This window comes from Cynocephalus volans, chromosome 6, assembly GCF_027409185.1.
Source record: "Cynocephalus volans isolate mCynVol1 chromosome 6, mCynVol1.pri, whole genome shotgun sequence".
Lineage (NCBI taxonomy): Eukaryota > Metazoa > Chordata > Mammalia > Dermoptera > Cynocephalidae > Cynocephalus > Cynocephalus volans.
Window position 1 is genome coordinate 105035352 of NC_084465.1, and position 62685 is coordinate 105098036.

The 62685-nt window shown below is 46.2% G+C and overlaps 1 protein-coding gene across 1 annotated transcript; it reads right to left on the reverse strand.

Annotated features, from left to right (window-relative positions):
- Positions 1-2920: 2920 nt before the first annotated feature.
- TEKT5 (tektin 5) lies at positions 2921-48697 on the reverse strand. The gene is made up of 7 exons (XM_063101094.1): positions 48131-48697; positions 44711-44794; positions 44051-44121; positions 38043-38186; positions 33910-34132; positions 7880-8034; positions 2921-3173 (listed from the first exon to the last, which is right to left on the reverse strand). Exons 1-7 carry the CDS (start codon positions 48695-48697, stop codon positions 2921-2923), a joined length of 1497 nt encoding a protein of 498 aa, XP_062957164.1.
- Between the last annotated feature and the right edge of the window lie 13988 nt (positions 48698-62685).

Below are 62685 nucleotides of genomic sequence, written 5' to 3' on the forward strand. Positions count from 1 at the left end.
TCCAGTGTTTTCCCATGACTTAAAACAATTGTAACGCATACATCTGGGTCTGTACTGGGAATTGTTTTCTAATGACAGAGCCTTAAGAAAGACATTCGTAAGTTGAAGAATGTGGATATTTTTAAGGCTCTTGATGCATATTGCCAATTTGCTTTCCAAGAGCGTGCACCGTGGGTGTTCTGGTCAATGGTGTATTTAGGATGTCTGCTTCCCAACGGCTGTCTTTATTCTTCATCCACTTACCTCGCCTGAGGCTGGACGCTGTTGAGTCTCCCCACTCCGGCAATCCCCATTCCGCAGACCCCTTAGCATTGCTCCTTCTGGGTGCCGTCTGCCCCTCCTGTTCTTTCTCGGTTCTTCCCTTGGTCCTCTGCTTGCCCCATCATCACTTCCCACCATCGACCTTCTCACTCTTCAAGACCTTCCTGCGCCAGCTCATCCATTCTGGAGGCTTCAAAGATCTCCTGTATCCCCAGGCATATCCCCATGACCACAGTTCTGTTGAGCTCCATGACCACAGTTCCACCTGCCTTGGAGATATTTACACCAGGATGTCCCTTGGGCAGTTCAAACTCCACACAGACGGGGAGCTTGTGCACTTCTCTCTGCCTCCAGTCTACTCCCCAGTGCTCCACTCCACTCCTCAAGGGCAGAGCACTCCCACGCACCAGCTGCCCAAGCCAGCCTTCTTGGCTTCATCCTGGTTTCCTGTTCACCCCTGACAATCCACCTTCCAAGGGTTCTCGCTACAGCCTCACGAATGCTCCTAAAGCACCTGTCCTAATCCAGGCCCTCCAAATCTCATGCTTGAGACTAACAGACTTATCTCCCCACCGCCCTCCCACCCCCCTCCCTTCCTCATGGAGGAATTATTTCTAAAACACTAATCTGTGCATTTCACATCCCCAATCTAACGATTCTATGGGCCCCCTATTGCCTGCTGGTGTGACTCCTTAGGTACCTACATTTGAGGTTTTAAGCAGCATTGAAACAGACTTGTAAGAAATGGGCTTTTCTGACCTCTTTCAATCAAACTTATCTCAAGGACAGTGTCTCCATTAGGTGTTAAGTAGTCTTGAACACCTAAGACTTGCTGACCTCCCTTTGAACAAAGAGAGAGAAGGCCTCAGACCTAAGGTCTCGGGCAGACAATATTACCTAGCAAAAGTCATTAGCAATATTTTGTTTTTGACATTGGGCAAAGCAGGTTTCATATTTGCAGTGATGCAATGAATTTGCCTTTAAAAATGTCATTTAAGTGTAACAATCCAAAATAAAAGACTGAGTAAATAATAGTATAGGTGGTACTTGGGTATGGCAAAAATCACGCAAAGTGACGATCAGCATCACTTTGGAGCTTGTTAGAAATTCAGAATCTCAGGCTTCACCCCAAACTATTGACTTGGAATCTGCATTGTAACAAGGTCCCCGGGTGACCTGGGAATGCACACTAAGCTTTGAGAAGCACTGACGTGAACAGTCAAGTTTGGGGAGCACTGACTTCAGGAAAAAAAGTCTAAACTGCTTGTCTTTCATGATCCAGCCTCGCTGGCCCTTCTAGATTATTCTCAAGCCTCTCCAAGAGCTCTCCATCCAAGATGATAGCTCCCTGTCTTTATCCACGCTCTTCCTCCCACCCAGAAATCCCACTCCTCTTCTGCTTTATCCTGCTTATCTTTCAGGACTCAGCTCCGTATTTCTTCTTTTTTCTTTTAGCTGAGGTGAACTTTTACCACTCAACATGAACAAATCTATGGCACTTAGTATATTCACAATGTTATACAACCACCTCTATCTAGTTCCAGAACATTTCATTATCCCCCAAATAAAACCCTGTACGCACTAAGCAGTTACTCCCATTCCCCTCTCCCTGGCAACTATCAATCTGCTATTTCTATGCATGTGCCTATTTTGGACATTTCGGAAAAATAGAATCATACAATATGTGACCCATGTGTCTGGCTTCTTCCATGTAGCACAATGTTTTGAAAGTTCATCCACACTGTAGCTTGTGTTAGTTTCACCAGGCTACAACCACCGCAAAGACTTCGTTCCTTTTTTATGACTGAATAATATTCCATTATATGGCTTGACCCCATGTTGTCTTCCCATTCATTCATTCATTGGTGAACATTTGGGTTGTTTCCACCTTTTGATTATCGTGATTAGGGCTGCTCTGAACATTCATGTGCAAGTGTTTATCGGTTTTCACTCCTCTTTGGTATATGCCTGGGAGTGGACTTGCTGGGCCATCTGGTAGTTTTATGCTTAACTTTTTCAGGCAATATCACTTCCTCATAGAACTTTCCTTCAACTCTCATTGGCCTCCTCTTGCTCCACCACAGAGTTGATTTTGCCTTTTTTTCCCATAGCAATTTCTAAAACACCACATCTATCAAAGATGTGATTTGAACCCAGGACTTCTGACTCCAAATCCTATTTTTCTGGCCCTGCCCCACACTGCTGACAATCACCTCCACCTTTGACTGACCTCATTTCATAGATGAGGATGCCCAAGTTAGGAGTTCGTTCAAGGCCACACAGCTAAGTGACACAGCTGGGCTTCGGATTCTGAGCTCCAGTATGCAATCTTGGAACACCACAGTCTACACTGTGCTCCTGAATGGACAAACAGGTAAAAAAAAAAAAAAAAAAAAAGGAAGAAAAGAAAAGAAAGAAAAAGAAATATAGCCTCTTCCATTCTTGGGGATGCTCGCAAACCTCCCACCACTCCATCGCTGAGCAATCACAGTCTTTTTCCTCCTAGAGACTGCCATGTAGCCGGTTCTGCAACGAAGAATGAGCTCCAGGATCTTTGGTGTGAGCACATTTATGTTGGCTCTAAATATCTATATTTATGATAGGAGGAGAGGGAGAAAATGACACTTTCTTTTATTTTGTTTTTCAACCTTTTCAAATGTTATGTTGCATAAGAAACCTGCCCATAGCAGGGCGCAGAGGTGTAGCCCAACAGGCGGGGGGTGCTGGGGAACGTCTTGCGCATGCCCATGCATTTCTCCTTGTCGATGCAGAGGGTGTTGGCCTTGATGGCCAGTTCATGCTCCAGCCGGGACTTGGTCATTACCAGCAGCTGCAGCGTGTCCTGTGTCTCCCGCAGCCTCAGCTTGAGGGTCTGCAGGGTGTCATCGATGGTGAATACCTCGTTTACCAGCCTGGGGGAAAGGCAGAAGAGAAAGCACAGTTGATTCGGCCATTCAACACAGATGCACCTGCTATGTGGCAGGATCCGTGCCTGGCACTGGGAGACAGACACGAGCAGGACAGACAAGACTCCAACCTCCAGGGGAAGACAGAGGCAGATGACAAGCAGATGCACAAGAGCGTTACCAAAGGGGATATGCACAAAGAAATAGGATAGTAAAATAGAGGACAGAAAAGCAATCTAGAGCTTCTTCAGAAAGTTAAACATGGACTTACCAAATGGCCCAACAATTCCACTCTTGGGTATAGACCCAAAAGAACTGAAAACAGGTGTTCAAACCAAAGCATGTACAAGAATGTTCATAGCAGCACCATTCACAATAGCCAAAAGACGGAAACAATTCAAATGTCCACTGACAGATGAATGGATAAATAAAATGTGGTATAACCATACTGTGAAATATTTAGCCCTAATAAAAAGGAATAAAGTACTGATACATGCTACAACATGGATGAACCTTGAAAACATTATGCTAAGAGCCAGACACAAAAGGTCACATGTTGTATGATTCCATTCATATGAACTGTCCAGAGTAGGCAAATCAATAGAGACCGAAAGCAGATGAGTGATTGCCAGGGGCTAGGGGGAGGTGAGAACAGGAGGGACTGCTTAACAGGTACAGGATTTTTTGGGGGGGCAATGAAAATGTTCTGGAACTCGATAGTGGTGGTGGTTGCACATTGTAAAGGTACTAAATGTCACTGATCGTAACTTTTATGTCTATCTTATTACAATTTTAAAAACCGGGGCAACAGGGTAACAGAACCAGCCTCACCTGGGGAAGACAGTCAGGTGTAGTGGTGGCTCCTGGGGTCTTGCTCAGATCCCTCTTACAGCTGGGGCACCACCCCCAGCTCTTGTGAGTGTCAGCTGCTCATGGCTCATAGGCCCACACTTCTCCAGAGAACTATGGCTCTTGGCCAATGGATTTTTAATTGTATTAATTTAATTTGAAATTTACATTTGATTAATTTAATTTGAAATAATTTAAATTTATATCAGTTAGCCACATGTTGTGGGTGGCTACCAAATTGAATGGTGCATTTCTAAAAAGAAAAGCACATGCAAGATTAAGGGGCTTGGATTTTGTTCTCAGTACAGTGGGAAGCCATGGGGGGCAGAGGAGGTTGAAAACGGGAATGACGTGCTGATTCAAGTTTTGGGATAAACTCCAGGATGCCATGTAAAGATTAAATTGGAAGGGGCAAGAGTAGAGGCAAGAGAGAGGTGAAGAGGTTTTTGAGATATCCAAGAACAATGGGTTGGACAGAGTCCCCCCAAAAGAAGTGTCCATGTCCTAACCCTTGGTGCCCGTGCATGTGATATTATTTGGAAATAAGGTCTTTGCAGATGTAAATTAAATTAAGGATTTCAAGATGAGATTATCCTGGATTTAGGATGATCCCTAAATCCAGTGACTGATCTCCTAATATCAGAAAGGAGAGGAAGATTCGAGACACAGAGTTACACAGGGAAGTAGGCTGTGTAGACAGAGGCAGAGGTCGGAGTGATGTGTCTACAAGCAAGGGAACGCCAAGCATTGCCGGCAGCCACCAGGGCTGGGAGAGAGACATGGACCCACAGAGTTTCCAGGAGGAGCAAACTTAGTGACACCTTGATTTTGGACTTTTGGCCTCCAAAACTGCGAAAGAATAAATTTCTGTTGTTTTAAGCCACCCAGTTTGTGGCAATTTGTTATAGCAGCCACAGGAAATGAATACAGCATGTAGGCTGCGATGGCAGCATGGTTGTGGGGCTGTGCTGGGCGTCCCACCTCTAGGGAGAAGGGACCAAGAAACTGTGCTCAGGAATAGAGGGTGTGAAGCTGGAAGGACTTGAGTCAGACATCAGGGTGAACTTCCCCTTGTTACACCTGGGCTAGAGAGAAGCGGCCGAAGCAGTCAGGAAACTCTCCCAGCAGCACTGTCCAATAGAACTTTCTATGGCAATGGAAATGTTCTGTTCTGTGCTGTCCAATATAGTAGCCTCTAGCCACATGTGTCTACTGAGCACTGGAAATGTAATTAGTGTGAATAACAAATTGAATTTTAAATTTTATTTAATTTTGATTAATTTTAATTCAAATTTAAATGGACTTTCATTGTGAGAAATGGTCATGGATGGGACCTGGGTGATTGGAGGATGTCAGGAGAAGACAGGCCACTTGTAGAAGAGGAAAAAGATGACCCAAAGGTGCGGATGGGGAAGACGGTGGTAAGGAAGATGATGCACAGACAACAGGGCAATTGAGCCCCCAGAGAAGGGAGACACAGCCCGAGTCCTGTTGCTGATCAGTTCCGAGCACACCCGGGCACACACACCAAAACACAATGCACACACAGACAGAGACACCGGGGGCCTGGGCCAAACACACTCTGTCCACTTGCTCTCTGTCTGTACCCCTCAGTGACATAATTGTTGCATAGGAAGGCAGTGAGCTTGTCCCAAAGTGGTAAGTCCTCCAGGGTAACATCTGTGTCTCCTGCAAAAGCCCTTAACTACAGAAGTCTCCTGTGGTGGACAAATGGATCATATGAGCTTTTCACCCCAGGAACGGCTGGAGCCCAGCCTGAGTACCTAAGAAGCGGGGATGGGTGGAGGAGGGATCAGGAGAGCCACCCACCACCCCCCTGCACCCAGGACCTAGACCTCTTCCAGCCCAGCTGGCCACACTGCCCCCACACTTCCAGGGATGAAGACCTTCCAAGCCAGCAGCAGGCTGAGGAGCATGTAGCCAGGCCCTCAAGTTCAAGGCCTGGGATAACTTTGCCTGCACCGCCCCCAACACACAGCTGCTTTTCTATTTCCTGAGTAATTGTCGTAGGCAGTAACTGAGGCTATGCACAAATCATCACTTGGGAACCACCCAGTGTTTTCTCTTGAATCTCTTTCTTCTTTCTCCCGACTCACAGCTCTCTTTTTGACATCTCTCCACATCTAGGCGTGGGGTCCCAAGACTTGTACTCCCTGACCAGTTAAGCCCTGGCTTAGTGCTGTGTGGCTAGGACAGCTCCCTCAACCTCTCTGGACCTCAATTTCTCTTTCCATTCCACAATAATAGGGGTAACTGACTCACCGGCTCCCGCCAAAGTAGACTAACAGGAAAGAGGTCAAAAGCAGCTTGAGGGATTACAGTTAGACATCAGGGTGAACTTCCTTGCTATGGGCCAGGGCTGAAATAAAGTGCCTAAGGAAGCCCAAGGACGGTGGTCCTTTCCATCCTCTTCTCTGGGTGTGTGTGGAGGGCCTTCTCAAACGGGTGTCTTGATGGAAGAGAATTTATGCTACAAGCCCAGTGAGCACAGCACTTAGCACAGTTAACATTTAACAAGGTTTATAGAGTGAATGAGCTGCTGAGACGGGGACCGAATTCAGCCTCTTCCCAGTCCACCAAAATGACCCGTACAGCCTGTGGTAGGAAGTTCCAAGAATGGTCCTCAATGATCCCCTCCTCCCAGTATTCACACCCTTGAGTGGGGGCTGGACCAAGTGACTTGCTTCTAAAGGAGAGCACAAGGAAAAAGTGATGGGCTGTCACATCCATGATTAGTTTACAAAAGACTGTGACTTCCTCCTTGCTGGTACTGTCTACTGCCTTCCTGGCTTGCACGCTTTGGTGAAGCAAGCTGCCATGCTGGAGAGACCCACATGGCAAGGAACGGAGGCTGGCCTGTGACCCACAGACAGCAAGGAACTGAGTTCTGCCAATGACCGTGTGAGCTTGGAAGTGGATCCTTCCTCAGTCCGGCCTTGAGATAAGACCACAGACCTGGCTGACACCTTGATTGAGAGACCTGATACTCAGAAACTAGCCCAATGCCTAACACACAAAAACTGAGATAACAAACGTGGTCCTTTCGAGCCACTAAGTTTGGAGGTTATTTGTTATATAGCAATAGACAACTGAAATCGTGTCCCTAGCATGGAGAGGACAGAGTGGCCCAGTGGTCTGCCCCAAGTCACACAGCACGTTAATGGGAAAATAATTCCCCATGTCTGATGACCTGTTCGTTCTTTGCCTGGCCATCATCCCATTCCACCCCTGCCCCACGCTCAAACCCCTTTTCTGGGCTGGCATGAGCTTGTCACCAACTCTGCTGTGAGGAGGCCCTTTGTCAACAGAGCAGGCCTCCTTCGCTGAGCGGGATGGGTGGCATCCACACAGTGAGGAGCCGACTAGGCTATTCCAAGGGCTCACAGTGAGAACTGTACAAAGAGGGAGGTGGAAAATGAGTGAGATGTGAGCTGCGTCTCTTTCATGGGAGCCTGGAGAGAGAGAAGGTGAAGCCACTAAGGGGCAAAGGCCACATGTCTGCCTGGGAGGCTGACATCTCCATGGCTTTCCACGTAAAGCAGGAGGGTTTCCAGAGTACAATGGAGCTACAAAACCACCCCTCATTTATGGAGGTGAGAAGACTGCAATGCAGAGGGCCGGGCCTCCCAGTGATGGGACGCTGTGGAGTGGCACAGCTCAGCTGGACCTCAGAACTGCACATCCCTGCCCAGAGCCCTGCTGAGTTGTGGAAGTGAAGTCCTGATTAATAGAGCATCTATTTTTCAGACCCAGGTTTCCTGGGAGCTCCTGAGACCCACCCCTTCCACTTTCTGGATGCCCACAGATCCATCCCACCCAACCCCCCAGCCTCTGCCACTCACTTGAACTGCGGGATGTCCCTGCACAGCTCCACATTGGGGCGCCGGGTCCGGCACTCCAGTCTTGTCTGCGCCACCTTCAGTGGGCACTCCTTGGCCATGATGGCCCTTTCCAGCAGCATGATGGTGTTCTCCGCCTGGAAGATCTCCTGCAGCGTCTACAGGGAACATGAGGGTGTCACCACGTGCCAGGGCCCTCTGTCCTCCTCCCATTTGGAGTGCGGAGGGAGAGTGAAGTCACCTAGGTCAGCCCCCAGTCAGGTGCTTAGAATACTCCTTCCTCAACCTTGCACACCTGGGGGGAGGGGCCTCACTCTTCCTAAAATGACCCTGGGAAGCAGCTTCAGGCACCTCTGGTGACCACAACACTGTGAATGCTGGGGATAGGCAAGTACCAAGACTGGTTTTGTTTGAATCTCCAATATCCACTGGAGTTAGCCAATTGGTGTTCAGTGGAAGGAAGGAAGGGGGGGGAGGGAGGGAGGGAAGAAAGAACGAAGGAAGGTCTTTAAGATCAACGTAGATAATCCAAAATAATAGCTAATCTCTAAAGCCGTTTTCATCTGAATTAGTCTAGGTTGTTCCATATATTTTTACTATCCACAGTTTACCTTCCTGGTAATTAGGTGGGTAAATAAGTAGAAAGAAAGAGAGAGAGAAATACAAAATTCTCTATCTGTAGAGATATTTTTCCCAATATAATGTCACCATTGTGACCTACAATTAATGAAAATGCTGATCCTGGAAGCAGCTGGAGAGAGCCTGTTGGGGGCTGGAAATGTTCTATATCTTGATCTGGGTAGAGATTTCATAGGTGGAAACAGGTAAAAATTCATCATCAAAATTCATCAAGCTGTACACTTTACTGTAAGACTGTCATGCCTTAACAGAAAATAAAATGAAAACCAGAAAAAGATCAATCCACAAGACAAGATTGGCAAAATGTGGACATTTGTGTTGGGTACATGGTGGTCTTTTATATGACTCTACTTATGTGTGCTTGAAATTTTCCATAGTAAAAAATAAAAGAATGAGAGAATGAATAAAGAGGAGGCAAAGTAGCCCAATCCATTAGCCAAGGAACCTCGTCTTGCACTCAGCCAACTATAAACACACCCAGAATTGAGGCAATGGTAGTGAAGGGAAGTCACCTCACTGTGACTGGAACACCCATTCTCCAGCCTTCTGCCACCCAGCGGCCCTAGATCTGTGAGCAGTTCTGGTTTTCATGGTGTCCCTCTCCTGTGAGAACCCTACCTTTGTGGGTGGGCTGGGCTGACATCTCCTCCAGACTTGGTGGGACCCAATGGCGAAGTAGCATGTGTTCTGTTCCTGACAAGCTCAGAAGTGTTATCTTGCCACAGTGGCCCACAACATCCGGAAGGAAGTGCTGGCATTATCCATGACCAGGAAGAGAGATTCAATATCGCTTAGAAATGCCACTCACCAGGTCCACCAGTAACTTCTTAAGATAAACCTGCTCTTTGCTTTGTGGTTGTGTCCACCATCTTGAAACAAGGTGACAACCAGTAAAGGTCTTTTACTATTTCTACCCTATTAATGAATGAGGAGTGTACTTCAGAGAAACTACAGGGAAACCCTCCTTGGAAAGTTCCATCATCAAAACCATGGAGGTCTGGAGGGAGAGGGGAACAGGGAAGTCTACTGATGTAAGAACAGAAATTGGTATCTGCATGTAATGTGGAATAATTTATTCTACATTTATTCAATATTGTCTACCTTTTTTATTTTAGACCAGTGGTAGGGGACAATGATTTTCAACATAACAGTCCCAAAGGCACCCTCAAATTATACTCAAACAGCGTTATCTTCCAATATAGTCCCCATTCATACATCCGTAGACCATAGGCCAAATGGGAATGATAGATAAGAGGGATGAGTCAGGAATTAGAGCATTGACATGGGTTGAATGTTTGCCCATTCCAAAGCTCACATGGAAGACTGATCCCTAAAGTGACAGTGTTGAAAGATGGGTCCTGTAAGAGGTGATTGGATCATGAGGACTGTGCTCTCACGAATGGGTTAATCCATTCATGGAGTAATGGGTTAATGGTTTAATGGATTATCATGGGTGTGGACTGGTGGCTTTCTAAGGAGAGCAAGTGAGCACCATTTGATATTCTGCATCACCACAGGACTCCATAGAGAGTCCCCACCAAGAAGAAGGGCCTCGCCAGATGCACCTCCCAGACCTTGAACTTCCCAGCCACCAAACTTTAAGAAATAAATTTCATTCCTTTATAAATTACCCAGTCAGGTGTTCTGTTATAAGAAGTAGAAAACAGACTGACACAACCATTCAGGGCCAAATTTTGGTATTACCAAATGTGTTCCTTAGACTTTGGACTTTCCAGCCTCCAAAACTGTAAGAAATAAATTTCATTCCTTTATAAATTACCCAGGTTCAGGTATTCTATTATAAGCAACAGAAACAGACTAATACAGAAAATTAGTACCAAGAAGTGGGGTACTGCTTATAACAAATAACTTAAAAATGTGGAAGTGGCTTTGGAACTGGGTGACAAGCAGAGGCTGGAAGAATTTGAATGAGCAAGCAAGAAAAAACCTAGATTCTGGTGAGGGTTTAGAAGACAGGAAGACCAGGGAAAGTTTGGAACATGTTAGAGACTGGTTAAGTGGTGGTGAAATATGGAGAGTAAAGGCCATTCTGAGGAGGTCTCAAATGGGAATGAGAAAGAGCTTGTTGGAAACTGAGCAAGAGTCACCCTTATTACAGTGTTGCAAAGAACTTGACTGCATTCTATTTGCATCCAAGGGCTTTACGGAATATGGAACTTAAAAGTTATGAACGAGGGTATTTGATAGAAGAAATTTCTAAGCAGCAAAACCATCAGGAAGCTGAATCGCCCCCACCCCTCACCTGGGTTTCCTCTTCCTTCGTGTATCTTTTGGTCTGCTTGTCTGTCTCCCTCACTAGAACGTAAGGTCTAGGCAGTCAGGGCGGCACCTCCATTGCCCAGAACAGCACTCGGTGTAGAGTTAGGATTACCAGTTAAACTATAGAATACCCATTAATATGAATTTCATATAAACAACAAAGCACTTTTTAGTGAAAGTTCCTGTAAAGTGTTGTGTTCCTCCAAAATTCACATATTGAAACCCTAATCCCAATGTGTCAGCATTTTGAGGTGAGGCCTTTGGGAGAAGATTATTAGGCCATGAGGGTGGAGCCCTCGTGCGTGGGATTAGTATAAGAAGAGGCTAGAGATCTACCTTGCTCTCTTTCCACCACGTGAAAAAATAACAAGAAGTCGGCAGTCTGCAAGCTAGAAGAGGGCACTCACCAGAACTCGACTGTACTGGCACCCTGATCTTGGACTTCCAGCCTCCAGAACGATGAGAAGTAAATTTCATCATTTATAAGTCACCCAGTCTATGGTACTTTGTTACAGCAGCCTGAATGGAGTAAGACATGTCTCAGCTATTGCATGACATATTGATACTAAAAAGTGATTTGTTGTTGATCTGACATTCAAGTTTTTTAAATTTAATTTAATTTAATTTTATTTTATCAATATATGATGTAGTTGATTTTCATGTCCCTTTACTGACATTCAAGTTTAATTGGATGTCCTGCATTTTTATTTGCTAAATCTGGCAACCTTACTCATAGTAGTAACTCAATAAACATTAACTGAATGAATGAATGAATGAATGAATGAATCACAGCGCAATATTGAAGTCTGGATTTTTAACCAGCTCGCCAATGATTCTTGTGTGCACTTAAATTTGAAAACAGGCTGAGCTAAAAATTATATAAACCTACCCATCTCAGATTTTGATGTAGGGAAAACTGATTGCACATTAATAAGCCAGATCTCCTGAATGGGGTAAGGATTGCCAACATAAGACCCATCCCCACCTTAAAGGATTTTACTGTCATCTTGTTTTCCATTTTTTGTGAGCTATAAAATATTCACAGATACTGGAGATGACTATTTTAGTTGGGTTGGGCACCAAACAATTACTTAAAAGACAACTTTCCAAACAGTTAATGTCCTGGCTTCCCTATTTGCTTAAGAAAAATTCCTGGAAAGACAGCATTTCACTACTTCAAGTGGATAAAAGTAAGCCCATTTCCTACTGGTGGAATTGAGAGGGGCGGCAGAGTCGGGAGGGCAGGAGGTTGCCCAGCTTCCTTTATAGCCCACCTAGGAGGAAGGCCGGCCCCTCACCTGGCCCTCAGTTAGCCACCCAGAACCGAAGCAATTCCAACCGCACTCCGGTTAAACATTGTCCCATCAGAAGGTCCTGTGCCCAGCATGTGAATGGCATGCAAACACTCAAGTGGGGAACACCTCTCTTCGGAGCCCTGGGATTTTCTTCAGAATTGTGGAGACAGTGGGGGAAATGTACAAAGCTCAGAAAGCACCACTTCAGCCCAGCATGGAGGAAAACAAAGCCTTATACAGATGAAACATGCTTCTTGGTGCCACATTGCCCTGTGTTTGTCCTCTTGTAAAAAACAGCCCCTCACCCTTTTATCTAGATGTTCCTACTTGGGGAGCCTGTTGCTGGAGTGGGATTGAGGGCATTACTGAGGATTTGGCTGGTGATCAGAAGGTGCTGTCAGTACCTGCCAACCCCGCCCCCACCCCAGCCCACCCAAGGCAGCTCACAGATACTCTGCTCCCACCAGGAAGTGCTGTTGCTAAGGGGACCTAAAGATGCCCCTGAGCCTGGTGACTTCAGGCCGCTTTCTCTCTTTCTTTGTTCACTTGCTCCATGATCCCCTAGTCCCCTGCTCAGGGCTTGGCCAGCCTCACTGGGGACCTGAAACTTTTCAAAAGGTCTGTTTCCTGGGTCTGGGGAGGGGCTGGCACTCATTCAAGTGCTCAGTCATTTCTTCATTCATCAGCCGATTAATCTACAGATTCACTGATTCACGCATCGACATGACAGCTGTTCACTGAGCACCTAGTTAGTGCCAGGCACTGTTGTAGGCAGAGGACCCAGCAGGGCATGAAATGGAAGAACCCTGTCCTCGCGGAGTCCTAGTGGATTTTTCACTCTTTTGTTTTCTCCTTTACGCAACAAACATTTGTTGAGCACCTACACACGATCACTACCCATAAGACAAACGCTTTTAGCATCACAGAAGCTCAAGTCCTTTCCAACTCCTGCTAAAAGCACTTACTGGATGCCTTTGGTGTGCAGCACATGGGTGGGGGACATGGCACGAGACAGGCATCATTTCATTTCTCCTGGAATTCCCCGTGCAAGCACAGCAGAGGGACAAGGACAGAGAGACACCCTGACCATTTATCAAGTGTTGACTCCAGGCCAGCGCTGCACCAAGATTCTCAGGTAGATCATCTCATTATAGGATCAATCCAATCCTATGCAGAAGGTTCTAGCAGCACTCCCTGATTTTGGGGTGATGGAAATGAGACCGTTACTTCCCTGTCAATTATTTTTCAAACCCACTGACCACTTCCAGGAGTGTGCCCCAGGGAGGGTCGCCTCTAACAACCAGTTACCTCCCTTGATTGACAAAAAGCCACTGTGCACTCGAGAAGCTTCTATAAGCAATAGCCTCAGACAACATTTTTATAGTTTGCTCTCGTTATTTTCCTCATCTTCTAGCTACCCTAGCAAATGCTGTTGATTTTCCATTTATCAAAGAGAGATAAAGCGTATCTTTTAAATAAATGTATTTTCCAAAAATTGAGTGATTCTATGTAGACAGAAATACAAAGTAAATCATAGTCCAGGTGGCACATGGATATGGCAAAATTGGGAAGGTGGCCTAGGAGTGACTGAATTTTGGACACCCCCAAATACACAAATAATGCAGGTGAGAGAATTGAGGCAGAGCTGCGGAGCTATGCAGGCAGGGACAGGCCCAGGATGAGGGTGCTGAGAGGCAGGGGCCGCTGCAGAGTCTGAGCCTTCCCATCCCTTTCTGGAACCAAGTGTTTCCCCACAGCCCCCCTCCCCTACCCCCGCTGGCATTTCTTGAGTAGACCTGCCTGTGGGTTTTTCAGAACAGAAGGGGTTTTCCAGAATTGGCCACTCTAGAACCGATCGATGACTCATATCCAAGGCACATCTGCTAGATGGGTGTGCACTTTGCCGAAAAATGTTCCCTGTAACCTCTTGTCCAGCCTCTGTCACTCAAAGCCAAGGGGAAAAAGCCACACACCCTCCATCTGGGGAGCAGCCCCTGCTACCCACCCATGTCCTGAAAGCCTGTGCACCTCCAGAAACTCTGGGGGGCAATGACTCAGCCTCCAGAAGTTTGAGGAATGTGACTGCTGTGGACCGGGAGGCAGAGAGCTGCATGGGCTGAATAGAGGCAGAGGCTGAAGACAGAGAGGCCTGGACCTTCACGCTGAGGAGGAAGCAAAGGGGCTGTCATCCCGAGCTGGAGGCAGCTTTTCTAGAGAACAATCCAATGTAATAAGATCAAATCAGGGGCCCGCATGTCCCAGGTGTGCAATGTAGGAAATCATCACCCAGGACCACCAAGGGACATACATGTTCAAAGACGTTCAATGCAGTATTACTCATGATGGGCAAGTAGCTGGCAGTCCCCTGGGTGCCCACGACCATGGAGATAGGCAAGTGAAAGGTGATGAATCATGACAGCAGCATCGGATGTGGAGATCAGTTGCACATAGCTACAAGGGTGGGTCTTTCGAACAGTGCCCGGGGAGGAAATCAAGAAACATTACACAATCCCTTTGGAGAAAATTTTAAATCCATGCACACAAAACAGCCATATACGTTTTGTGAGAACACATTTAAGTCAAAAGATCCATATTCAACAATTAAGGAATGGCTTGTTAGCTCAGTCGGTTAGAGCATGGTGCTGATAACACCAAGGTCCAGGGTTAGATCCCTGTACTGGCCAGGTGCCAAAAAAAATAAAATAACTTTTAAAGTCTTTATTTTTAAGGGAGAAATCCAATTGATGAAAAAATTCTATCTGAAAGTAAAAGTCATTGATTCTCAAACTCAGCAGTACATTGGAATCTCCTGGAGAGTTTTAAAAAATACTGATGCCTGGGTCTTACTCCAGAGGTTCTGATTTCCATAATCTGGGGTGTAGTCTGGGTATCGGGATTTTTCAGAAACTCCCTGGGTGATTGAAAATGCAGGCAGGGTCAAGAACCATTAGCACAGGTGATATAGGAATAAGCAAAGATGAATAAGGCTCAGAGGGAAGCAGCTGGATTGATGCTGCAGGCAGGAACATGGTGTCGAGTATCAAGACTGACTGTCCTAGCAGGAAGCCCCAAGTGGGGTAAACTTCATCTCTAATATTGAGCGAGGGAGGTAGAAGATATTTTCTGAGATGTGCATGTGGGTGACCTGCTCACTGTGTGCTGCTGCCTCCAGGAAGCGTTCTGGGGCAGGAGTACCGGCCTCAACCCAGGGTTTTCAGGTTTCTGGAGGAAATCTAATGTCAACAGACTGAAAACCTGGAACTTCAGTACCCAGGTGCAGAGATACCCCTTCCTCCCACCATGGCCCAGGCAATCCAGACCCCTGCCCAAGCAGGGAGGGAGCTCAGAGCTTGGGCAGCCTTCAGAAGTGAGGCCCTGGCAAGTTTGCACATGCTGCTAAGCTCAGGAGCCTTCAGACTCCAGGTGCCTGTGATACACATGTGCACACACACATATGCACACGCACAAAGCGAGCATCTCAAACAGCTCCACTTTCCTTTGCTGACACCCACCCCACCCACCCATCCACCTGCTCCCAGAGTTGGTGTATCTCATACATCCATATCAACCCTGGAATGCTCCCACCACAGGTCTTTGCACAGCCGGTCCCCTCTGCCTGGAATGCTCCTTCCCAGATAGCCATGGCTCATCCCCTCACCTCTTGCAGGCTATGGCTAAAGTGCTGAGAAGGCCTTCCCTGACCACCCCATTGTAAACTGCAACCCCCAAACCAGCCAGCACTCCCAACTGCCCACTTCTCTGCTTTATTTTCTCTATGGCCCTTACACCATCTGACATACTATGTGCTCTGTTCATTAAGTTTTTTGTTCATCTTCCCCCACCAGAAAGTAAGCTCCACGTGGGGAGGGATATTTTGGTCTGTTTTGCTCACTTTTGAATCCCCTCTGCTTACATCAATCAATGCCTGGAATGTAGTACCACTACTACTAATAATACCAACAACAATGATAATAATTCCTAGCACTTAAAATAGTGCTTATTGTGTGCCAGGCATTTTTCTGCCAGCTCTGCATATATAAACCAATCCATAGGTGCTCAATGAACACTCACTCCCTGTATGGATGAGTACACACCACGGGGTGTTTGGTGACGACGAAACTAAACACCCCATGGGATGTACAGACCTTAGCACCAGACGGCCTGGGTCTATCCAAATCCCCGCTGCAGCCCATCCAAGCTGGGCAACTTTGGGCCAGTGTCCTAAGCTCTCTGAGCCTGGGATCATAATCATTCCCAGTTCATAGGGTAGAGGTGAGGTTTGGTGAGACACACCAGAATTGTGATTAGCACAGGGCCCGGGAGAGAGTGATCTTAAAAACCTTAGCAAGTGTGTACCCCCCACCCCCACCCCACTGCTGTCCCGACACAGACACAGCTGGCAAGATATACACACCCTTACAGTCATACAGGGGTGGCATGCCCAGCTCTTCCCAAAGCGTGTGTGTTTCTTGAACACATCCTGGAAAGTACATCAAGAAAGTCATCATGTCCCTCTCCCTAGCTGTCTCCTGCCCCCTGGCCACAGAGATGGACACATACACACACACAGCTGGCATTTCTGCCAGGTCCCCAAGCTCTCAGGGGCTTTCCTGGACCTCAGGGCCCCCACTGTAGGCGTCTTCCCAGGGATGTTAACCTTTCTGTTCCCACAAAGCCAGACAGGCACAGCCCGGCTCATCTCAGTGGCTGGGCGGGGCAGCTGGGGATTGGCCCAGGGGGTCACCCCATGGGAGGAGTCCTGGCACCAGGGGTCTGGCAGCCTGCCCTGCCTTCCCAGCCCAGCCCTGGCCAGGAGCAGAAACTCAGTTGGAAAGGGGATGGTGGCAGCGTATGTGTGGGAGGGTGTTATTTGACTCCCCTCCCTAGCCACTAGCTCTGCGCTTAGCATGCAGCAGACTGCCTGTCAGTCAAGATGCAACGAGCCTGGTAAAGGGGAGTCCTAAGCCTCCCACTTGTCGTGCACCTGGGGACAGGTCACTTCATCTCCCTGAGCCTCTCTGTGGTCACACAGATGTAGATTCAAATTCCAGCTCCCATTCTTACCTGCTGTGTGACCTGGCATGGATCGCAACCTCTCTGTGCCTTATGCAATCTGTACTCAACATCTGAAGCTCCTTCTAGCTGCCAGACACTGTGTGGGGCACTTGTTCCTTTGTCCATAAAACTGGCATAATAATGATAACTTGCTAACCCACGGGGTAGTTTTGAGAACAAAATGAGATAAGTGTGTGATGGTTAAATATATATATTTTTTTCATGTATACTTTATATTTATATCTTGCCAGCCCTAGATTTCTTTTACATGAGAGGAAAATAAACTTCTAACTGATTTAAACCAATGTTTTGGGGGTTTTCTATTAAATGTAGCTGAACTTAATCCTAAATGAGTTGTCATATATGACCAAGGAGTTCACTAGGAAAAGCAGGACTTCAGAATCCATCAGACCTCCTGGGTTCCAATCCCAGCACTGACACTTGACCTCAGTGCTATTGACATATTGGAAGATCCTTTACTGGTAGTGGTGGGGGACTGTCCTGTGCATTGTAAGATGTTTAGCAGCACCTCTGGCCTCTACCCCCTAGATGCCAGTAGCACACACATACCATCACCACCCCAGGTTGTGCAACCAACTGTCCCCTGGAGGGCAAAATTACCCATAGTGGAGAATCACTGCTCTTGATGTATTTGTTGAGAAATTTGGATCAAAGAAGCAAGGCCTGTGGAATTCAGAGGCCCCCCCTGAGAAATGAACATAAACACTAGAGATAGAATAAACTGATATCAAAAAGAAAGAATGGTCCAAGGCACAAACATTTGGTTGTCCAGAACTTTCCAGAAAAATGGGTACATGGAAGCCTCTTTGACTAGTAGTTCAAGCCTACAGTCAGATTCATGAACAAACCGTCATATATATAGCTGCTACGGGTCGAATGTGTCCCCAGAAAGTTCATGTATTGGAGACCTGATCCCCATTGTAGCAGTGTTAAGAGGGTGGGAAATCCAATTGTGGTATTTAAAAGTTGGGGCCTTGAAGAGGTGATTAGATTGTGGGGACTGTGCCCATGTGAATGGATTGATCCATTCCTGGAGTAATGGATTGATGGTTTAAGGGTGGTCATGGCCATGGTTCTGATGGTTTTATAAGGAGAGTGAGAGAGCAGGTTAGCTCTCACTCAAACCATTCTCACCGTGTGTTGCTATAGTCGCTACCCATTGAAGAAAGCCCTTATCAGATGTGTTCCCTGAACATTGGACTTCCCAGCCTACAAAACTGTAAGAAATAAATTTCGTTTCTTCAGAAATTACCCAATTTCAGGTGTTTTGTTATAAGCAACAGAAATGGACTAATGCAATAGCCAAAACTTAGGGCTGCTTTTAAATAACAGTATTTAAGGTGGGAATCAAGAAGAGAGATAGCAAAGAAATAGGGGAGACATCAATGCCATAACCAGTGATTTCCAAAGTGATTTTAAGTGATAAATGAAAAACATTAAATCATTTCATAGGAAAGCTATTCCCCCTTTTCAATTTTTTAAAACATCTTTATAGAGATACAATTTACCAGAAAGTTCACTTATTTAAAGTATACAATTCAATGGCTTTCAGTATAGTTACAGTTGTCCAGCCATCACCATAATCTAATTTGTAACATTCCCATCACCCCAAAAAGAAACTTTGTACCCATTGTCTTTTAATTAAAATGAAAGAGACAGACAATTCTAAGTATTGTCTAGGATGTAGAGAAACCGGATCACTTATACACTACTGGTGGAAGGCAACATGTTAACCTCTCTGGGAAACTGGAGGTATCTACTAAAGCTAAACATACACCTACTCTAGGAACCAGCAATTCCACTCCTAGGAACATACCCACAAGAAAGGAGTCTGTATGTCCAACCAAAGACTTGTACAAGAATGTTTATAACAACTTAATCATTCACCAACAGGAGGATGAATAAATTGTGGAAAAATCCTACAATAGAATATTATTCAGCAATAATAATAATAATAAAAGAACAAACTTCTAACATAACAAAACACCATGGATGAATCTCAGAGATACTATACCGAGTGGAAGAAGCTAAGTCCAAGAAAACATATTGTATGATTCCATTTATTATGAATTTCAAGAACAAGCAAATCTAATTGATGGTGATAGAAGCGAGCAATGGTTTCCTCTGGGGAGGGGGTGTTGATTGGGAGGGGCAGGAGGAGAGCTCCTAGAACTGGAAATGTCCTAGACTAGAAATGTCCAGCACAGGGTTTCCCAAACTCAGCACCTATTGACATTTGGGACCAGATAATTCTATGTTGTAGGGACTGTCCTGTGCACTGTAGAATGTTTAGCAGCTTCCCTGACCTCCACCCACTAGACGCCAGTAGCACACCCCCAAGTCATGACAATCACATTGCTAACTGTCCCCTGATGGGCAAATTTGCCCCTAGTGGAGAGCCACTGAACTAGGCAGTGGTTACACATGTGTGCACATATGTAAAAATCAAAATCAGTCTGTGCACAGATTAATGCAGTCATGTCCTTTACTGTGCTACGTTATACCTCAATTTTTAAAAAAGGGTTTAATAAAGCAACTTGGAGAAAACCAATCAGTGTTTTGAGTTCAAAATAAGAAAACGAACATAGTATTTAGGTTTTAACAGAATGGCATTTTGGTCCAGGAATGGAATTGTTTAACCCTCTCAGCTGCCAGATCGCTTCTGTGTTCATCATCTGGTTAATTTACAACACTGAATAAATCCTTATTTTTACATGAAAGAACAAAATAAATAAGTAAGAAAATTATTAAATCCAATGCCTGTTACAAGTGTTACTGTAACACAAAGACAAAAGATGAATGGGTGGAGTTTGGGGAACGTGGGCTTAAATGGGTTGAGGGTTTCCCTCTGGGGTGATGAGCATATTCTAGAATTAGATAGAGGGAGCGATTGCACAACGCTGTGAGTGTACTAAATGGCACTGAATTTTTCACTTTAAAATAATTTTATGTTATGTGAATTTCACTTCAATTTTTAAAAAATTCACTCTTGCCTCCACCACTGCCAAAATCCATTACTATTTTTTTCAATCCAAAAGGAACCTACCTTCGGAATCATTTCATCCAATTCCCTGGACATCACAGATAACATTCTGGGACATTAAACAACACAACAAAGTCACACAGCTAGAGAGAGACGGACCCTTAGGCCTCCAGTCCAGAGCTTGGGTTTAACCTCCTGCACCACAGCCTCCATCAACCCACTTACTGCAGCATAAGCAGTCAAGACAGGGTTGCCTGTGTCACAGAGGAGGAGAATCCTCTTTCTCAACCTCTGGAATGTTGCTTGCAGAGGGAGCCAGCCAAAGGCAGATGGTGGGTGGCTCTTCAGGCTACATCCCCCCATCTGTGGAACCAAAGTTCTTCTTGTTAACCAATCCCCCTGCCTGGCAGAATTCCAGCCACAGGACATCTGTGCAGGGTGCCCTGGAAGTAGGAGCCCTGGGTAGGGAGCCAAGAGACCTGGGTTCCCATCCCAGCCCTAACACAAACCAACTGTGGACCTCAGACCCCCACGCAGAACCCTTGGCTGCTCTGGGCCCACCAGGGAATGGGGACTCAAGGCCTGTGCCTCCTCACTGGCTAGGGTGCTGCGGGTGCTCCTGGGCCAGGCAACATGCACTATAAATACCCATCTCCATCATGAAGCTCCCACATATGCCTGGAGCCACTTCCTCCAAGATCCAGCCTGAGATGCCACCAGCAGGTGTGAATGGTTCTGTGTGCACATGTGTGTGTATGCACACACGCACACACGTGCACATATACACAGTTTGCTTTAAACTCTTCAAGTCAAACCTCTTCAGATTGTTGGGAATCCCACTACCCAGTCTTCTGGTCTCTGCTGAAACTACTCAACTTGGCCACTGTAGCACGAAAGCAGCCACAGACAACATGCAAATGTCTGGGCATGGCTGTGCTCCAATAAAGCTTTATTTACAAAATCAGGTGCAGGGAGAGGGAATTTGGCCCCCAGGGCCATAAGTTTGCAACTACTGCTATAAATCATCACAGAGGAAGCTATGATCCCTCTAAACTGCCTGTGTCTTGTAAGGCTGCTGTTCCTCTGGGGTTTCTCCAGTGCCTTGCTACTCAAAGTGTGGCCCATGGACCAGAATTGCTGGACTCTGAGAGCTTGTTAGTAAGGCAGAATCACAGGCCCCATTCCAGACCTATGAATAGAATCTGCAGGTGATTCCTATGCATATTAAAGTTTTAAGGCTGGAGAAAGACATGGTGAGATTTGCAGTTTTAGGCAGATCTCTATGGCTGCTGTTTGGAGGATGGACAGAGGGACTGGTCTGGGGAAGCTGAGATGCAGGCAGTGTGGAGAGCCACAAGAGGAATGAGGTCACGAGAGCATCCAGAAGGTACAGTGGGGAGAACTGCCCGCCTCACTAGAATCAGGAGGCGCCTCCTGAAAGAGAGGCTCGGGAGCTGTCAGCCTGTATCCAAGTGCCAGCACCACCCTGCCCAACATGGGGCCTTGGCAAGTCGCCAGACCTCTCTGGGCCTCAGTTTCCCCCATCCGTACGGAGATAATAATAGTACCTACCCCAGCAGTGACTTCAAGGTTGATGCATCTACCTCAGAGGGTGACTCCAAGGTTGATGCAGGTAGCCCATGGAATGTGTTTAGCACTGTGTCTAGCACGTCGCAAGCACTCCATAGATCTGGGTTTCCAACCTCCATACTTTCTATCTGTCCATCCACCTAACCATCCACCCACCTATCTATCATCTTTTTTCTTTCTGTCTTTTAAAATTTAAACCTTAATGCAGGAAGCCAGGCTTTCTCAACCTAGGAACTATTGATATTTGGAGCTAGGTAATTCTCTGTTGTGGCGGGGGTGGTGGGGGAGGTTGTCCTGGGCACTGGAGGACATTTAACAATATCCCTGGCCTCTACCCACTAGACGCCAGTAGCACATCCCCCATTTGTGACAACCAAAATGCCACCAGACATTGCCAAATGTCCCCTGGGGAGACAAAATTGACTCAATTGGGAATCACTGCTATAGATGTTATTTATTAATATTGTTGTTATTATGAGGCTATGGCAGGGCATGGTGGGGGAGTGGTGTTCATATTAACCAAAGGCCCAGACTCTACAGCAACACTGCCCACATGGATTCCAGCCACTTGTCCTCAGTTTCTTCATCTGTAAAATGGAGCTAATAAGAATTCCTTCTTCATAGTTTTATAGGAAGGAAAGATGGGTTAATTAAGTAAAGCGCTTAGAACTCTGGCTGCACCTAGTAAGGCTAACATGACTTTTGTTCTGATGATGAATTCTTTTCTTTCTCCTGCTGCTTACAGCAAGATGGCAAACTGCACCATGATCATCCATTCTCGTGCTTTATAGATTGGAGGCAAAGTTCCACCCCAACCACTCGTCCTCATCCCAGCACCCAGCATGTGGGAGGGGTGAGATCAGCACAGGGACTGTTCTCTAGCCATGTATGGGTGCAAAAGGCAATTATCAGGTCTGCCTCAGATGAAACCAACCTCGGCTCAGCAGAAAAGGGCACTGATATTCCTGGCTGGAAGAGAAATCCACCAACAGCTTTGAAAGGGGATGTGTTTGGCAGGGATGTTTGCCATGTAAAACTATCTGCCTTGCGTCTTGTCTTGTGACAGCAGAGAGAGCTTCTAAGGCCAGGAAATTATTTTTGATGTGGAGGGAAAAATAGATTTAGCAGTTCTAGCAGGCTTTAGGCTTCTGGATGCTTTGTGCAACCTTGCAAATTTATTGTTTTCCAAATTGCACGATGCCAAAGGGTTTCCAAGGAGATGCCTGGCTCAGTGCAGATTCCCCAACCTGGGAAGGAGGAAGGCAGCTTGGACTCCTTTTTCTGGTCAGATGGTGGAAGATTTTCAAGTTCAGTCAACCCGAGAACAAGGACAGAGAAGAGAGGAGCACTCTGGAGGGACCTGGCCAGGAATTCACACGTGAGTGCTCTGGAGGTGGGGTGCTCAACCTCAGCACTCCTGGTATTCTGGGACAGATACTTCTCGGTTGTGCAGGCTGTCCTGTGCATTTGAGGGTGTGGAACAGCATCCCTGGACTCTATCCACTGTATGTTAGTAGCACCACCCCCAACAATTGTGACAACCAAAAATGTCTCCAGACATTCACAGATGCCACCAGAGAGTAAATCTGCCCCATTTGAGAAGCACTACTCCAGAAGGTAGATGTCGAACAACTTGTCTCCTAACAGTGGTGGCCCAGCTGCCTTCAGACAATACCCAGCTAATACAAATATCAGCTGTTGAGTGGGTGTCTGAGATCAGGGTCCTGAAAGTCCTGGAGGGGTCTGGAAAATGGGTGAAGCCTCCTTGCTTGAGAGCAGACTGTTATGCTCCTTGGAAATTAATGGTAACCCACTATTTCAGGCCTTCCAGGGTCTCCTCAACACATCACAATTGTTAATTAATGGTGTGTTTACTTATTTTTTAAATCTATCTGCCTCACTAGAACATAAGCCCTCTGAGGGCAGGGATCCTGTCTCTTTTGTTTGCTGTCGTATTGGCCAGCACCTAACTCAGAATCTAGCACACTGGATGTGCTAAGTAAATATCTGCTGCAGGGAGAGAGGGGAGGGGGAGAGAGGGGATTAACAAACATTAGTTGCACGCCTGCATCTTGTAGATACACTGGAGGGCTTGATAAAACTCAGATCACTGGGCCTTATCCTCAGAGTTCATTGGGTGGAGATGGAGCCTGAGAATTTGCATTTCTAATAAGTTTTCAGATGATCTTGATGGTTCAAAGACCACACTTGGAGAACCACTGGTCTGAACTCTGAACCTTTGGTTCTCAGTTCTAGCTGCCCATCAGAATTCCCTGGGTAGCTTTTAAAAAGTCTGTTGCAGGTCACACCCTGACCAATTAAATCAGAACCCCTAGAGGCAGATCCCAGGCACCTGGGTGATTCCAATGTGCAGCTAAGGTTGAGAACTACTCACCTCGAACTTCTCATTTGGTCCTCTTAGCTGGTAGGATAATTCCTTTCTTGTTTTTTGTTTAGCAACTGGTCAGTATAGAGAACGGAACACTTGACCTTGGTGTTACAAGGCTGCTCACTAACCAACTGAGCTAACTGGCCAGCCCCAGGTAATTCCTTTCTTATAGATTAGGAAACAGATTCAGAAGGGTTACTTTCCCAAGATCCCTTAGCCATACAAAAATTCAACCCAGGTGCCATGTTCTTTCAGGCACTTTGCTTGTACCCAACTTCAGCCTGTCAGAAATTGGACCATGGCTTTTTACCATTTTCGTAGCTAATATTCATCAGTCACTTACTAGGTGATGGGCACTGCCCCTCTTATTCTCTCCACTCTTTGCCAACCGTTCTTGATCCCATGTGACAGAAGAGGAAACTGAGGCATGGAGTGATGAGGCAACCTGACCTTGCTCACATAGCCAGGCAGTGCTGGAGCCAGAATTGAACCCAGCCCTCTGCATGGCACCGTGGGGCTCCCTGTGCAGAGACAAGCAGACGTTAAAGCCAGAGTGTCGGTAGATGGCAAAGCTGGGCAGCAGGTACCAGGCAGTCACTCAGACAAGGTTCCAAAAGTGGACAAGTCATAGCATGGAAGAAATTAGGAGACTGCTAGGACATAGTTGTCCCCAGGAGGCACCGCAGCAACCCTCCGCCTCACCAGGATGTGTCATATTCCTCTTGCCTCAGCAGGAACCAATCCCAGTGATTGCCCCACCCAGGGCTTCCAAGCAAAGCACTGTCACCAAGTGAGCAAGTAACAGTGTCCCTAAGTGTAGATGGCATTCACAAAATGAGCTCACAACAGCCTCACTGGGACTGCCAGCTACCTTCCCAGCTCCGGATCTTGTCTGCATTTTCCTGATTCCAGCCCCACTTCTCCTGTCGGGCACAGTGTCCCCATGGACTGATAACTGATGAAACAGCCCCCATCCTCCCACCCCCTACCCAGACTTTTGACACGGCCCTCAGCACTGCCAGTATCTGAACTCTGGAGGACCCCTCATGCTGGGTCTGTCCAGGCACCTACCACCCAGGTGCAGTGATGATGCCTAAGCATCCTGGGACACCAGGAAGACCTTTCATTCCTTCTGGCACTAAGGTAAGCATCAGGCAGAGAGCCCTAACCCGTGTGGCCTGGGCCTTTTCCCGAGAGTTAGATCCTGAAATAGCTAGTAACCCCCAGATAAAGGACCTTCTGGAAGCCACAGTGACACCCAGCCTAGGACCAACAGGGTGACTCTCTAGAACAAGTCGGGGGATGGCATTTAGGGGTGAAGAACTGCCATATTCACCGAGCCACAGGTAGCAGGTACAGCCCAGTTTCTATACTTCCATATTCTTCCTCAGTTTATAAAAGGGCAATTGCCCCCTTTAGATTAGTCTTTGAGTTCAGACCTTATTCAGGTCTGAGAGATTCTGGAGGCCTTTCACCCCCCTAAAACACTCTCCTCCTGGTACTTGCTGGCACCTCAAATTCCCTCAAAGCAAGATTTCTCAGCCTCAGTGCTATTGACATTTACGGCAAAGATAATTCTGTGTTTCAGGGGCTGCCCTTTGCATTACAGGATGTTTAGCAGCAGCAGCCCTGGCCGCTACCCACAGGATGCCAGTAGCAGCCCCCCACCTTCAGCTGTAGCAACCAGAAATGTCTCCAGACATGGCCAAATGTCCCCTGGGCTGCGTTAAAGAATTACTCAGGCTTCAACCTCTACAGAAATGCAGAACACTATGAGAGGGGAAAGCCAGAACAGAATGAACAGCCGCCATTGACTGATTACTGAGCGCCAACATGCAGAGTCGTCTTATGGAGCGTGGGGGTGGGAGGCGTTGTTCTAAAGTCAGCACATGGGGTGAAAATTGTGTCTAGCCAAAATTGCCCTTGAAACCTGGTCACCCCTACATCAGGACAGGTGGCTGTTTCTTTAGTTGAATACTGTGACAATGTGGATGTGTTTTCTTAAAACATGGCAGGATGCCCATAATGAGCCATCTATACTGATACAGGGGTACCACTGTGCCAGTGACTCCCAAATTTCTGTCCTTGGGCAGCATTGTTAATAATATTTCCATGACCCACATATCATCTGTACAATTATTTAATATTTTTCTTCAAATCAACTCCCCTTTTGGCCTTAACAAATGTATTTGAAATGGAATCTTTATGCATACTTGCCACACATGGAAAACTAGCATCTCTTTCCCTTCACAGAAGGTACCACAACAATAGAGAAAATGGAAAAAAGAACTTATGCATGCTAATTAGGTTCTGTTGCCTTCCAAAGGCCCAAGTCTGCAGCTTGATCCTTTCTGTTGGGAAGGGAGATGGGCAAGTGAAAGGGAGATGTTAGAGACAGACAGTGTCACCCCGAGTCTTGCTCCTTGACAGTCTCAGAAGGACTGATGGAGAGAAGGTGGAAAGAGAGGATTCAGTGGTGTTTAACGGGCAGCTGAGTGAGGAGGGGCAGCCCAGGGCAGGCCAGCTGGCTCCACTTCCCCAGGGCAGGGCCAGTTTTAGAAACCAGCCATCAGTAGCTTGGCTGAAGGCCCCGGTGCTGGAAGGGCTCCCGCTGCTTGCAAAGCACAAAAGCATTTCCCACTCAACAATGGGTTCCAGACCTCCCTGGACAAACAGAGGGGTTGGCAGCAAGCACTTGGGGCCTCAGATCACCGGCCGGGGCCCTCAGCCCTCAGAGGCAGCACCTTCCTGCCCAGGGCTCCCTGATGCTAATGGCTGCTTGCAAGTCAAAACCCCAGAGAAACTTCAGAATAAAAGCAAAGCTTTTCAAGGTTAAGAATCCACAGCAACTCCATACTCTGTTAAATTCTTTCCATGTCTGGCTGTTTTCTACCTCTGCTTCCCTGTATTTCCTCTGAAACAAAAAACAGAATGTGAAAACACACAGGCTCACCTGAGCCAGGCAAATACGTGAAGGGGGCTTTCTAGGGGGTGGTGGGGACTGAGGCAAATTAGAGAGGCCGGGCCCAGTCCAAAGACAAGCAGTGGCCACTCAACCCTTACCCTCTGTTCCCTTGTAGAAATGTAAGCTTGGAATTGCCAGAGCTCCCAATGTTTCCAGAGACCCTGGAAATCTGAGTTTTTAGCACATATTTTTTAAATAAAAAATATTTTTCTCCATGTTTTAGCAAATATTTAGCAATATTTTCTCCATTTTTTAGCAAATATTTTTTTAAAACTCTATGAGAGTGCGTAAAAAGGTGTACACATAAATGCTCACAGCAACTTTACTTGTAAAAGCCAAAAACTAGAAACAACCCAAACATCCATCAGCATGTAAATAGCTAAGAAAATTGTGGTCTATCCATACGGTACACACAGTGTGGTATATCCATACAATACAATATCCCTATGATACATTCTGCTAAGCAATAAGAAGAAATAAAGTATAAATCTCAAAATAATTATGCAGAGAAGCCAAATTTTAGAAAGAGTACCTATGGTATGTCTCCATTTATAGAAACTTCTAGAAAATGCAAACTAATCTAGTGACAGAAAATGGATCTGTGGTTGTGTAGGGATGGGGGAGGGGCAGGAGAGACCAACAACAAAGAGCACAAGTGATTTGGGGGTGATATATGGTCACTACCTTGACTGAGGTTATGGCTTCACAATATTTATGTCAAAACTTCTCAAACTTTGTACACGTGAAATATGTGCAACTAATTATGTGTCAAATATAAATAAAGCTATTAAAGGAAAAATATGAAGGCCAAGTAGTATGTGGGCCAAGTTCAACATCCTCTGCTGTAAACTACTCGATCAACATTTACTTAGAATTCACCTCGCATTGTGAGGTGCTGGCATTGCAGAGGTGAGGGGTGCTGAGAAATTCTCGGGAGAGCAGCGGCCCAGACAGGGCTTGGCCAAGGTGAAGATGATGACCTGCGGACCCCGGCAGGCATTACCCAAGGAGAGCCTGTCACATGCTCTCCCCGGCTAAACTCTCAAGGTTTCCTGAACAGTCTAAAGCAACTGAATTATTTTGTCTGTAGATCTAGTGGGCTTACTCAAGGATCGAATGCCCTCCAAACTAGCTGCCAGTTAATCAGTTGACCCTGAAATTGGAAAAGATCAGAGGAAGCACTATCAAAGCAAATGGAACAGTTACCAGATCACAGCAATAATCCAGGCAAGAGATACTGGAGGTGAGGGTCTAGGTGGAAGGAGAGGACCAGGTGGGAAGTGATGAGATTCTGAGGGTACAACCAACCGGATTTGCTGATGGAGTAGATGCAGGGTGGGAGGTGTCCAGGCAGACTCCAAGGTTTGGGACTGAGCACCTCAGAGTCAGAGCCCCTGGATGCACCTGAAAGTCTCTAGAAGCATCTGGAAGTTTCTAGAAGCATCTGGAAGTCAGAGTCGCCAACTGAGACGGAGACAGCTCTGGGTGGAGGTGAATGTTCTGGAATTGGGTTGGGAGCCTGTTAAGTTTAAGGTGCTTATTATAAAACCAAGTAGAGATGTTGAGTACAAAGCTGGTTACAGGAAGAAAGTTCAAGAGCCAGGTCTGGCTGGAGACGATGACTAAGTAATGAGGCTATTGCTGTGATTGGCTGTGGTTTTTGGACAGTCCAGCCTAGAATATGATAATCCAGTCCCTTCCCTAGCTGCTACATTATTCTTCTCAGTGGCAGTCACCCACCCCATCTGTTTCACGTCTCTGCCTCCCGTGTGCTGTCAAGAGGAAGCAGAGAAATCAACTTCTCTTTTTGCCAACCTGATGGGGGCTGTGTTTCTGGCACATTTGTCTCACCATAAACTCCAGTTCCTGATGTCATAGCTCTGACCATGTAAATAACAGCAATGGGAAAATGGTTGTGACTTAGGGGATGTGCTACTTGCCCAGGGGTGGCAGAAACCCCAGAGAGACATTTGCATCTGCACAAACTGGGCACAATGTATGTGATGGCGTGACCTGGCCTGACCCCTCAGGGGAAGAATGATTGTGCTTGGCTCATGAGCTTGGAAGCAAAATGCGAATAGAGAAAATTTGATTAGAATTAAAAAGACTGAGGTTTGCCTTTTGGATGGATTTGGTTCCCCCAATATTCTGAGTCTGGAAGAGAAGAAGAGAGAGGGAGGGAGGGGGAAGGAGAGAGGGCAGGAGACATCTGCTTACCCAGACGTTTGTCAAAGCCCCCACATTCTACAGTCTACACTCTCACCACTCCCCACCAGCAGCATCGGAGTACCCCTCCAGCTTGTTCAAAATGCAGATTCCCAGGCCCGACCCAGACCTGCTCAATCAGGATCTGCGTTTTAACAAAACATCCAGGTGATTCGGGGATTACTGCACACAAGGTAATATTTGAAACACACAGGTCTGCACCGCATTTTCCATGAGTCCAAGCTTCACCTACCACCCTCTCCACTTTTTGCCATTTCCCCATACCACTCATAACATGATTAGCTTACTCTCTTCTTTAAATCAACTCAGTTTCTTAAAAAAACTTAAGTGCATTTATTTAAAAATGAAACTTTACGTCACTATAAGCAGTGGAAAATCAGCAGCATTTGCCATAAATGGAAAAAAACATAAAAATGCATGAAATGAGACAAAAGGAAAACCATGTTATTTAAACTCTGGCTGGATATTGTTGCCTGCCTAAAGTTCCTAGCCTGAGGCTGGCTTTCTGTGTTTAAAAGGGAGAGTGGCAGGTGGGTAGGGAAGGTATTCCAGCACCTTAGGATCATCCATAAGGACTGGAAAAAGACTGAAGAAGGAATAACTTTCTCACTGTGTGATTCGATGATATTAATGCTACGTCCGTGTGACACAGCTATGATTTTACCTGCCAGGGTCAAGTTCCCACAACTTGAGAATAAGTACTTTCTATAGCAGTGTTCCTGGTCCCGTAATCCTCCCCTGGAAAGGACTTTTGTGCATCTTTACCCCCACATTAAGACTTCCCCCCTAAAATGCACATTCATCTGGGTAACTGGATGTAGGCAGGTGGGAGGACAGTGTTTATATGGAGGTTCCCAGGGCTTGGCTCTCAGAGGGATCAGTTCTCAAGGCAGCTACCCACTCTGCTCAGCAACTGCTTCAGTCCAGAGATGTCACCAGCCCTTCTTCTAGCAGCAGTCAATATGATCAGGAGACACCCCAGAGCCTCAAAGTGCTACTGCAGGACGAGACCCCAAGTTACAAGGTTTGGGGTGTGGCCTTGGGGATGGAACTGCAGCATCATAGTGAGCAGCTGAGGCTGTCTACATAGCCCCAAGCCACTGTCAGCATGGTGTGCCGTGTAGACCTGGCCTGACAAAATAAACTTTTATGACCACTTGGGAAAGAATTGCCTTGCAGCACAGGTGAGGTTGGGGCCCTGTAATGTTCCAGAAATGCCTCTTGCCAAAGGAGAATGAGGCTAAGCTCAACTAATAACACTGAACATTTTAAAGTGAGCATTTCAAATCCTCCAGCTGAAGCAAACTGTTGAAAGGTGAAATGGTTGCTATATATTTATCTTCATTACATCAACTCCTTTTATGATCTTAGAAATAACCCATGTGAGACAGTCACCAACTAGAAGATAAATCCTTGCTCAGGCAAATGTCAGTAGCGCTGTGTTGGGATCTGGTGTATTTCATATGGGTGCTAGCTTATTTGCAAAGCAGCTGGTGATTAAATAATGACTATTAACAAAAATCCACGAGGTTGCAAAAACTCTCTAATTATAGCAGAAAGGAGGCTCTTGGTAATAATTCAAAACTTCCCTGGAGAAATTTCGAAAGGGAAAAGGTGTTGCTGTCCCACCCAAAAGATCCTTCTTTTTATCTCCATCAATAATAATATCAATACATATAGTTACAGTTATTGAGCGTTTACTATATGCTAAACACTGTTCTAAGATCTCCATGGAGATTGACTCATGAATATAGAAATGTTAAAGTGTCCATTGATGGATGAACGGATAAACAAAATCTGGTATATACAGACAATGGAATATTATTCAGCCTTGAAAAGGAAGGAAATCCTGTCACATGCTACGACATGAATGAACCTTGAAGACATAATGCTAAGTGAAATAAGCCAGTCACAAAAGGACAAATACTGTATGATTCCACTCATATGACTGAGGTACCTACACAGTCAAATTTATAGACAGAAAAGTACAACAGTGGTTGCCACGAGCTGAGGGGAGGGGGAAAGGAGAGTTATTGTTTAATGGCTACAGAGTTTCAGTTTTGCAAGATGAAAAGTCCTGGAGATGGATGATGGTAACGCTGCACAACAATGAGAATGTAATTAATATCACGGAAATGTACACTTAAAGATGGTTAAAATGGTAAATTTCGTGTTATGTAAATTCTACCATGATTTTTAAAAATGGTTTTTCACACAAAGAGAGAAAGAAAGATGACATTAAAAGGGTTTACTCATTCATGCATCGTTATTTTAAAAACATCAGTACAAAACTCAACGTTGTAGAGTCCTTCCATGCATGTCACAAAGGTTTAAGGCACGCCAGGCAGTATACTAAGCAGTGGGGGTACCAGTTTGAAACAGGAGCGATGATCCAAAGAGAAGCAGACAAGTAAATCAACTAATGCAGTAAAATCACAGCCACTAGCACAGATACGGTGCTTACTGTACACCAGACACCCGTTCAGGTGGTTTATGTACATTAACTCAAATAATCCTCATGGCAGCCCTGAGGACAAACCATACTTGTTCCCATTCAATGACTAAGGAAACTGAGGCACAGTGAGGTTAAGGAAGTTTGTCCAAAAAAAGTTGTCCAAGGTCACAAGCAGTCAGACTTAGAGTCTGTGCTTTTAACCACACAGTAAGGGGTGGAAGAAGGGATGATAAATAGTGACAGGATGCAGGGGCTGGCCAGGGGAGGTGTGTGCAAATAAATTGTGTGTGTGTGATCAGGAAGTGACTTTTGAGCTAAATTCCAGAGCAGGGTTTGGCAAATTTCAATCCGTGGGCCAAATCCGGCCCACTGCCTAGTTTTGTAAATAAAGTTTTATTGGAACACAGCCATGCTCATTTGTGTACATGTGACCCATGGCTGCTTTTGCCAATCTCAGCAAAGTAGAGCAGTTGCAGCAGAAACCACATGGCCCGCAAAGCTTAAAATATTTATTCTCCGTTGCTTTACAGAAAAAGTTTGCCAACCCTGTTCTAGAGGATGAATAGGAAAATGATCCGCGAAGGACGGAAGGAAGGTACACATGTCAACTCTGCCTTCTCAAGATATCCTCCTTCCCCTCTCTCCTCCGATGCCACCACCTTAGGGCAGGCAGTGCCCCCTCTCACCAGACGCCTTCCACAGCCCCCTAACCATTCTCCCTGTGTCCACTCAACCTCTACAATCCTTCCTCCACCCAGAGGAAAAGAAACCAACCTAAGGATGAGATTGGATCCCAATACTTTCCAGCTTAAACCTTTGAAGTCTCCCCACTGTCCTCAGAATAAAATCCAAGCCCTTCACTAGGACCTACTAGGACCCACAGGATCTGAGCCTGCTCCTCGCGCCAACTCCGTTGCAGACATGCCCTCTGCATTTGCCATTCTCTCTCTGGAATACTCTCCCCACTGGCCTTTGGCTGTCTACTCCCTGTTGATCTGCTCTTGGTGTAAATGTCACCTGCGTGTCTACTCCACCCAGCAGAGGCCCCCATGAGCATCTCTGACTCATCCCCTCACTTCTGCCCTCATAATTACACCTTGCAATTATTTGACAGAAACTTCTGTTTTGTCTGCCTCCTCCTCTATATCCCAAGCCAAAGAGTGGCAGGTGTGGGTGGGCTTAATCTGTCCCGGAAATTTCCCTGAAACTCTGTCTGCAGCCCACTAAACCTCCCAAGTATAGACACAGTAAAGAAGGGTGCTATTTTGCAAACACAGATTCAAGGCTAGTACCCTGCCTCCCCACCCCTCTCCCACCAGATTGTCATCCTTCAGTTCCTCCTGTGCATACATTTTGTAGCCACCTTTGCTCCAACCAGAACATCCGTCCCCTGAAGACAGGGGCCACATTTGTGTTCCTCCTGTTTTTATTCCTAGAGACTAGCACAGCATCTGGCACCCCGCAGGCCCTCTAAATTTACGTTGAGTAGGGAGGATAAATTCCATGCAGAGAGGATGCCCAGGAGCCAAATCAGAGGTGTGAAACAGCATGATGCACTCGAATAAGAGAATAAAGGCTGCGTTGGTGTGGGAGGAGTAGTAAGGACAGATGACAGAATTAGACAGTCCTCCCACTCCCCAAATTCAAAAATCACCCCACCTATCAACAGGGGATCATTATGCTGTTGAGGTGCTGTTGAAGCATTGGAAAGTCAAAAGGTTACATTTCCAAAGATGCTGATGTGGCAGAAAAGATCTGTTCAGAATGGCAAAGACAAAGGTCTCCTGGAGGCCTTTGCCACACCTTCCTCTTGCTCAGCCATGTGGTCCTCAGATGCAAAGTGATAGGCACTGGGAGCCACCAGCCAACTTTGGCCAAACTCCAAGCTCCATCATCCAGTGAACAAAGAAGGATTTACCCCAGATGCTCAAATCCCCCCCCCCCAGGACACTCACAGTGCCTGCCCCCTTTGGGGGTGGACAAGATCACAGACAGGGATGAATGGGACCATTTCAGCACCAGGGTGGGGGGCAGCTTGGCCCGGATGCTGTGAAGGCCCCGATGCTGTGAAGGCCCCCTGGAGGAAGCTGAGGGTTTAGCAGAGGGGACAGAGGTCCCCAGACACATCTGCTCACCTTGGCCAACTGAGTCTGCAGCTTATTCTTCACGTCCGTCACCTCGGAGATGCGGGCATTGAAGGCCAGATTGGTGTCCGTGAACTGCTTCCACATCTGATCCGACAAGGTCTCAAAGAGGTGTTCTGCCTCCTCCCGCAGCCGGATGGAGTTGGCCCGCATGTTCTGAGAGTGCCTGATATTGTCATTGCTAAATTTGGCCCAGGTCTCAGGTACAGAGATCCTGCAAAGGGCATGAGGGCAAATTTAACACAGGTGAGGAGCCAGAAGAGGGTGGAGGGCATGGCAGGCCTTGGAGACCTCCGGATCTGGGGTTTCTCAACCTTGGCCATCTTGGCATTTGGGTCAGGATAATTCTGTGGAGTGGGGGCTGCATTGTGCATTGAAGAATGTTTAGCAGCATCCCTGGGCTGTACGTACTAGATGACAGTAGCAGCCCCACCCAGATGTGACAACCAAAAATGTCTTCAAGTACTGCTGAATGTTCCCCAGGGGAGGGGACACCATGTTACCTGTTGAGAACCACTGTCCTGGTCTGACCCTCTCATTTTACTGCAGCTCAGAGAAAGCAGCTGGTTTTTGAAAGGACACTCTGAGTCGGTAGGAGAGGAGGGGTTCCCTCAAAGAGCACTTTTCCCTAACATTCCTCCCCCCTACAAAAAACACAGACAGGCCAGACAGCGGGCATTGGGGCACAGTGGTGGCTCAGGGTCCCTCCAACTTGGTGTTGAGCACATGGCCATGCTACTTTCACTGACTCATTCATTCAGCAAATGTTTTCTGATCACTTACCACATAGCAAGCATTGTTCTAGGCACTCGGGGTAGAGCTGTGAAAAAGAATGTCAACATGCCTGTCTTCGCAAAAACTGATTTACAGAGGAGGGGAACTGACAGTAAACAAATAAGATATCCACACATTGTGTTACATGTTATGAAGGGATTTACAAACAGGATGATGAAAGAGAGACAAATGGAATGGTGTTATTATATGTCAGTTGTTTAGTAAAAGGGACTAGGTGGGATACTACTCAGAAGGGTGTAGAGGTGCTCATGGATTAGAAGATGCACAAAGCTGTCACCACCATGGCTGGAAAGGGCAAGAGGAGAGGAAGCAGAATTATGAGTGTTATGAGAGCCCCAGAAGAGGAGAAGCCATGGTGAGCCAAATCCCTGGGAGGGAGAGAAGGAGGGAGCAGAGAGAATAAATCACTGACATCTCTCTCCTCCCACCCTCTGGCTTCTGCTGGTATCCCTCCTCCTTGCTAAACCCAACTGGAAACCAAAGGGCAGAGAGTGTAGGAGAGGCCATCTACAGAGGGCAGCCACCTCTACAGGACACACAGCAGGGCAGCTGGAGAATGGATATGGGGGGATGAATGGAGACAGACAGTCTACGTTAGCAAGGGCAGGCAGCGAAGGCTTCTCAGAGGTGGTGACACATAAGCAACTCGCTCAGTTCAGACAACACAAAGTTCTTCCTGGCAGAGCAAGTAAATCCCTGCAGCAAGTAACCAATGGATCTTATGGGGTTTTCTCCTCTGGGAAGCCTTTGAGGAGATACATGCATTTCTTTGAGCTGGCTTCGGGGCCTGGGTAAACCAGACTAGATGACTTCTCAAGGTCTTTTCTAGCCCTGGAAGTCTCCAGTTCTTAATGCAGATTTTAATTCTCAGGCAGCAGGAAAAAAGGAACTCAATTTTCTGAAATAGAACTCTCTTTTCAGACATTTTAAAGCACACTTAGGTTGTATGGTAAATAGAAATTTTAAAAATTTAAAAACAACCACATATATATGTGGTTATTTTGCCTGGCTTTTGCAGGAGTTAAAATCAAGCAATAAACAGGGGTCTCAGGCTTCTGGTGTAGAAGAGGGCACTGTGTCTGGTCCAGAGTTACATCCAACCAAGACCTGACGTTAGAGGGGTGAAGCATCCTGTCCAAGGTTGCACAACTACTCACCATACGCAGGACATCAAAGGAGGAGGAGTGGCCAAGGACAGCAGATAGAAAGCTGCAGATTTACTGAGTGTATCTATCGATGCTGCATGGGACACTGTCAGTGTCATGAATAGCAACCTCCAAGCCCTTGCCCTCCCCTGGAGCAGACAGCTGAGCAAATAACCCGCTTAATCACATTCTCCCCAGAGGAAATTTACCAAAGACAGCCTGTCTCCTAGGCAGGCAGTGTGCCTCAGTAGGGGGAATGTGATTTCTCGAGCCCAAGTCTTTTAAAGACAGAGGGGACAGCTGGGAGGCAGGAAGACACACTGGTAAAACACACAGGCTCAATATGCAATGTTGGCTCAGATCGCGGTTCTACCACTTGCTGTGTGAGCTTGAGCCAGTTGCTTCACCTTTCTGAGCCTTGGTCTCCTCATTGTGAAGTGGAGATAATAATGGTACCTCCGGGTTGCTGAGTGACTGACTAGATGTGAAGCCCTATCAGCACACCCGATTCATAGCAAGCACTGGATGAATGTTTATTATTCACGACACGCTGCGTGCAAAGCTCTCAGCTCAGTGTCTAGCACATAGCAGGCATCAGGTAAAAGGTGTCTACTGTCATCATCACCATCATCATCAGTTAATCCATGACAATGAAAACTGCAGTGAACAGAGATTCTGCAATTCAGACAGTCACCAAACATCCTCTTTAATCTGCCCAGACATGGCCCTTATTTAGGAAAACCCCAAATACAAAGCCCTGAGCTAGCACATCTGGGAAGCAATTAGTCATCGCAAACAGCAGCTCTCGCTTTCCAGCTAGAATCACTAGAAGACGGACTTTAAATAGCTGGCCCCTCCTGGGAGTGGAAATCAGAGTTTCCACCAGCCAGCCTGGCCAGCAGGTTTTCAGGGAGACATCTGTTTGGAAAGAGACTCCCTCAGGACTTCTTGTGCAGATGGCCAGCTGTGGCTGAGGGGGGCCAAGCCCCTGGAGTCCTGCTCACCTTGCCAGCACCATGGGAGAGGCCACCTTGTCAGCAAGAGGAGGTGTGTCCGCAGAAGTTGTCATTGCCAGAAATCTCAAAGGGACATCTCAATACTTCGATATTTGCCAAGATCCCTTCCTTCTCCCCCTCCCTCCTTTCATTCATTTTTCCATTCAACAAATATTTATTGCATACCTACATGTGCCACACACAATTCTATGTGTTAGAGATTTTAAAAGTGGGGGGGGACTGCGGTGCAAAAACTAAGATAGACACCCCCCACAACCAACCACCACCTGCACCCAAAACATCTCTCTCCCGAGCCCTCAGTATTGCAGACCTCAGACTACTGACTGTGAAAGCAGGTCTTAGTTCTGCATGAAATTCCATAATGCTTCCACACGCCCAAGACAGTGCCAGGCATACAGAAGGCACTTACCTTGTAGCTACCACAACAAGAAAACAAGTTCACACAACAAGCACTCAATAAACGCTAGCTGGTATTCCACACTAGGTTCTGTGTCTACGACTTCACACACACACCTTTTTAATACAACCACCCCCAGAAAAGGATTCTATTTTCCTTCCAGTGGTGTAGATGCAGAAATGGGACCCAAAGAGATATGCAGCTTGCTCAAGTGTTAGCATGGACACTGGATTTGAAGGCAGGCAGCCCAACTCCATAATCCACTGTCTTACACGGCTGCCTCTCTGGTGGGTGTCACTTGACTCTCCCTGCCGAACAAGAATTCTTCTTCTGTCTGGTTACAGATGTTTTGTTTTAGAATTTGGTTAGTGGAGTTGCTGAGTGGCGGTGGCCGTGTGACCCTCACTAGGCCAATTGCATGCCCTCTCTTTCTGGGATTTGTATCTTGAGCAAGGTGGAACAAGATGGGGCCCTCTGATGACACAGGTGATTAGCTCCCACTCCCTCACTCACTCAAACTGCTAGAACCTTCCCCTCCAGCCTCCCCCTTGAGTTTGTGACTCCTCCAAAACCAGTAAAATCCAGTAAATTCCATTTTGTCTTAAGTTAGCCAGACTTGGATTATGTTGCATGCAACAGAGGATCCCCACTCAGTCACACTGCCTCTCCCTGGACTGGTACACGAGGGCCCTTATCATTCCTTGGCAGGGGCAGAAACCCTCATTCCTGTTGGACATGACCAGGGATGGGGACAGAGAGCCTAAAACTTACGTGCCATCGACTTTTTCCACACCATGGAAGAAGCTGATGCAGTCTGATGTGTTTCTCAGGTTAAAGCACTTCTCATCAATAAACTGGGCTGAGTTCTTGTCCTCGAGGTCCCTCTCCAGAGCATGCTGAGCATCTCGGTTATCACTGCAGGAAGGAAGGATTTGTCCCCAAAGTCACACAGCAGGTGAATGCAGAGCCAGTCCTGTAAGCCAAATCCCTGGACTCGCAGGAAGGTGCTCTGTCCACACCCAGTGGCTTCTCAGCTCTCTTCCCACCTTGACGTCCCCACCATGCACCCAGAGCCTCCCTCACTCTCCCACCTCCCTCCTAATCTGTTGTCTTTTAGAAAAGGGATGAACAAGCATTTACTGTAAAGGGTCAAATAGTACATATTCTAGGCTTTGTGGGTCATATTGTCTCTGTTGCAACTACTCAACTATGAATGAAAGCAGTCACAGATAATATGTAAATAGCTTTCTGTCAATAAAACTTTATTTACACAAACAGATGGTGGGCCAGATTTGTCCTTCCAGCTGTAGTTAGAAGATATCAATACACATTTTGGACAAAGCCTGTATCAAGTTAAATCACTTCAAAAATCAATCATTTTGTCTGACCTGTGCTGGGCACAGAGAGATAAGACACAAATAGGACCCAGTCACTGCCTTCAAGTTGCTCACAGATTGGTGTAAGCAAATACAGTGAAAATGAATATAGTACAGAGTGGTAATGGCAACAGTGAGGGTTTGAGAAGGATACAAAGTAACACAGAGGAGGAAGCCACTAATTCAGGGTGAGAGGATGGTCAGGAAGGGCTTCCCCAGGAGATGTCTGAGCTGGGTTTTCATAACACATAAGAGTAGACATTATGGACAAGGTTGTCTGTGGGAATGAAAATTCCAAGCTGAGGACTCCACATGTGTAAAGGAAGAGAAGCTAGAAACACCCAGGCATTCAGAGACAGGAAAGCAGCTCATTAAGGCCTGCAGAATTGGGGTCTGGGGCAGAGTCAGGGACTGGGTGGGGCCAAAGACTAGGCAAAGACAGGGATTGGGTGGGTGGAGTCAGGGACTGGGAGGAGTGATGGACTGGGCGGGGTCAGGGACCAGACAAAGACAGAGATTGGTGGAGTCAGGAACTGGGCAGGGTCAGGGATTAGGCAAAGACAGGAATTGGGTGGGTGGAGTCTGGGACTGGGCGGGGTCAGAGACTTGCCCAGGTGAGGAAAGGAGAATGGGGGTGGGGAAGCCAGGGTTTGAGACTGGGGGGCTGGTATCTTGGCTGAGAAGCTTAAGCTTAAAGACCACTATTTGCCAAACTGCAGACACTGAGAACCACTTTTACGATTCTTGCCGAATTCTGAAGTACCTGTGCTATTATTTACTTAATATTCTTTTTTCAAAAACTATTAAAATATAAATAAATGTATTTTAAAAGGAAAATGTATGATCCTGTCTTTAAAGGGAAACAATAACCTTTCCCATTAATAGGTCACCTCAGACATAAATACTAAGTAATTCTATCCAAATCCTAGCTAGAATCTATTGCCTCTAGAAGGTTCCAAGCCTGAACCCTTATCTCCCTGTTGATTGAAAAAACATTGGTCATTGTTAAAGACACATAACCATCGATTGGTACTATTGCCTTGAAGTGTTTAGACGAGTATAAGAGTAGAGAAGGGAATAACTTTCACTATGCGAGGTTATGTCCAGACACCAGCTAAAATGGGTGGTCTCACGTTGGTCTCTGTCTACCTCCCGCCCCGTGTCTTTGTCTCTCGCTGTCTCTCATCTTTGCCTCTTTCTGACTATTCTCTCTTGGTTTGTCTCTGTCTCAGGGCGTATGTGTCTCTCCCTCTCTCTTCTCCATCTGTCTGGGTTTTTTTTGTATCACTCTCTTTTTCCTGCGATGGATGTTGGTTGCTGGTGATGGACTTCAAGCAGGCCAGGCAAGGAAATAAATCCTGATGGCAGGCTCCCACCTATCAGGAAGCACAGGAAGTCATGTCAGGGCAGGAGGAACCATCCCAGGGCCCTCGTGGCCTTCCAAATTGGCAGAGCCGTGGAGAAATGGGGCCCCATTCTGTCTAATGAACTGGAGTGTGAAGAAAGACCAGATCTTGGAAAGCAAACACGTCAGAGCATTAGAGGGGAACTGGGGGCCTCAGAATCCAGCTGGTCCAGCTGCCTGGCCCATGCTAATGAGGCCTGGGGAAAGAGGGGGCAGCCCTGGCTCCCCTACTTGACCCATGACTGAGGGCTCGGCCGGTGCCAAGTCTTGCTCTGCTGTGAGCCCACCTGAAAGAGCCCAAACTTGGCTCCTCCCCAGTCAGGAAGAGCCTTTTCTGCTTTGCTGGGGCACCTGGTACAGTGAGGAAACTGTCATGTCCAGATGTGGGCCTCAGGCCTTGCCCAGAGAACCACGAGCCAATGGCCCAGCGCCTGCCAGTGCCAAGGTGGCCACCTGAGCAGATCAGTGGCGGCCTCCCCGAGGGGGTGAGGACACACCAGTTCTGCCAGGCTAACGAGGCTCTAGCCAGCTGTAGGTTAATTAGGATAATCCCCATCCCTCCAGCAGCACAAGCTGCCTCCCCATCTATGACAGGCGTCCTTTGCCCGAGGACAAACAGCCTGTGTCCAGGGCGTCTCAGCCTTGAGTCCCCACAAAGAAAGAGGATCCCCTCAGCTGCTCTCACCCCCTCCCCACCCTCTCTCTCTCTGCCTCAGTCTCTCTCTGGATCTCTCTCCAAGCATCTCCTTCTCTCTTCTCTTTCTCCATCTCTGTCCCTCTCCATCTCTTTGTTTTTCTCTGTCTCTGTCTCACTTCTTGAATTCTCTGTTTGTCTGGCATGTCTGTCTCTCTCTGTGTCTCTCTGCCCCTCTGTTTCCCTGCTCCCTATCTGTTTATCTCTTCCTGTCTTTCTTTCTCTGTCTCTCTTGATGTCAGCACTCATTCTGTTTCTCCCTGTGTGTCTCGGTGTCTGGGACTGTCTCTGTCTGTCTCAGTCTCTCTAGTTGTCCCAGCACCCCCGCCCCATCTCTTGTTTCATTGTCTGGGGTCGCACAAGCAGCCTCTCTACCCGAGTCTCAGGATTTCTCCTCTGCAGCCCAGCTCCCCAGGTATAAGTCCAGGCTTTTGTTCACTCTGCCAGCTCCAACTGTCCCCTTTCCCAAACCTCAGCCTTCCTGTTCCCCCAGCACGCCATGTTTTGCAACATCCCTGTGTCAGCCCCAAATGGAAAACCATTCTCTCTTGCTGTAAATAGGAGATCACAAAAATAAATGCAAGAGAGAACAGAATAGAGAGCCCAGAAATGAATCCATGCATTTATAGTCAATTGATTTTCGACAAAGATGCCAAGAACACATAAGGGGGAGAGGACAGTCTCTTCAATAAATGGTGTTGAGACAACTGGAAATTCACAGGCAGAAGAATAAAATTAGACCCATATTTCACACCACATACAAAAATCAACTCAAAATGGACCTTCAACGTAAGACCTGACACTGTAAAACTACAAGAAGAAAATATCGGAGGAAAGCTCCATGACATTTTTCTGGGCAATGATTTTTTCTGGATAAGACCCCAAAAGCGTAAGCTACAAAAGCGAATATAGACAAATGGGATTTCTTCAAACTAAAAAGCTTCTGCACAGCAAACAATCAACAGAGTGAAAAGACACGCTATAGAATGAGAGAAAAATACTTGCAAATCATGCATCTGATAAAGAGTTAATATCCAAAATATATAAGGAACTCAAGCAGCTCAATAGCAAGAAAACAAATAATCTGATTGAAAAATGGGCAAAGGATCTGAATAGACATTTTTCAAAAGGAGACATACAAATGGCCAACAGGCATATGAAAAAAATGCTCAGCATCACTAATCAGCAGGGAAATGCAAATTAAAACCACAATGAGATGTCACCTCACACCTGTTAGATTGGCTCTTAACAAAAAGATGACAGATAAGTGTTGGCGAAGATGCAGAGAAAAGAGAACCCTTGCACACTGTTGGTGGAAGTGTAAATTAGAACAGCCATTATGGAAAACAATAGGGAGGTTCCTCAAAACATTAAAAATAGAGCTACCATATGATCCAGAAATTCCACTACTAGGTATATATCCAAAGGAAAGGAAGTTGGTATGTCAAAGAGGCACCTGCACTCCGTGTTCATCGCTGCGTTATTTACAACGTCCAAGATGTGGAATCAACCACAATGTCCATCAACAAATGAATGGATAAAGAAAATGTACCTACACACAATGGAATACTGCTCAGCCTTCTGTCATTTGTGACAACAGGGATGACCTGGAGGACATTATGTTAAGTAAGTGAAATAACCCAGGCACAGAAAGACAAACATCACATGATCTCAATTATGCATGAAATCTAAAAAAGTTAAACTCACAAAAGCAGAGAGTAGAATGGTGGTTAACAGTGGCAGGGGGGTGTGGGGAGATGTTTGGTCAAAGGATATAACATTTCATTCAGACAGGGAGGAATAAGTCAAGAGATCTATCTTAAAACATAGTGACTACAGTTAATAACCATGCATTGTACTCTTGAAAATCACTGAGAGTAGATTTTATGTGGTATCACCACAAAAAATAACTACGTAAGGTAATGCACATGTTAACTAGCTTATTTAGCCGTCCCACAATGTGCGCATATTTCAAAACATCACGTTGTACATGATAAATACATACAACTTTAATCTGTCAATTAAAAATAAAATTTAAAAAAAAAAGGCAAGAAAAATACAATTAAAAAAAGACATCGGCCAGCCCAAAGTTCTCCCTGTGTTAAAACTTGCTGGTTTAAATACGAGTGTTTAAGATTTTTTAAAGCAAATTAACTTATAGACAGACAGTTGGTAACCAATCGTCCAGGTGGTAGGTGGAATGTCAGAAATCAGGACAGAGACACACAAAATGGTTGAATTCAACCCTGTATTTATCCTTTCAACTGCCATTTTGGGCCCTGCTGTATTAATACCTCCTTTGAACACTTCACCTCTGATGTCTCCCTGGGTCGCCCCAATTTGTCTGCCCCAACCACACCCTTTGATCTTTAGGTCAAAGACTCTCCTGTAGTGTCTTCTTCCTTTTCAACATGGCCCTCGATGCCATTTTGTCCTGGGTGATCCCCTCTTATCCCCGGAGCCCAGTTATAACCCCCTCGGGGAGTCAAAGAGCAACTGGAGGGGGAAGTGACTGCTGTTCCTGGGGCACAGCAAACGGGACACCGAGCTCCTGGCGCTGATTTGCAAGCTGCCTGACACTTTAGCGTCCCACCCAGGCTGCCCGTGTCCATTGTACAGCAGGAAAGGCAGCTCTGACAAGGTGGCCAGATGCCCCTGGCCATCTGTGTCTCTGTGTCAAGAGTAAATGAGGAGGGAAACTAGCAAAGCAGCCCTGAAAGAGTTAAAGTTCAGTGCCCCATTCCAGAGCCAGGTGGGGAGGCTGCCTCCAGGGAACCAGGTGACAAGGGCTTAGCTATAGGCCCCAAGCACCATAAAACTCCAACCTCCCTTTAATTATGAGAGGGGACTCCTGGCTCGTCAGGATACCAGTTGCCTAATATTCCAAGAACAAAAAGCTGATTCCTTGTGAAGACTCCTGACTTAAGGGGTTCACCAGGTCCCTTCTAGAGATGCCCCAGCCCCTGGCCTTGCTGCCTACATGGGGAAACCACAGATAAAAGAGCCCTCATTGCAAACAGTGCAATCTGTGATGCGCTGGCTCAGGAGCATCGAAAGTGCACGTCTCAGCAACATCATATGGCTAGCCTGAAATCAGCCACTGTGGTAGCATTTACACCACAGCAAATGACCAATCTACAAATCAAGACTCATGTTTTTTCTGGAGAGCTGGTTGCTAAACATTTAACAGCTCACCCTGACCAGAAGAACAACCCAGAGACAAGCAGGCCCCTCTGGCTTGCCCCTAGAAATCTGGGAGTCCCAGAACAAACCCCAAGGAGAGAGAAGAGAAAGAAGCCCTTACCGCATCTGAATATCAATTCTTTGAGCTAATTTTCTCATCCGTTCTTGGCAACATTTTAGCAAATCTACTTCCTGAAATGAAAAATGTCAGAAAGAGGGTTGCTCCTTAGAAACCCATAATGCTTTCTTCACCTTGCCTCTCTCTGCCTACCCTCAACCCCGCAAGTGAAATGTCAGGGTGGGGTTCCTGCCTCAATCCCGTGATCCCAGGGCCAGACAGCTGAGGTTAAGGGTGGAAGCTGCATGTTTTCTTGCTCTACTTTCTTTCCTTTTTATATGCTTCCAGCTTAAAAAAAATTAGCACCTACTATGTGCCAAGTGCTCACCTACAGATTATTTTATCATTTAATTAAATAATGTATATGAAGTGGTATGGTAAATATATTAGGTGCTCAATAAACACTAGCTTTTATGATTGTTATTGGTGGTATTATTATTATTATGCCCACTTTGAAGATGAAAAGACTGAGGACCAAATGACTCCATTTCTCCTCATTCCTAAACTGCAACCTAGGCCCCCACCCATGCTGTCTGAGCCCTAATTTTCCCCCGGGGGTGACATGTGTGGCTTCTGCTCCCGATTGGCAGCTCAGAAACCTCTCTGACCAGCTGGCCCTCCCTTCCTCCTTCCAGGGCTGGGCAGACCCAGGAGACACCTTACCTGAATAAGATTTTTCTCCACGTTGTCATGCACCAAATCAATCCCGATCCTCTTCTCGCGATGGTACAGACACTCCAGGGCCACCTGTAGGGAGCAGCGGGAAAGAGTGTATTCTCCCTGCAGCTGTATGTAGATCCTGAGCAGAGGTGACTCGCATCTAACTTTGCCACTATATGGTCTTTTCTTCAGGCCTGGGTGCTTCCTGTGTGTTTAGTGGGCTTCTGCCTCCCTTCTCCCTTGATGGGGACTGTGGGATCCCTGGGCTAATGCATTTGGAGATGCAGGGCCCATGTAGAGAAAGGAGGATAAGGTAGGGTCCTGGGAACAAACTGTGGTTGGAAGTGGGAGTTAACACCCCTTCCCATAATCTCCATAAACTGCCCCAAGCCTTCCCAAATTACAATAAGAAACAGTAAAACTCCACTATCATGGGCTGTACTGTGGCTCACTTCGGGGAGTGTGGCGCTGGTAGCACCTAGGCTGCAGATTCAGATCCTATATAGGGATGGCTGGTGCGCTCACTGGTTGAGCGTGGTGTGGACCACACCGTACGGAGGGTTGCGATCCCCTTATCGATCAAAAAAAAAAAAAAAAAACTCCACTATCATTTCAGATACGACAGTATCAACTGCTGTCGAAGTAGCTTCTCTCCTGAGTTCACATCCAGGCTTTGCCAGTTCCTACTATGTGTACTTGAGCAAATTACTTAACCACTCTGACCCTCCGTTTTCTCATCTGCAGACGGGTGCATTATTGTTGCATATCTCACAGGTTTGTTGCACAGATTAAGAAAACTTGACAAATGTAAAGCACTCAGAACACTATCCATTAGTATCATCTATGAATAAACATGAAACCCCTCTTTGGAGCTCCCCAAATGGGAGGAAAGCTTTGGAAACTGGTCAGAGCCAGGTAAGCCCCAGGCCACCTTCCCACACAGCTGTGGGCCTTTACAACTGTCATGGTGACCTAAGCAGAGTGGAAGAGAAGACAGGGAGGGGGATGCTCAGAGCACTCCTGGGAGAGACTGAGGAAGAGTAATGATTGGTCACTAGCCTGTTATGTCACAAATAGCAGGAGCAAGCAGGAAGCAGGAAGTGTTGAGGTCTGGATGTTGGGATGCCAAGGCACCTAGGAGCTCAGAAAGGAGAAGGACTCACTGACCCATCCCACCAGAATTTATGGAGCCCCTTCTCTGAGTCATTCTCAATCAAAATGCTGGGGGTAGCACAATGAACTAGACAGAACGGGTCCCTGCTCTCATGCAGCCTATGTTGTAACAGAGGGGAGAGAACACACATGAAGAAACAGGATTGTTTCCAACTGTAATAAGTGCTGCAATGAAAACAATCAGGGTGATGTGAGTGGTTGGGGACAACCCAGCAGGGTAGTCAGGGAAGAATTCTCTAAGGAGGAGACAGAGACCTGAATCATCAGAAGCAGAGATGCATGGAGGAGTGGGAATGATGCATCAGGAAGAGCAAACAGCAGGTGCAAAGGCCCTGAGGTCAGAGGAGGAGCAGACAGGAAGCCATTGGGAGAGGAGAAGAGAAAGTGAAGCTGGAGTAATCTCAGGGGCAGGGTTATGGGATAGAGGATTTCAGAGGGATAGAGGATTTCAGGAATTGAGATGTTAATTTCTGGGAAGCCATCAAGGGAGCCAGTGGGAAGAGTGTCAAGATCTCACTTAATACTTAAAATCACCCCTCTGGCTGCTGTGCAAGGAATGGATTGGAGGGGGCAGGAGTTGGAAGCCCAGGATGGAGGTCCTGTGAGAGGCTGCCTGGACTGAGGTAGGAGCTCTGGAGATGGAGAGAAGTGGGTAGGATTGAGATGTCACTGGTCCCCATGCCACCACGTGACTGATCAAAGATTACATGTGACCAGGCAGAGCTCGGCTTTCAGACAGGTGGGGTGCGGGGGGGAGGTGAGGAGGGTAGGGGGTGAGCAATAGGTTTTGGGTGCTGCTGCAGGTCTCTGAGAAGCAGCTCTGCCCACCTTCCTCCCAAGGGAGAAACCTGATGGGAAGAGAGGGAAACAGTGTATTCTCCACCCCCTCACATGGGTTTAGGAATCCCAGAGTGATAGGAACCTATACCATGTCTCCCATTGGGATCCAGAGGAAAGACCTCTCCTACAGAATTCCCCACACTGGGCATGGAGCAGAATCAGCTGTAGGAGGACCCCAGGCTGGAGGTCCCTAGTCTCCCACATGCTCCAGGGAGCAGCAGAACATCGTCCTGTGTGGCCAAGATTAGTTCTCACAGCATAAGCGGAAGCTGCTGGTTCATTACCCAATGTCCACTCAACAACTTCCCTGACTTTCTCTAGGACACAGTGAAAAATATTCACTTAACCATACTCCCCTGCAGCTGGGGAGCCCGTGTGAGTTCTGAGCAATGGGCTAAAAATGGAAACTCATGATGGGCCTTCTGGAGAAACATATTCCCTGATAAAAAGGAACAGACAAGGTTGATACATTCACCCTTTACCTTACCCTCACTTTCCTGCCTCAAATGAGAATATCAAAATGCTCCTTTCACTCAGGAGCTTGCAATATGAAGTATGAAATGTCCTCGTAAGCAGTGGGGCAAAAGCCCCAGACTATGGATGGCAGAATAGAAAGAGGAGAGCTTGGGTCCTGCAAGCTCTGCATCAAATTGAGGTTGCAGCAGCCTGATCTGTCTCTCTCTGGGATTCTCATAGGACGGAAAAACAAATTCCTATTGGGCCAAACCACTGTCACTAAGTATGTTACATACAGCCCAAAGCAATCCTAACTGATCTGGGATATATCTGCAGACCGGGTGACCAAAGAGATGTCAGGAATATCCACATCTATTTATTCATTTATTCAACAAATATTTATTGAATGCCTACTATGTACGTTGGTCTAGACAACAGTCAGCACAGATATTGGTCACTAAGGACCCACACAGGTGCGCTGCACCTGAGTAAGTTCTGAATACATCAAAAACAATGTATTCGAACAATGCAATTGAAGGCAGTCTGCCCCATGAAGCCTATAGTCTAGTGGGTGGGGGTGAGGGTAAATAAATAAGTAATAGAAGATGATAAGTGTTATGGAGAAAAATAAAGCAGTTATTTTCAGGATGTCCTCTAAGGACCAGGACACACACACACACATGCACACGCATGACAAAGCACACACACAGTGCCTTGATGAAGCCCCTGCCACTTTGCTGTAACTTCAAGGAGAAAAGGAAACGATTCAGTTTGAGAAACCCCGATTTGACTAGGATTAACCTCAATTGGCCAAGATGCTTTTTATGTTAAAACTGATCTTATACAGTGATGCAAGTCAGTGCCTGTCACCTTGACCTTCACCCAAGGGAAGTGGAGCACCTGCAGCTGCTCTGTGGCACCCGGCCACCATCCTCTCCCTGCTGCCACGCTCACCTGCAGTGGGCAGTTGACCTCCTCGGCCGCACACTCCAGCCTCCTCTTGACCATCTCCATGCTACGGTTCTCGGTCAGAAGCCTCTCCAGCTCGTAGCTCAGCTCCGACTTCCAGAAGCCGATGTCCGACAGCCTCTGGCCCAGGTTCCGGGAGGTCCCCTCCTGCATCTGGCGCGTCAGCTGATCCTTGTCCTGCATGAGCCGCATGGAATCGCCCGTCAGCCTGCCAGCCCACAGCCGCGACGCCTCAGCCCCACGTATCTGCAGCTGGTTGGACTTGTCCCAGTCACGGGGGCTGTAGCGACAGAAGAGTGCTGAGCGGAGCGCGGGCAGGATGGTGGGTGGCGTCAGGGCGCTGGGGCACTCATCAGAGCAGGTCTGGGCACTGGAGATCTTGTAGAAGAGGCTGGGTCTCCATGAGTTGAGATAGCGGTACCCAGGCAGGTAATAGGGCTGGTAGCATTCCTGGATCACAGGGGTCTGCACAGCAGGAGGCAGCGCGGTCAAGCCACAGGCTTTCTTGGAGCCACAGTAACTGGCATTCTGAGTGGTCCCAAGAAACTCCATTTTCTCCCATCAGCCCCACTTGGGCAAGATTCTGCCCAGGGGGTCAAAGGCATCACCAGGAAAGGGCTTCTCCCTTAGGGACAGAGAACCTCTGTGACACAGCACTGGTGTCATAAAGCCTGCTGGAGGGGGCTTTTAGAGGGGTCCTTCTTGCTCACTTTCAGACCAGCTGGGGACATATTGCACACCCTCCAATAAAAGACAAAACCCAAATCAACAAAGTAAATATCAGTACACCGTCCACTGATCTGAGATGCACAAAACAACACTTGATCTATCTTTCTATAACAAACAAATCTGTCTTACCAGACCTCACTCGGCCCAATGGGACTAAATTTAATGTGGTCCACCCAGTAAATTCAATCAGCTCAGGGCCAGTTTGGTCAAGGTTCGTTATTCTCTTTCTTTCTTTGTCCCCAAGATGGCATCAAAATGGTCCATCTGTACCGTAGAATGATACCAGCAATACTCGAAACAATGTAAATGACTCTCAGATGTTCAGAGCTAAGTGGAAGCAGCTAGGCTCAAAAGATGACATCCTGTATGAGTCCATTCATATGACATCCTGGAAAAGCCAGGTCCATATGGACAGAAGACAGAGCAATGGTTTCCCGGGGCTGGAGGAGGAGAATTGACTACAAAGGGGCACAAGAGAACTGGGGATGGGGTGGAGGTGATAGTGCTGTTCAATATCTTGATTGTGGTGGAGGCTACGTGAGTATACGTACTTGTCAAAACCCATAGAACTTTCCACTAAAAAGAGTGAATTCTGCTGTACATAAATTATACTTCAACATGCCTGACTTTAACACATGGGGCAGGGACCTCACGCCCTGTGGGACACAGACCACATGTGTTTTGCTCAGAATTAAATCTCCAGCATCCAGCACATTATGAATGAATGAACGGATATCTGAAATGAGAGCTGTACTGTTCCAGAAAAATTACTTAATTTTATATTCTATAACAATGTTTTTATCCCACTGAGAAACATCCTCCCTCTTTGGCTAGTGGGAGTAGCAACAAGATGTCGAAGTGTAGGACAGGAGGAGCCTGATTTGTGGGGCTTTTCTCCTCTTTTGCAATGGGAGAGAAGACTCTTACCCTCAAAGGGTCCTAGTTAGTAGAGTACCATGTTTAATGGCAACTTTCCCCCAATTGCCTAAAACCAGGAGTAGGTCAGAGAGGACTAAGGCAGAGAGAGACAGTGAAATAACATTTAGTAAGCACCATCTGTGTGCTGGTGCTTTACAAATACTAATTTATTTCATTCCCATTGCAAACCTATAAGAAAGGCACTCCCATCGTACAGGGTGGTAAGAAAGCAGGCGGGCTCTGGACCCCCTGAGTGCCTGCTCAGGATCCTATGAGACATCAAGCACAAGAAGTCCCTGCATGTAGAGAACATCCAAGAAATGGACCAAAAGGATTTAGTGTATTTTCAAAGCACCAAATGTTTATGGAGAAATAACAACAACGTGAGCAATATCAAAAGGCATAAAGTAAAATTTAGATTTTTCGCATCATCCCTGGCTATTTCAGTCTTCCCACATATAACTACTGTTAACAGATTTTGTATTTTTCCAGAGATATTCTATGCATATACAAACATATCAAATCTATATATTTTTACATAAATGGTAAATATCATACACACCATTTTCCACATAAGATAGCTCTAAAAGATCATTTGTTTTTAGTACATAAACATCTATCTCTCCCTGTTAGCCGCTGCATGACTCTCCATTGTCTATCTGACCATTCCCTACGGCTGGTCATCTGAGTTGTGTGTGTCCTGCCTTTTGCTGTTACAAGCATTGCTGCAATAAATTCCGCATCCACTTTCTTTAGACTGAAATTGATGTGCAATTTTTATACAGCAAAATTCACCTTCTTCAGCACAGTCACATGAGTCCTGAGTCACACAGGCATGCCATCACCACAGCAAGATTAGGACATTTCCACCACCCCAGGAAGTCCCCTAGGCCCTTCCCTACCACCAATGTGGCCCCCTGTCCCCACAAATGCCACATAAATGGAATCATAGTACAGTGTCCTTTGAGCCCAGCCTCTCTCTCAGCATAATGTTCAATGCAATAAAAGTCCTTCCACATGCACTACCAGTCAAGTGTGAATGCAATTTCTAGAAGTTGCAGGATGGAAGAGCTTATGTATTTTTTATTTAGATACATATTGTCTTGAAGGTTTTCCCCTCCCGTGGACCTCTGGTTATGTATTTTATTACTATGCACTTTTTATGTGCATATATACTATTCCAAAGGTTTTCCCCATCCTGGCCTGTGGGTCTCTGGGGGGAGCAGCCAGGGTTTTCCATTGGCTCCTGATTCAGACACCAACAGATCCCATTCAAGTGTGGCAGGTCCTGCCTGTTAACTTGGCCAGGAGCCCCAGTGCTGTAGGTGTGAGGGAGGTCAGGTATGGAACACCAAGGCCGGAAAGGGCCTCCCCAAGACCCCCGACCCATCCAGTGCCACTTACAAGGCTGATGCTGAGGGCTGGGGAGGGGAGGTGGGGCTTAGAAAAGCCCAAAAAGGAGCCAAAAAATGTCCCTTGATGACTTCTAGGGTGAACAGCTCTCTGCAGGCTGGAAGCATCTGAGGCCTCGCTCACCTGGGCTCCAGGCCACCTGTTTGAAAGATTTGGGGACCGAAAGTCCGCCATGCACAAAGTGAAACTAAGCCATCAGAGAAACTAGCCCATCACTCTATTGATTATCTGGGCTCTGGCTTGATTTTCCTAAGCAAGGTGGGGCTCCTTGAAGGTAAGATCTCAAAGTCCTGATATTTGACTTTGCATATGTAATATATATATTAACAAAATCTTATACTCACATACACATGTGTGTGCATGTATAACACATGTACATTTTTTTTGCTGTAAAGAAAGACAAGAATCTATGTCGGGTCAAACAATGAAACAGAGTGCAACCTGCCAGGTGTCATGTTTTTGCTTGGAAAGTGGGAATTTTAGTTCTTATAGGAAGTCTTTTACTGAATTCAAACAATATTTCAAAAATTGAAATGCATTCTCTATTTTATTTGTTGATCGTACAGAACTATAAAATTAACCCAAAACATAATTATTACTGAAAATATTGTTGTGTAGAGGAGGAGGGTGTTAAAAAAAAAAAATGGCCTACTTCGGATGTCAAAGACACCAGGGCTCCCAGCCAAGTTAACAGGCAGGACCTGCTACACTTGCATGGGATCCATTGGTGTCTGAATCAGGAGCCAATGGAAAACCCTGGCTGCTCCCCCCAGAGACCCATGGAATGGGATGGGGAAGACCTTTGGAATAGTATATATGCACATAAAAAGTGCATAGTAATAAAGAACATAACCAGAGGTCCACAGAAGGGGAAAACTTTCAAGACAATATATATCCAAATTAAAAATTCACATACTCTTCCATCCTGCAACTTCTGGGGCATAAATAGCATGGAAGGACCCACGATTGGATGTGCTAGTTGCCTTTAGGGAGAGAAACCAGGGCAGAGTGGGAAGGAGACTTTCCGGGTGGGCTGTCTTGTACATTTTATTTTTTGAACCATGACAGTGGATTACTGTATTAGTCTGTTTCTGTTGCATATAATAAAGTACCTGAAACTGCATAATTTGTAAGAAAATGAAATTCATTGCTTACAGTTTCAGAGGCTGGGAAGTCCAAAGTCCAGAGAACACATCTGGTGAGGGTCTTCTCTGTTGGTGGTGACAGTGACCCAGGGGTCTCACATGGCAGACAATGGTGGAGCAGAGAGAGCGCAAACTCTCATGTGCTCTTCTTTTAAAGCCCTCAGAACCATGCCCATGACCACCATTTTTAATCCATTCACTATGACATGGTCCAATAATCTAATCACCTCTTCAAGGTCCCACCTTTCAATTACTATAATAGGATTTCCCACTCTCAACAGTTACAGTGGGGATTAAGCTTCTAATATTCAAAATTTGGGGGACACAATTCAATCAATCTGCAGCAATTACTAATTCCAAACATCGGTCAGTGTGAAAGTATTGTCAAATGTCTGCAGGGAAGAAGTGGAAAATTGTTGGGTATTTGTATGGTCTCCTTGACATATTCCCCAAGCCCTCCCTGCAGGTTAGGGGACATGACAACAGCATGCATGGGTGTGAGCGTGGATGTGTGTACGAGAGCATGAGTGTGTGAGAGAGAAAACGAGTGAATATGTGGCTTTGTGAGGGAGTGCGAGTGTGAGTGAAGACATGCGTGTGCTTGAGCGTGTAAGTGAATACAATGGTGTGAGCATATGCACCTGCTTTTGTGGTTGAGGGTGTGGGTGTGAGAGAGTAGTATGTGTTAGTCCGTTTCTGTCACTTACAACAGAATACCTGAAGCTGGGTAATTTGTCAGGAAAAGAGGTTTATTTCTCACAGTTTCAGAGGCTGGGAAGTCTGCAGTCCAAGGGGCGCAGCTGGTGGGGACCTTCTTCTTGGTGGTGGCTTTCTACAGCAATGCAGGGTGTCACCTGGCAAGAATGGCATGAGCAAGAGCTCTCCCGTGTTTTCTCCTTATGAAGACACCAGTCCACGCCCGTGGTAACTCACCACCATCAACCCCGTTACCCAGGAATGGATCAATCTATTCAGGAGGGCACAGGCCTCAGGATTCAATCACCTCTCAAAGGCCCCACCTTTCAAATCCCATAGTTGGATTTCCCACCCCTCTTAACACGGCTACAATGGAGACCGAGTTTCCAACACACGAACTTTGGGGAATACATTTGACCCATAGCAGTGAATGTGTGTGAATATGTATGTTTGTAAAGGATGAGTGTGTAAAGGAATGTGCATGCGTGGCTGTGAGAATGAGCACGTGTGAGTGTGTGAGTGGGTGTGCGTGTGCGGAAGAGAGAATGTGTGTACGTGAGTGTGCTTGTGCACGTGAGCGAATGAGTTGTGCGTGTGTGAGTGTGAAACAGGGCTGTGGGTATGTGTGCGTGCGTGTGTGTGTGCACTTGTGTGTGCATTCATGTGCTGTGTGTGAGGTTGGGCCTGAGAGGAAGCCAGGGATGAAAAGAGAAAAGAGACGCAGTGCCTGACACTGAGAGCGCACAGCCGGGAGGCAGGCAGGTGGGAAGCCACCGCTGATGATCACAGAAAGTGATGGAGATTCCATCTGCTGGCATTGGACTCGAGGCTGGCTTGTGTTTGTAGAAACATTTCCCAGAGGTCTGGCATAGAAAGTGGTAACAACGGCAGCAGCGACAATGGCAGCAATTGGGTCCTGAGCCTCCGGAGTGGATGACTTCATGGTGTCGCCAGCTGCCCCCAGCCAGAGTCTACTGGCAGCAGGCACCCAGCATCCTCCAACCAGACCATAGGCAACTATCAGGCGTACTTGTCACTGCTCGCCCAGCCCCAGGCACAGGGCCAAGCACTGGATAAATGGTGACAAATCAATGCAGGAAGGATGGGAGAGACGGAAAAGGAGGAGGGGAGAATCTGTCAGAGCAAGTGACAGTCAGCAGGTCCACTGGAGCCATCAAGCGTTCTTCAGGCGCCCCCTGTGGAGTCCTGACACCTTTGCCTTCCTTGAAGCCAGTATTTGTGACTAGGGGTGGCTCCAGGCAGTGCTTAGAAAACCAGTGAAACAGACACACACTCACAGGAAAGACGGAGAAAATCCAGAAAGAAGCCTCTCTGCGTTCAATTCAGCATGCACTTCAGTCTGTATCACTCAAAAACTAAAACTGTGTTTTGCAGTACGGCACTTTTTTCCACTCAATTTCAGACGGTATCTATTTGGTGCTGAGAGCACTGGCCCTGGCTGGTGTCTGATGATCCAGCAACCTTTCTAGAAATCTGCCTGTAGATGCACGCACACGTGTGTGCTCAAATGCATGCAGAACCGTGCTCATGGCTGCATCGATTTAGCAGTGGAGAACTGGAAGTAACCAAGTATCCCTCAGTAAGAGACAGCTAAATAATGTACAGAGCGCCACTCTGTGGAATGCTCTGCAGCACAGAAGGAAGGTCAGGCTTGTATTTGCTGATAAGAAAACCTTTCCAATATACATCATGTGAAGAAAGCAAGGTATAGAACAATGTATACAGTGTAATACCCACTTAAGTAGATATGTATGGAATTGTATACACACAACCACTTCTGGAGGGATACACGGGAAACAGTGCCAGAGTGACAAGCCTTTGGGATGAGCAGGAGTGAAGTTGGGGGAGGGGGAACACAGAGGGAGACTTTTACTTTTCAATCAAATCCTTCTATACCATCACCATCACTATACTGCTGCAGTCATATATATATATACACACACATATTTATTACATATTATATATACATATAAATAAATTAAATACTCATGTATTATTTTATTTTAAAAGTTTTTTTCTTTTTAAAGATGACCAGTAAGGGGATCTTAACCCTTGACTTGGTGTTGTCAGCACCACACTCTCCAAGTGAGCCACAGGCCGGCCCCTTTTATTTTAAAAGTTTTAAAACTTATATGCCAAAAACATAAGAGCAAATATACATATACATATATACACACATACATACACAAGTATATATGTGTGTGTATGTGAATAAAAACCTAATAGCACTTCCTCTTCTGGCCAAGAGTAAGTAAAAAAGGATTAACTTTACCCTCCTACTTGACACAACTCAAGAATAAAAACAGTCAAAATACATAAAACAATGGTTCTTGAGACACCAGACACCAGGCCAGGAAGGACAGCGATCCCCAGGAGTCAGGAAACAGATTAGGTGAGCCCCACAATTGCCCCAGCTGACTGCCCGGAGAAACTTTCCAGGCCAGGGCACAGGAAGAGACCAGCAAAGAGATTCCAGCAGTCTTCTGAGATGAGGAGACAGAGCTGGGAAGGTGGGTGTCAATGTGGCTAGAGAGAGAAGGACACAGTAGTGAAGAGCAGAGAGCTACAGAGAGCCCTAGAGATCTGCAGAGGCTTTCTGGAAATCTACCTGCAGACGCACACACACGTGTGTGCTCAAATACACGGGAAAGACTGCCAGGGTGACAAGAGGCTTCTCCTCAGTCTAGAGCTGAGTACTGATTGGTGCATGCATGGGAGAAACAATGCAGGCTGGGGAAAGAACCACCTGAAAGGAGTAAAGGGAACATTCCCCAGAACTCACACAAGGCTGGGAATAGTTCCTGATCCCACTGACCACAGTAGAAAATGTCATAATTCGTGTAGCATCCAGTCAAATACCCAGAAGGGTTTTGCCTCCCTATTAGGGAAAAATTAGCTCTAGACTTATACCACTGGGGTTCCACCTAACAAAGCATAAAAGCAAGTCTCAAAAAGATAAAAAATGTTTCCAAGTAAATCAGCATTCTCAAAACTTAATGAAAACAACCAAAATTTTAAAAACAGGCTTAAAGATTTGAATGGACATTTTCAGCAAAAAAAGATCCGCTGATGGCAAATGAGCACATGAAGATGTTTACCACAATTAGTCATTAGGAAAATGAAAGTGAGAACCACAATAATATACTATTATGCCTGTATTAAAATGTCTAAATCCAAAAGACTGGCCAAATGCACAGTTGGCAAGAATATGGAGCGACTGAGTCTCATACACTGCGGGTGGGAAGGTACACCCACTCTGGAAGCCAGTTTGACAGTTTCTTGAAAGTTAAATGCACACCTACCATTTCTTTCCTAGGCATTTGTCCAAGAGAAATGAAAGTATATGTCATTATGAAGACTTGTACAAAACTGTTCATAGCATCTTTATTTGTAACATCCCCAAACTGGAAACGATCCAAATGGCTATCAACAGGTGAATGGATAAGTAAACTGTATTCATACAATGGAATACCACACAGCAACCAGAAGAAATGAACTTTATACATGCAACAATGTGGATAAATCTAAAATAAATATGCTGAGTGAAAGAAGGCAGATAAAAAAGAGCATGCACTAGACGATTCCATTTATATGAAATTCTAGAGAATTCATACTAACCTATAGAAACAGAAAGCAGATCAGTGATTGCCTGAGAAGAGGAACAAGACCACGAGGAACCTTTTGGGTTTATACGTAAGTCAAAACGTATCAATTGTACACTTTCAATACATGCAGTTTATTGAATATCAGCTGTATCTCAATAGAGCTGGTTAAGAAATAAACTTGTAATTGCTAACACCTATATAGGACTTAAACGTGTCAGACACTTTTTGAATACTGTTTCACTCATCATAACTTATTTAATCCTCCCAACAATAACCATTTGAAGTAGTTAATATTATTATTGCCATTTTGCAGAGAAGGAAACTGAGACATGAAGAATAGGGAGCCGAGATTTGAACGCAGACACCTGGCGTTCAAGAATCCATGCTTTTCCCAGTTTCTCTCTATAATGAATACGAACCTTATTTTTCGACTCTATTGTATGTTAAATGCCTGCTGTGTATATATAGCCCCTTGTTAGATATTTTTGCTGGATCCAAGAGTATAAGAAAATTACACACGTAAACAATTTTGTATCTGTGCCCGATAACCTTGGTCATAGATAGGTGAAGACCGCCACCTATTGATGGCATTGAGGAACTGCAAGCACCTCCTGTGCATTTCGCGTGGTCGTGATTTCAAAGGCTGCTTGCTGTATAACGGTACCTGTTTAAAATGTCCCTGTCCTGCTGAATCAGTATGCATATTTTTAACCAGTTTGGCCCAGTCTCTAGTCTTGTTTCATCCACTAATATAATATGTCATTTGGGGTAACTTTCCCCGTCTGGGCTTCAGTTCCTCCATCTTTGAATAAGGGTGCAGGATCTGATCTCTGCAACTCTAACCTACAACCCTCAGTTTACTTCAATACAAACGTGCATTGGACCTTTATTCTCTGGAAGCTCTGTGCTTGATGCTTTGCATGCATTCAGTTCTTTTATTCCCACAGTAACTTCATCGGGCAAATGCGTTTATTTTCCCCATTGTATAGATGAGCAAACTGAGGCTTAGAGACATGAAGTGATTTGCCCAATGTTATTCAGCTCATGAGAGTTGGAGTCGGGATTTACACATGTCTGACTTTCCAGCGTGAGCTGTAAACCCATGTGTAATCTCCCCTCACCCGTTTCACCGTGGAAGTCTGTGGTGCCATTGCTAAAAACCCTGGAGAGTTTTAAAAACATGCTCAGAACCCCCTCCTCCCACTACCTCCCCAAGATCCTGATTTAATGGGTGTCAGGGAGGAGCACCCAGGCATAAGTATGTTTTACAACACCCCAGGGGATTATAATGTGTAGCTGGGTTGAGAAGCCCTGCTGTGGAAGTATACACAGGTGCCCCAAAAGTCATAGTGCAGATTTAAGCTTTAATAATCTCAGGCCTATAAACACACTTTAAAAAAATTTAGTAGACTTTGGTTTTAGACCAGTTTTATGTGTACAAAAAAACTGAGCAGAAAGTGCAGAGAGTTCCCAAATATTCCCTTTCTCCTCCTCAGTTTCCCCTATGGTTAACATCCTGCATTAGTGCAGTACATTTGCTACAACTGGTGAAACAATATTGATACATTATTATTAACTAAAGCCCATGGCTTACATTAGGGGTTAGTCTTGGTGGTGCACAGTTTTATGGGACCTGACAAATTTATATATATGTATATATAATGAGATTTAACCATTGTTACAGTGTTATAAAAAATAGTTTCACTGCCCTAAATATCCCCTGTACTCCACCTACTCATCCCTTCCCCGCACCCCTCCCCATCCCCCAAACTCCTGTCAACCACTGATCTTCCTACTATCTCTATAGTTTCACAAACTTATTTTCAAAATCATTTTTAAATTTATTTAAACCTTTGGCACTTATTTAGTTTTGTAAATATAAAACAACAAATGTTTCACTTCGATGTTTTTGTTTCAGTCATTCTCCATCTTCAATCAGAGGGACCGAAATAAAAAAAATAATAAATTTAAACTGTGTTCTTTCAGACTCAGAGCTAAATAAGTGTAAAGAAAATAAAAAATTTAAATTTAAAATGTGTTCTTTCAGACTCAGAACTGAATAAATGTAAAGAAAATTTATACAGATTTCAAATGCTGATTTTTGTTAAGTTTATAGCATTCCTACTTTGGAGGTTATTGGAACAGGAAACTGTTCTCAGACTTGTGGGAAACGCTGCACTCGGGAAAGGAGAAAGCAGTCGCTTCTACGGGCTAGGAATAGCTCCCGTGAGGAGATGCTGCTGGGACCTGACATGCCACAGGACTGGGTAATCAAGGGCCGGGGAATGGACATTCCTGGCAGAAGGGCCTGTGTGAGTCCCAGACAGAGGAATGGACGGGGGTGCCTGGGGAAATGCCAGCTGTTCAGTGCGTAGAGCTCAGCATTCACAGTGGCACTCAGCAAGAAATGAAGTTGGAAGGGTAAAACTGAGTCATGGAGGCCACCGAACACTTATTTCATGGGCAATAGGGAGCCATTGAAGGTTTACGAGCAGCAGAGTGACTTGCTCTGATTTGTGTGGGGAAAGGATGGTAAGATGGTGGCAGAGAAATGACACAGGGAACTGTGGAAGACATTGCTGTGACCACCAATGTCTGATTCTCCTCCACTTCCAGCCATATAAATCTGCGTTTCCTATACCTTTTGGGGGCACGACCATGTGACGAATTCTGGCCAAGAAAAGTGAGCAGATGGGTATCACTTCCAGGTGGAAGCATTTAAGAACCAGTATACAATTCCCCTTTGTGTTCAGATGGTGGCAAATGAGACAGTGGAGCTGCTGTTGTCTGTGCCCTGAGGAGCCACCATGAACAGGGGCCTCTGTCCATGAACTTGTATAGGGAGCAAGAGCAAAAGTAAACTTTGTTTTCTTGAGCCATTACAGCTCGGGGGATGCCTCGCCTGGGCCAAGGCAGCAGAGATGCTCAAAGTGATGGAGTGTCTGTTGTCTATTGCCACCCCAAACTCAGTGACTTAAAACAATCAGTGTGTAACTTGTTCATGACTGGGGGGGGGGGGGGTGTCTTCAGACTTAGCTGGACTCATGCATCTATGGGCAGCTCTTGGTCTGGATCTGTGGTTTGGTGGTTTGCATCTCGTGACTGACTCTCATATGTCTCAGGGTCACTGGTTTTGGATGGCCTTGATTTGGACCACTGGGACAATGCGGGTCAGGTCCGTAGTCTTATCTCCAGCAGTCTAGCCCAGAGATGTTCTCACAGCAATTACAGGGAAGTAAGAGAGGATGTGTAAATAGGCAAGCATTGTTACAAGCATTTGTTCATGTCACATTTGCTAACATCTCATGGGCCAAAATAAGTCACATGCCTGAGCCTAGAGTCACCTAGACGCAGGGGTCAAACAGGGCACCCTCCCCACAAATGAGAGGGCGCTGCCAAATTACATATCAAAGGGCTCAGATCCAGAGGGGATGAGGAATTGGGGCCATCTGTGCAACCATCTACTACACAGAGGTGACACTGCATGCTTTGATGTCTGGTTAAACATAGAAGGATGCTGTGGACATCTCTAGCTATGCTTGACAACATTGCCCCCCATCCCAGTACACACATGCCACTCTAACCATCAAGAGGTAGAGTCTGTTCCCCCTGCCCTTGAACCTGGGCTGCCCTTGTGATGCCTTGACCCACAGACTGTGGTGAAAGTGACTCTCTGCTGGTTCCCAGTCTCGTCCAGCTGCCATGTGAAGGTGCTCAGGCTAGACTGCTCCCTGGGAGGCCACGTGGAGGGAAATCAAGGCCATCATGAGTGTACCAGTCTGTGTCTGTTGCTTATAACAAAATACCTGGAAGTGAGTGATTTGTAAGAAAACAAAACTTATTGCTTATAGTTTGGGAAGCTAGGAAGTCCAAAGTCCAGGGAACACATCTGATGAGGGTCTTCTTAGGTGGTGGCTTTACAGCAATGCAGGGGTCTCACATGACAGAAAATGGCAGAGCAGAGAGAGAGACTCTCATGTGCTCTCCTTTTAAAGCCCTCAGAACCACACCCCTGACCACTATTATTAATCCATACACTCCTGCATGGTCCTGCAATCCATTCACCTCTTCAAGGCCTCACCTTTCAATTACCATAATAGGATTTCCCATCCTCTTAACACTGTCAGAGTGGGGACCAAGCCTCCAACACATTAAACTTTTGAAGGGACACAATGCAGTCCATAATAATGAGAGTGAAGTGATTTTGGACCTTCCAGCCAACTCCCCTCTGGGTGAGCCCAGGTGAAACCAGAAGAGTCGTAAGAAATAAACCATTGTTGGTTGACACCATGACATATCAGCATGACTTGTCACACACTACTTGAAAACTGATACAGGGGAGATGGAGAAGACTAACCGAAGCTGAGGCTCAGATTTATGGCTTAAGTTTCCTGAGATAAAGTCAGAAGCACCACCCCACTGCAAAAAAGAATGAAATTCTGCCGTTCACAGCAGCATGGATGAGCCTGGAGAAAATTATGTTAAGTGGGACAAGCTGGGCAGAGAAAGAGAACTATTGCATGCCCTCACTCCTAAGTGGGAACAAAGGAAGGAAGGAAGGAAAATCAATAACATGTTGAAATTTTGGAAGGACAGAACAGAACAGTGGTCACTAGAGGCAGGAAAGGGGGAGGTGGACGGGAGTTAATACACACAAGGAATGATTATGTTTTGTAATGATGAACATGTTGATTATCCTGATTTGATCATTACACATTGTACACAGGTATTGACATCCAACACTGTACCTCACAAATATGTATAATCAGTTATGCTTTAATAAAAAAAATTAGCTTAAAGTGAAGCACGAAAAGAAAAAAAAAGATTATATATGAAAAAACTCCAGAAGCAGGAACTGGTTTGAGAAAAAGTTGTGACATTTATTTGTCATGCTTGTGGGATATCCATGCAATAAAATCCAATAGGCTCACACGGGATACACCGATCAGAACTTCGGGAGAAGTCAGGGCTGGCTGGAGACTGAGGAGTGTTTCCCATCGGATGAGGGACGATGTCACAACATGAAGCCGTTCACCAGGGAGGATGTGAAAAGTGTGACTAGAAGTGACCCAAGAACACAGCCTTGAGGAGCCCTCACCTTCCAAAGTGGTTCTCAAACTTTGGTGGGCATAATTATTATCTACAGGGAGTGTAAAATGCAGATGCCCTGGTGCAGCCTTCGAAGTTTCTGGTTCAGGAGGTTGGGGATGGGGTCTGGGAATCTGCTTGGCAACCTAGTTTCTGCCCTTCAGCTGCCTCTATGAAGGATGGAACATTCCATCCGAGGGGAGACAGGGGTTTGGCTGGGGAGAGTGAGAGAGAGACCTGGAGCAAGGTTGAGAGGAGGTTTATTTCACCTTCTCGTATGTTTTATTGTGCAACGCTTAGTCATTTTGACAGCCGTGTGGGGAGAAGAGAGGAGCGAGCGAGAGACTGGAAACAGTACGCATTTCTTCCCTGCCACTGTGCAAAGACTCGCTGACTGCTGTGTGGGAGGCCCCCTGTGTAAGAGAGAGATCGAAAGTGGTGGCACTGCTGAAAACAGCTAGGAAAACCTGCTGGGAAATGTCTTGGGGTACATCGGTAAGGAAGAAGCTACGTGGTCCTGTCTCTGGCCTCTGCAGGGTGGCAGAGGAAAAATGGTCTTGCGGTCTTAGAGTTCCAGTGGAGCCTGCGGGCTTTGAGACCCTGGGCAAGCCATTTAACCTCTCTGAGCCTCATTTTCCTCAGTAAAAGGAGAATAATTTGCATCCTTTCTCCTAATGTACAGGACAGTGGTTAAAAGCCCAGGCACTATTAGCAAACTCTCATTAGCATCCCAGCTCTGTCGTTCACTGGCTCTGAGACTCTAGGCAAGGAATCGTCTGTAACCCTGTCTTCTCACCTGTAAAATGGCAATAACAACAGTCCCTACCTGGTAGGTGAGTTCCTCTCTGCCCTCCAGGCCTCTGCTGACAGTGTTTGGTCAGCTTGAAACACCTTGTCCCAATCTGGGTTATCTCCTACTCAGCCT

Excerpts from the sequence above, each read along its gene's own strand:
- TEKT5 (XM_063101094.1), bottom strand. The coding sequence starts at position 48,697 with ATGGAGTTTCTTGGGACCACTCAGAATGCCAGTTACTGTGGCTCCAAG. Across the intron at positions 44,122-44,710 it reads TGGAGAAAAATCTTATTCAG|GAAGTAGATTTGCTAAAATG; the intron begins GTAAGGTGTCTC and ends TTTTCATTTCAG. Across the intron at positions 34,133-38,042 it reads GTGGAAAAAGTCGATGGCAC|GATCTCTGTACCTGAGACCT; the intron begins GTAAGTTTTAGG and ends TGCCCTTTGCAG.